The 60948-nt window shown below is 32.7% G+C and overlaps 4 protein-coding genes and 2 long non-coding RNA genes across 6 annotated transcripts; 2 read left to right on the forward strand and 4 right to left on the reverse strand.

Moving 5' to 3' along the window:
- The first annotated feature begins 22378 nt into the window (after positions 1-22378).
- On the forward strand, positions 22379-24328 carry LOC132611538 (uncharacterized). Its single transcript, XM_060325961.1, has 5 exons — positions 22379-22546; positions 22657-23015; positions 23159-23390; positions 23496-23614; positions 23710-24328. Exons 1-5 carry the CDS (start codon positions 22379-22381, stop codon positions 24326-24328), a joined length of 1497 nt encoding a protein of 498 aa, XP_060181944.1.
- Positions 24329-29456: 5128 nt separating this feature from the next.
- Positions 29457-30167, forward strand: LOC132611540 (uncharacterized mitochondrial protein AtMg00810-like). The gene has a single exon (XM_060325962.1). The coding sequence runs from the start codon at positions 29457-29459 to the stop codon at positions 30165-30167; it is 711 nt and encodes a 236-aa protein (XP_060181945.1).
- A 907-nt stretch (positions 30168-31074) lies between these two features.
- LOC132611204 (uncharacterized) lies at positions 31075-33551 on the reverse strand. Its single transcript, XM_060325610.1, has 2 exons — positions 33445-33551; positions 31075-31449 (listed from the first exon to the last, which is right to left on the reverse strand). Exons 1-2 carry the CDS (start codon positions 33539-33541, stop codon positions 31217-31219), a joined length of 330 nt encoding a protein of 109 aa, XP_060181593.1. The 5' UTR covers positions 33542-33551; the 3' UTR covers positions 31075-31216.
- An 879-nt stretch (positions 33552-34430) lies between these two features.
- On the reverse strand, positions 34431-36321 carry LOC132610313 (uncharacterized). The gene is made up of 3 exons (XR_009571110.1): positions 35989-36321; positions 35449-35495; positions 34431-34701 (listed from the first exon to the last, which is right to left on the reverse strand). It is a non-coding gene; the product is annotated as an uncharacterized LOC132610313 (long non-coding RNA).
- Positions 36322-43268: 6947 nt separating this feature from the next.
- LOC132610899 (uncharacterized) lies at positions 43269-44555 on the reverse strand. Its single transcript, XR_009571365.1, has 2 exons — positions 44465-44555; positions 43269-43618 (listed from the first exon to the last, which is right to left on the reverse strand). It is a non-coding gene; the product is annotated as an uncharacterized LOC132610899 (long non-coding RNA).
- Positions 44556-50335: 5780 nt separating this feature from the next.
- Positions 50336-53102, reverse strand: LOC132610971 (pentatricopeptide repeat-containing protein At2g20540). The gene has a single exon (XM_060325378.1). It carries the CDS (start codon positions 52922-52924, stop codon positions 51314-51316), a length of 1611 nt encoding a protein of 536 aa, XP_060181361.1. The 5' UTR covers positions 52925-53102; the 3' UTR covers positions 50336-51313.
- Positions 53103-60948: the final 7846 nt, after the last annotated feature.

Raw genomic sequence — 60948 nt, forward strand, 5'->3', positions numbered from 1 at the left:
ATGGAGAGATCTTTGCCATAAAAGAGAGAGCTCCTAAGCCTTATTCTGCAAGATACATAGACAGCGTACGAAAGAAATAAAAAGAGGGTCATTTACTAAATAACGATTCTGAAAGGGGATAAAACGGCGAAAATTTCACATCAAAAGAGGCAAACTGGGTTTTTCCGTGTTTTAGCTGAGGGTAATTTTGTCCAAGAATTCACCTCCGTATTAAAAATGATTACTTTTGCATTATTTGACCCTGCCAATTTTACATTTATTTTGCACGTTTTAGCTAAGGGTAATTTATCAAATATTTTGTCCTCACATTAAAAATAGTTAGCTTTCAATTATTTTGCAAACTTCTGACTATTTCTCAGTTATAGGCTCGAAAAATGGCTAGGTCACGCCATTTTTACATTTATTTGGCACCGTTTTTCTTCCCGTTCAACCATGAATAAAAAAGAATCCTTTTCCCTCACGACAAGTGTTGAAATCCTATTTTACTTCTCCCATCCCTTAACCCGACTTGCATATCCTTAGTTACAGGTGGAAATATAGAAGGAAACTGTTTTTTTTTTTTTTTTTAACGAAGAAAAAGATTTACCCTAATTATTGACCTTAGTTAATAGACTTATTTATAAGGTCTGATTATTAGGCTTTTAGCCGCCTTCTACACATAGAAGAAGATGAAACCCAAGGCTATTCCCATGACATAATTATTGAAATATTCTCATGGTTTCCCGTCAAGTCCTTAATGTGATTCAGGTGCGTTTCTAAAAAAAATATTCTTTTATGTTGGAATCAAATTTCGTGGATATTCATCAATGTCACTATATGACTCGTGATGGTGGAAATAAATTACTTTTGTGCAAATCTGAATGTTCTTACATTATAGAGCAAAAGGAAGATGGGAACGCCACTAGATGGAATTGTGATACTAGTATTTACGACAAAGTAATGTATGCTAATGGTTTATTCTGCACCTGGAGTATGATTGTGGAGTCTGTTAGAATTTACAATCCCAGTACAAGAGAAATAATACGTCTTCCCACCCAGTGGAAGAACCCGAGAAAACATTCAATTTCATTTGATAATCATGCGTATAACTATTCACTAGGTTATGAACCAGAAGGAAAGAAGTATAAAGTTTTGATGACACGCTCTAATAAAATAAGCTTGTCAGCAAGACATTGGGTTTTCACATTAAGCACAGACAGAGAATGGAGAGAGATTGGAAGCACGGTTGATTTTGTTCCGTCATTTACCAAGAAATTATTGGAAATCTTATGGAAAATATTCTATCACGAACATTGTATGACATTCTTGTACAATCTTATAGCTTGAGGCGTGTCAATTAAGACACTGTCCTTAAGGATATTTCACCCGATATAGGTGTATCTCACAGGATTCAACAAGCTCTTCTAGTACAAAACTAGGAGCCAGAATCTAATAAAGATTTAAGTAGTATTATATAACCCAGCAAAAGGAAATGAGAAGAAGAGAAATTTTGGCTCTCTGTATGTGTCAACCACTCAAAGTGAAAGCAAAGGAGGATTATTTATCTGAAGAAGTAGAAGGATGTTACAATCAGTGGCGGAGCCAGGATTTCCGTCGAGGAGGTTCAAAATATAAAAAAGTAAACATACGAAGAAGTCTAAGGGGGTTCAACATCTACTATATATACATAAAAATAATTTTAACCTTGTAAAAACAGTATTTTTTTCCGTCGAGGGGTTCGGATGAACACCCTCGGCTCTATGTGGCTCCGCCATTGGTTACAATGGATATTGTAACCATCAGACATGCACGTAAATGCCATTTAAGGCTAATAAAGGCTATTCAATGAGAGGAAATCAATGGTGTGAGGTAATTACATGATATGAATTCAAAGGCTAATGAATGGTCAAACGTCTGTTATCACACAATGAAGGCTATTAAGGTTATTCAATAGTCAGGCAATTTGAAGCTAACGTTATAGGAAATGAACATATTCTTTTTTGAGATATATAATTTTTCCAACAGAAATCAGTTTGCATCGGAGGAGTTATCTATATGTTGGATATCAAGATTAATATGGCCATAGTTGCATTTGATATTAAAGCCGAAAACTTTAGAATTATCAAATTGTAGAATGATTTTACTACCAGGGATATATGGAAGTTCAATCTCGTAGAAGTGAAGGGAAAATTAGCAGTCGCGGACAAGTATTTTAGAGGGGGGCCTTTATGGATTTTAAGAAATTCTCCAAAAGATGAATGGAAAAGAAATATCATTAGCTTTACTCAAGAACTCAAATATGATGATATTTATGAAAAAACTTGCGATTCTTGTGATGGGGAGATTGTGTTTGCCGTGTCCAAGTCTGGTTTTATATCCTTATATTTTTATGATATTAAGAAAAGTAATTGGAGATATTTGAAAATCCAACAACTTTCCGAAAAGAAACTTGATTTCAATTTCGATATTTTCAGTTTTGCAGAAAGTCTCTTCTCATTAGAGAAGAATTGCAATACTCATCCACAAGTTTAAGCTATTTAAAGCATTGGACTTGTGATCTTCCTATTTTATTTTATTCTTTGATTTCCTTGTTATATTGTTTAATTTCATAGTTATACATAGCTTGCTTGGATGGTATGTTACTTATTATATTGTACTCCCTCCGTTTCAATTTATGTGAAGTCATTTGACTGGGCACGACATTTAAAAAAAATGGAAGACTTTTGAAACTTGTGATTCAAAATAAGTCTTGAAAATTTGTGTGGCTGTAAACCACTTCATAAAGTGAATTTGTTTCCTAATTAGGAAATCTTTTATTCATTTTAGCACGGACTAAAAAGAAAATGGATTCATATAAATTGAAACAGAGGGAGTATCATTTTATTACTTTAAATGCAAGGTTTATTTTGACGGTTACTTAAATTTATTGTATTGTATTATTAAATTTGTTGTTAACTATCATTTAATGTAACGACTGATTAGGTGTATTTGTGATGTTACCTTATTTCATGCTGGACATTTTTCTTTTTGGAAAAAGTGACAAAAGAAAATATACAAAGTCTAATGATCTTTCGGTGATGGACATGAAGTGTCACTCTTGTAGAAGGTTTGCCTTGAATTTTCCACACACTGTTGTAATATAATTGTCAAGTGATACTGAACAAGGTAAAGAATCTACTGGTATGTTTCAATCACAAAAGAGATGTGTCAGGTTAAACTAAGAGTATCTCTGAGGGATCTAGAGGTCAAGTACGGTTGAATTCAATAGTTTTTTCCGAGAACCTTTATATATATATATATATATATATATATATATATATATATATCAGTGTTTTTAAATTCGTTTTCGGGGCGAGTTCCGAGATGAGCCCCGGGGCGGGGCGTACCAAAAACTCTTCGGGCGCAATAGCGTAAGCCCCGGGCTTAAAGATGTACACTCCAGGCTTTAAATTTAATTTTTATTGTTTTAAAAGTATTTTTGTTATAAATTATGATTGGTATAATGATATTTATACTTTATGTTTATGTTATCATTTTCATGTTGCAGTGATTTTTCCTAAAATATATAAATAAAGAAAACAATTCTCATAGAAAATAACACTGCCATAAATACTTTTTTTAAATGATTATGTCTGAAATTGATATGATAGATATTTCATATCACTCTGTTCTTGAAGCAACTTTATCATTTTTTTGCCCTTCTCCTTATTTGAATATATAAATAAAAGTCCGTGCAAATATTAGTTGAGGGTGAGAAGGACTAATAGATCTGGAGAATAATGATGAAGTGAATGAAGATTTCATTTTAAAGATTATTTAGGCTATTATCATGTTTTGTGTTATCTTTCTCAAATGATATTTATAATAATTCTTTTTAAATTATTGGTGATTTATTTGAATTTACGTCCAGAATTTTATTGAAAACTTTACTTTTGCTTACTTTTTAGTAATAAAATTATGAAATTAAAAATACATAAGACATAAGCCTCGTAGATCCATGGGCCGCGTGCCTCGGGGTTTACGCCTCTCCCCTTGCCACATAAATCGCCTCGCCTCGCGCCCCGTCTCTTAAGATATTGTTTTTTATATATATATATATATATAAATGCAATTGGATTTAGTGCGTGCTGCAGAGAGAAATCACTGAGGTATCAATTGAATTCGGACATATTCATAAGATCAGGACTTTATTAATCTTAAAGATTTCTTTATAAATATTTCTCCTTGTTGGGTTTAAGTTTATGATTGACTAAACTGTAAATATCACCTAAAAATTAAAAAAAAAAGAAACTGTAAATATTGGCTTTTAATTAGGAGTCAAATGGAAAGCTGTGGACTTCGATGTTTTAAAGAAAATACCAATATGCTGCCAAGAACGTTACTCGTTTTTAGAACCTCAAGAGTGCCCCAGTGGTCTATGAATTAGTCGGTTGAAAGCCACGAGGTTTGAGGTTCATATTTCACTGGAGGCAAGACTATTAGGCAAGGCGGTTTTATTTCATCTGTTCAAGCCTTGATGAATATAGTTATTCAGTATCTATGTTGATGGGAGGTGACAGGTATTCCATGAATCTAGTTGAGATAAGGGAAAACGGGCCACAACCCCATAATTATATATAAAGAGAAAAAGTGTTACTCCTGTTGTCTCAATTTACAGCACTCTTTAATTTTCAGTTGTTCAAGAAAGAATGGACATTTCTATATTTTAAAACAATTTAATTTATTTTAGCTTTAATGAGACGATCATTTATGAACAGGTAGACATTTATAACTTGTTTTAGATCCCAAGGTTCAACCATCTTTCTTTTGTTCTTAAATTTTATATCCAGATAAATAAGATCACATAAAATGAGGTAGAGAGACTATATAAGACATCGAATGGGGAATGAAATTAGTAAAAAGAAATTGGTATAGATGCATATTTACCGAGCAATATAAATTTAACACCACTATAGTACTATGAGTTTTTTTTTTTGGGAGAATTATTGTTATTAGATGTCTAGTAGATAGCCTAACGAAATTCTAGAAAATGGTAAACAAAAACGGGGATCAATTTGCACACTGTGAATAAGTCAATGAATTATACAAACACTTCTTAATCAAATAGAATATCGATTAAGATAACATGTTTCTTTTTTGCCAATAAAGGCAATAATTAGTACGTTGTTTTTTAGAAATATTTCCACCAACTTGTTTACTTTATTAAACGACAATATCTCTTAAATTTTGTGTATCAATCAACACCATAGAGACAAAAAAATGAGGTTGACACAAAGCCATAAATTGGACAAAACGCATTCTATTAACCATCACATCCACACTTTATAAGCAGCTGAAGCTTTGATTTGAAATAAAAAGAAGTCTTGAACAATTTTTCATAATAGTTGCATATATTAGGTGTCTGGAAGATACCATATCAAAATTGGAAAACTCGTAAATAAAAGATATTTAAAAAAAAAAAAAAAAACAACAACAACAACAACAAGAAGAAGCAAGAACAAAGTTCAATTAGCACCCCTGTGTAAAAGATGTCCTCCTCACACTCAACTGACTTGAGATTGAAGTGTATACGTCATCGCTGTTTATTGCTTAAGCTTCCAGACTTTTAGCACCACCAATATTTTCTCAGAGTCTCGACCTTCATGTTATTAGAAGCAGTGGCGGAGCACAACCAAATAAGGGGTTTCAATTTGAATCCACGTGACATAAGGGCCGGAATATAATTGAAATTTGTTTTTTTTTTTTTCAATTCCCTAATATATTAATTAGTATAATTTTTTGTTTCCACCACTGGTTAGAAGGATCTTTGTTTCCTCTTGCACTAGACATTGGGTGTCGAAAAATATAAACTATCCAAACATACGGAAGCTTTGGGAGGGGACACATCCTTGTCATGTACTGTAATAAACTGTTGTAGTTTAGGATTATAGATGAAAAGTTGATGAGACTTCTCTCCTAGAAAGACAACTTCGCCATTTTTGGTGCAACACAAAAGCTTGATACCTCGTGTAAATCCTTGACAAATAGTGGGAAAATTGATGACATTCATTAACAATTCCCATATTCCATCTTGTTCCATGATCCATATGTCCAATTCTTTGGTACTTTTGCCACCATATAAACAAAGGCCGCTTCTCAAAGTTCCCAACTGAAATATCTCGTCCTCACCTACAAAATCTGGCGTTGACTTAACATCAAAATATATGATTGTAGCATTTTGATCTACATGCCGGATGAATTTCTGATCATGCAAAGACCAAAACAAGCGACCTTCATTGCTAATCCCCGGATAGCGGAAAAAATATGATTCTACTCGAAAGGGGAACATTGATTTCTCTGTCCAATAATTGTTATTCAGAGAGTAGACAACATAAAATGAGTCAGACATTATTATTATAAACTTGTAGTCATCTACTCTAGAGTCATAGCACAACCCACAAGTAGTTGGACATACTACTAGTATTTCTTTCAAATTCAAATAAGGACATCTAAGAGTTCGATATTCTCTGGTAGATGGATTCCACAAAACAAATTTTTAGCTGGAAGCCTTCTAAGGATGCAAAATAGGATATCACACGGAAGAATAGATGTATCATCTTGAAAAGCAGGTGGCCTACTCTTTTCTAATTTCTTCTTTGGCATTGTGTCTCATGTGAGTTAAAATTAAGTTCATACGAGGGGATGTTATTATATATAGGAGTAGGAAAATAGAATTTAATATCATGTTGTTGTGAGGGAAAAGGATTCTTTAATTTCCTTTAATGGTTTGTACTAGGACTCTAGGAGTAGAGAAACGGTGCAAATAATAAAGTTACCATTAAAAGAGAAGAAAATTGATTTTGTTCCTATTTTTAAAGGGCATTCGTACAAATGTCCTATTTCGGAGTTGGTTGCCCCTTAAATTGTTGGTCTTTAATTTTTGCCCTTCGGCATTTTAAGTGGCCGAAAATACCCCTTCGATTTTGGGTTCGAACTCAAGCAGAGGCAAAAAAAATAAAAATCGCAAGACAAGATTTCATAGCAAACTATGCCTATTTGGGCAAAAAATTTTCCTTAGGCATAGTTTCTATGTAAAGTATGCTTTGTCTGGCATAGTTCTGTAGAAATTAAGTCATCCTACAGAATTATGCCACAAGGCGTAGCTTCTATGTAGTTACATAGAAACTATGTCTTGAGGCATAACTTTTGCCCGAATAGGCATAGTTTGTTATGAAATCTTGTCTTGTGAAATTTCTTTTTTTGCCTTTGCTAGTGTTCGCACCTGAATATCTGATTTCATAGACCAACAAATAAGGGTACTTTGACCCACAAATTTTCATTAAATGAGAAGTAAGGGAAAAAATTAAAGACCACCGATTTGAAGGGCAAAAATTAAAGACCAGCCCATATGAAGGGCAATCCACACAATTTCTTTAGTTTTAAAATTAAAGTTACAAATATAATGATCTTTGAAAAATTAGAAGAATTGCATAGTTTATCCTTTCAAATGGGTTGGTCTTTAATTTTTCTTCTTCAAAATTGAATTTGACCAATAATTCAGCTTGTTTACACAAATGTTCATTTTCAGGCCACCAGTTATATTTTATCCTGTTTTTAAAAATTGTGCAAATATAGTTTGCTATGTTAAACTCAGATATAATGTTTGCTCATATACAGCTCAACACCACAAATGAAATTAGATGAACATCTACCTTTTGTAATACGTAGCTTACAAAGTTTTAGACCGTGGTCTAAAAAGATTCATAAGTTACCAAAAAAAAAGGGTTATTTACTAAACAATTATCCCAAAAAAAAACAATAGACGAAAATTTCACTAATAATTCATATTCATAAGTGGGTTCTAAGGAGAACACACATATATTTTGTCTTTTAAGTAATGGAATGGAATCGGGAATTACCCAATATTTTTTTTTCTCTCTTTTTTATACCTAATGCATTTGGGACTAGTTTATCTCTAGTGTGATAACTCTGTTCACCATAACTTAGACAAATATAAAAGAATCCCATAACATTTTTTTTTATGAAATTTGAATCCTGATTTCTATACTTTATTGATCGTTGGATAACACTTTATTTTTCCTTTTACTTAGTATAAAAATCAAAAAACAAAAAGAATGGATATTCATAGTGGGTATGTGCTTCCTCTATCACAATAATCACAAGAAGGGAAAAATGAATGCTAAAAGCTTGACCCAGATGGAAAAAAAAAAAAAATCACAAGATGGAAAAAAAAACTATTAGCAATTGTAGCTATAGCTATCACAAATATAAGCAATGAGAAAAATGGATTAACGGAGAGAGACACCAAATTTTTCAATCTAAGAAAAATCTATGTATAATATAAAGCTAGGCAAAAGATGAGTGATGTGGTACCTCTCTTTAGCTAAGAAACCTAATCATCTTTTTTCTCTTTTTTTTTTTTGACATTTTTCTACATAATCTACAATCTAATTGGATTAAAAAAGGCCTCATACATTAAATATCCATTTGCAAGAGCTAACCCACGTCAACTTGGCAATAAATCTCAATTAAACCTTTCATTCAGCCCACGTCCTTCTTTGCTGATACATTAGGCCTACAACCGTTTTCATCGATTCTTAATTACCAACTAGGGCGGAGCTAGGTTGGGCTGAGGGATTCATCTGAATCCGCTTCGGTGAAAAGTTACACTATATATATATATATGATTAAAATTATTTTTTATGTATATATAGTAAATGTTGAACTTCCTTAACTTCTTTGTGTGTTTACTTCTTTATATTTTTTAATCCCTTTAGTAAAAATTCTAGCTCGGCCACTGATTACCAATAGTTACTGCGCCTAATTAAGTGGGTGTTTGGCCATGAAAACCAAATATTTTTCACTTTGTTTGGAATTTTGAAGTTGGAGTTGAAGATGGAGTTGTGTTTGGTAAAATTTTTGCAAAGAATATTTGGTTGTTTGAATGTATTGAAAGTAAAAAAATGAAAAAAAGTGAAAACAACATTTTTGGTGTTTTTCAAGTTCCAAATATAACTTCAAGTTGTATTTGGAATTCTCATGTTCAAATATTGATTTTCAAATAAAGTGAAATAATTTTCGGGAAAAAGTGAAAAATTCTCATGGCCAAACGGGTCCTAATTCTCTGCTTATTGATATCCTATTTTCCCCCTATATATATATATATATATATATATATCTTCTTATTCTTTCGTTTTGTTTATTGTCCGTGTGTTGTGCCTTTGTACATAATTTTAGTGTGCACTCAAAAATATTTAGTAGCAAAGATATCGTGAACGATCTTATTTTCTAAGCTTTTCATTCTTTAAATTAGTTTTTTCATATCCTATATCGATTCTAAGCAAGAACGTGACATGTGGGATTTTATTTTTTCTTTTTTTTACTATTCTTATTTGTAGTGTATTAATTTTTTGCTATATTGTTTTTTGCGGGAATAAAGAGAAAGATCAAATGGTGTACACATGAAAAGAAGATTAGAAAATGACTACGGAGAGATTTGAGAAGAAGGACAAAGGCATTATTATCATAACTAGCCACTTGACATAAATATCTTTTTTGGTAATACTTTTTCTTTGTTTCATCTAAATAGTATAATATTACTTAGTACATTTTTAATTGGACTTTGGGGGAAAAAAATCGATGTTTCAACACCTGCAAGATATCTAATCTTTGGATGGCATAATTTAATTAATACGGAATGTCATTTAATCTTTTTAAGTATTTTTTTTAGCTTGATCTCCTTTTAGTTCATTATTTTAGCTAGGTAACTAATTCTTTTCTTTATTTTTTTAGTAGGTGGCTAGAGATGTGATAAACTGTCAAAGAATAGAAACGTTGAAAAAAATATTTACAAAAATAGTTAATTTTTTATTTCATCACCATTAATTTTGCATGCCAGAAGGATTGATTGCAGTTTCAACGGATTATGTCACTAAAATTAAATTCTAATTCTCACTATATAACTAAAAACTGGATTGAATGTTTTTATTTGTATGGTTATTAATAGTTATATACAATATGAAGCATATGAAATTTTAGTTTTAGTTTTACCTTTTATTTTTAGTACTCCTTAAAACATTCTTATTAAAAGTTAAATAGTTACTTTTATTGGATAACGATACATTAATTGTATATTACATTAAAGTATAGGCTCCAAATATCACAAATGTATGAATTAGCTATATGTTGAACTAACTTCAAAGGGATGTTTGTCGATTTTGTTTTTTATAGAAGAACAGGATAGTATCAAAAGTAATATTAGGAACTATTTCATATCACTAATATGCTAACAACTTTAGTTATGCCTTAAGTTTGTTTGGGTTTTTTGTTTGTTCTTCTTTGTCTCTTTTTTTGCCATTCTTTTCCTCATCCTTTTTATTTTATTTTATTCAATTCAACCGTAATTCTAAAAGTGCAAAAGTCACAATTGAAAAACCAACCATTTGCTTTAATTAGTAAAGTCCAACAAATAGTTGTTTCCATTTTTCATTTTATTTGAAATTTCAGAAATCTCTACTAAAGAAAAATTTTCTTATATTAGAACCCAAATTTAAACGTAACGGAAATGCTTCACATGTTAACAAGTAGTCGGAGCTGATCAATATTTTCGACATTCTATATATTTATATTGGCATCCTTATAAGTTAAAAAAATGTGTGTGTGTACATACATGAACGAAACCACTTTTTTGTATCTCTTAAAATCATACTAGATCATTTATAAAAGATTAAATGAAACAAGCTAGCTCTTTAGATTGCCAGTTTTTTACATTATTTTTTTAAATTTCCATTCAAGTCAACATATATTGATTTAAATGTACAATTCATATTAATCTTGATATGTGTATCACAATTCTTTCGGTCAAACGATTATATAAATTATCTAAAGAATCATGAATTAAAAAAATGAAAAGCTGCTTGTTTAAAAAATATTATTTCTTTACAAAAAATATAACATTAGTATTTGTTCATATTTTATATTTTCTTCACGATCGCGCAAAGCGCGGACAAGTACACTAGCTAGTGAATAAAGCAGTCAATTCACCCATATTTTATAGTAGAGTTTAGGAGATTGCAGTAATATAGAGAATTTATGATAGGTATAGACGTATAGTATATCTTGATGAAAATCAATTTACATCATGTCATTATTTTGACTGATATAAACTAGGATTTACTTCCAAAATTAATTAGTATTGATATGAAGAATATGGAAAGCAATAAGTTAAACATATTTATACATGACTAATCCAACCCACCCAATTTGGAAGGACATAAAATGAACTTAGAAGTACTTTTATAGAGAAAAAAAAATGTTTTCCGTTTTTTTGAGATTTTTTTCTAAATTAAAAGGAAGCCTGATAATATATATATATATTTTTAATGTCATCAATAAGGGTGAGCTTGAAAAGGACTAGTAGCCTATATGGAAAAGATGGGATGATTATGTGAGCTTACTTACCTATTTATATTGTCGATTCCAAACCTGAATAAAGGAGGATTGCGGTAGACTGACAACCAACGTAAAATTTATCAATTTATGATGAATCTTCTACACTTTCTTGGGTATATTGTCGATATGATTTATTTGCACCAAAAAATTTACACAAATCAAGACACATATATTTGTGGGAAAGCGTAAACAACAAATCCTTATTCAACCTACTCCTAATCTATTCAATACAAATATTTTATTATAGAAAAGTCCTTTCGTGCTTCACATATATCATTTTTATTATTTAAAAAACTGAAACGTTATCCTAAATTGCGTCAACTGGCCCACGAGGTAGGGACAATTTTCGATGCAATTACATGTACTAGAAAAGAGTTTCAATTAGATCAAAAGATAACTTTAATTTCACATTCAATCTTGGGTGATATCATATAATTGTAATATTCTCTTGATTTTCTTGATCACTCTCGAAATTCGAACACCAATATATAAATTGGGAAGGAGTATTAAGCAGGAAGACTTATTGATGCAATTTCAAATACTGGAAAGAAAAAAAGAGTACTATCATCTGATTAAAGTAGTTCAAAGTATCAATTTCTCATTCATGCTGAGTAATATCATCTGTATACAGTGGCGGAGCCAGGATTTATGCCAAGGGGTTCAAAAATATAAAGAAGTCATAAATGAAGAAGCTAAGGGGGTTCAACGTTTACTATATATACATAAAAAATAATTTTCACCTTGTATATACAGTGTAATTTTTCACCGAAGAGAACCCCCTGGGCTCTTACTAAGTCCGCCACTGTCTGTATAGATAAAATATTTTCACGACATTGTTTTCTTTTTTGAGAAAGTGGCAAAAGAAAATATACAAATTCTATTGAATTATTGGTGATGGACATGTGTTATTCTTGTAGAAGCACATACATATAGGTTCTCCTACAATTTTCTCCACACATTCTGTAGTAATATAATGTTGTCCAAATTTTTCCTGGCATTGGGAGCTGCAAAATGGTAAAGTTTCCTCATTACAATGAAGACCTTGATCAATTTCCAATTCACATACGGTCAGAGCATCAACTGACAAAACCTGAGTCATCACAAGCGTGGCTGCAAAATAAATCAACATATATACAATGAGTATTATGAAAATCGATGTTGGTCGACCTCACTAAAAATACTACCACATCGGTATCGAATCTTTCAAAAATATACTAATTTTAGAAGATCTGACGTGCTTGAAAAGTCCGAGAACAATTCTTATAATTAGACATATGTAAATTAAGAGAGTGGTGCAAGAGTTCATTTCAATGACATCATCTTTTTGACGCATAATTCTGCTGATTTACAAAAATGCTCCTTTACAGGCAACTAATTATATTGTCTTACTTTTAAAAGTTGTGTAAATATAGGCCTTGAAAATTAACCTTTCGAACGATGTTAGACTCAAGTATAATATTTGTTCATACTGTTCAATCTTACAGACAAAGCATGAGACAATCATCTATCTAGCGTATGTAATAACTTACAAAATTTTAGATTGTGGTCTAAAAAAATTCATAGGTTATGAGAAATATAAAAAGAGGGTCATTTAGTAAACAATTATCACAAAAAGGGATAGTCGACGAAGATTTTATCAATAATTCATATTCATAAGTGGGGTCTAATGAGAAAACACGCAGGTTACATGCAGTTTGTCCATAATGAAATAACTCTGTACACCAACGCTTAAAAAAAATATACAAGAATCACATAACATTTTTTTTCTTTAATGGAATTTGAACCCCGATTTCTACACATTACTGAAGCTGGGGAACACTTCATTATTCCTTTTTAATAAGTATAAAAATAAAATCTAAAGACAAAAAGAATAGATATTCATCTTCATCTTGAATATGCATGCATAGTGGGTATCTGCTTCGTCTTTCACAATAATCACAAGAAGGAAAAAAATTAAATGATAAAAGCTTGACAAGGATGGAAAAAAAAAAAAAAATTCTAAGTTGAAAAGCAAATAGCAAATGTAGTTATACATACCACAAATGTAAGCAATGAGAAAAATGATGTAACGGGAAGATACACCAAAGTTTTCCATTGAAGAAATTATTTAGTGAATAAAGTTATTTCACCTATCTTTTATACTAGTGGAATTTGAGAGGTCAGTACTTGAGAGAATTTATAAAGGGTAAGGATATCTTGATGAAAGTCAAATAAACAATCGAGGAGGATTTTCTTTTGAAATATATTTCATGTATATTATGAAAATATAAAATATACATATTTCATGAAAAAATTTAGGCTATGTATATGAATTATACACACACTTTTTTTTTTTTTTTTTAAAGCTGGATAATTAGACACACACACATTATAAATCATATATATACGTGTGGTTTAAAGGAGGTCCCACAAAATCAAGACCATATTTATACTTTTTTTCTATTTCAATTTCTCTCCTATAACTATCTATTCCATGATTCCAGCGAGTAACTTTTTTCTCCCATTTTCTCACATGATTCTTCCATTATTTCGCGGGATTTTGTTAGATTTGACTCTTATGCACAACCTTGGTATATTGAAGAAATTCCTATATTTTTTATTTAACAGCAAGAAGGAAAGTAGAGGAGACTAGGGCAAGAAGACCTATCGAGTCTTGAAGATGATGACTTTTGATTAAGTTAAAACGGAAAAAATAAGATCTCTCGGCTTCTTAATAGAAGAAAATAATTTTTTTATATTTCTTACTGTAAAAAATGAAGATATCTTATAAAAGAGTCATAAAACTAAAAAAAAAAATTGTAAAGGGCCAAATAAATAACCACTTCTCTTATTATATTTTTCAAAAGTTACTAGAAATCATTAAAATATCCAAAAAGTAAATATTTCATAACCCACGTTCAAATTTCAAATTATGTGTTTCGTCTTTTTCTCTCCTTTGTCTTCTTCTTGCTTCTCTTGTTATGCATTTTCATCCTTTTCTTCCCTTGTTTTTATATTATTTGTGAAGATTTGCGAAAGAATATTTTTGTAACATTGGAGGGGATTTTGCGAAAGAAGGGAAAAAATATATAATAAAAGAAAGGGAAAAAACTATCTGCTTTTTAAGAGAAATATTTTAGAACTTTGAACTAAATTACTTAACATCTTCATATTATTAAATAAAGTTTTTACAACAACATCTAAGGTAATGTATTTAAAACACATGACTAACATCTTATTAACTTGAGTTAATCTTCACGATTATTAATATTAATAATGTTAATGTGCGAAGTAAATGCAACAATTATTAAAAAACCAAAAAGGCAAGACTAGATTTCTTTTTATGTATGTGTATATATATTTAAAGTCATTTTGTGCTTAAAATAGGCTCAAAAAAATAATTAGACCCGTTTGACTTAGCTTATCTAAAGTAGCTTATAAACTGAAAACAGCTTATATGCCAAAAAAATAAGTTGGGGTAGCCCAACTTATTTTTTTTTAGCTTATAAGCTGCTTAAAATAAGCCCATCCAAACAGGCTCTTAACCTTCAAAGTGTGTACTTTTCATATATGCCTATCCCCTAATCTGCTCTGTCAATTCCCTTTCGGAAAAGGGCCAAATATACCCCTGTACTATTGAAAAAGGTTTAAATATACCCTTCGTTATACTTTGGGTCTAAATATACCGCTACTGTTATACTTTGAGATCAAATATACCCCTCCTCCGTTAAAATTGTCCAAAGTGGACACCAAATCTGACGTGGCACCACGTGGCATGCCACCTCACCGCCCAACTCATTTACCCCTCTCTTCCCCTTCTTCACCCACCGTTATCATCTCTTCTCCCTTCACAACCACCGCCACCATTAGTACCACCATCTCCACCTTCACTCCCTCTAAGAAAACTTAATCCTAATTGATTAAATAAGTTTTGTATCTGTCTCTGTACAAAACTTCTCCAACCTTCACTTCTCTGTAACAGTAATTCCCATTTTTTCAAAAACAAATGCCGAATTACAGAGTTATTAAATTGAATTGAGATTTTCACAAAATACAATTAATAGAAGAAATGGAAAACAAACTTGTTACGACGGACTCTCATGCTCTTCCATCACACTCTCATGCTCAGTACCAGATCCTTCAACATTCCATTCAAGGTGGGGTTCTTGTTTTTGCCTTTTCAATACTATATTTGGGGTTTACTGGAATTGTTTTGTTGGCTTAAAGTTGGAATATCAGTGGCCTGAGTTCGTTGGGGTTTTCTTTAATCAATTAGGATTAAGTTTTGTGTTAATACATTTACTTATGCTCCTTTTTCTTAGAGGGAGTGAAGGTGGAGATGGTGGTACTAATGGTGGTGGTGGTGGTTGTGAAGGGAGAAGAGATGGTAATGGTGGGTGAAGAAGGGGAAAGAGAGGGGTAAATGAATTAGGTGGTGACGTGGCATGCCACGTGGTGCCATGTCATCGAGTTGTTAGTGACATGTCAGATTTGGTGTCCACCTTGAACAATTTTAACGGAGGAAGGGTATATTTGATCTTAAAGTATAACAACAGAGGTATATTTAGACTCAAAGTATAACGAAGGGTATATATACTTGACCCTTTTTCAATAGTACAGGAGTATATTTGGCCCTTTTCCGATTCCCTTTTGTTGTGTTTTTTGTTGTAAAGTGGAGAACAAGCAAAATATTGATGAAAGTGACGTGAGTAGAGTGTGAAAATGGCCAAATTGTATATCAATGTGCAGGTGGATTTTAAAAACAATGAAAAATGTGAGTCTTGTGATCACGCGCTGTTGTTAGAGAAAGACCAGGAAGAATATTCTAGGCGGCAATTTTCATTGGCTCTTTTTCATTCCTTTGTTTTCCTTCTTTTTTATTTTTTGAATTTATTATTGTCAAAAAATATGAAGCAACAATATATGTTTAACATAAAGTATGAATAATTATGTATTGGAGCAGTTAAATAATTATGATAAATTTATAAATAGTCAAAAATAAAGTAATTAAGATTTACAAAAATTGAGGAATTAAAAGTGATGTTAACATGAATAAATAATTATTTTACGGTTATAACAAAAATGAAAAATAAAAAAAACAACTACACTTGTTGAAGACTGTCTCCGCCAAACTGATTTCAACATGTCTTACTACTCTCAATGTCAGGAAATGGGGTCTTGAGGGTTCTCTTCTCCAATCTCCCTTTTTAGTGACAATTGGTAGGAACAAAAATATTCAGAGTTTTGGGTGTGTTTTAAAAAGGGTGTGGTCATCAATGAAGTTGGTTGAGAAGCATGAGGGCTTAGGTTTTAATTACTAGAGTAAAAGCACTAGGGGCCTGTTTGGAAAGCCATCCAGGTAATTGGAATTGGATGTAATTGGGTGTAATTACACAGTTTGGCCTGTTTGTTTGACCACGTAATTACATAGTTAGGTGGGAATTCGGTGTAATTGAGAGGGTGTAATTACACTCTCCAATTCTCAAGGAGGGCTGAGAATTGAGTGTAATTACACCCTGTAAGTACAGAGTTACTTTTTAGTTTATTGGCTGAGAATTGAGTGTTATTTTATTTTAATTCTTTTCTTTTTAATTTTAATTTAATTTATATTATTTAATTTATTTTTTATTTTAATTTAATTTCTTTACTTTTCTAATTTATTTTTTTATTTCTATTAATTAATTAATTTTTTATTTTTACTTTATAATTATTTTTATTTTTTAAAAATATATTTTATTTTTATATTATTTATATTTCATTTCCTTTCTTTTCATTCCCAACCTTTACTTCTTGTCGTTCCATGTAATTGCTCGTATTTTATTTTATTTTATTCATTTAGCATAACCGTATTATTATTCTAATTTTTGAAACTACATCTCTTAATATTAGAAAGAATGAGTCATTAACAAACTTGACATATAATGAGTGACGTTATTAAAGTAGAATTTTGTTGTGAATGTGGCTATACACTTATATTTTCCCTTTCTTTTGAATTATAGGAGTATTTACTTATGTTACGTTGGACTTACTTATGTAATGGTGGAATTTGACATAAGAGTATTATGTTAAATTTTTTTCTTTTGGATTTTGAATTTAGGTTATATTTTCGACTTTAATATATTTGCTTTAGTACTATTGAATTGTTATTTCACATTACTTGTTGTTTATTTTTCACTTACAATTGATAGAATTTTCGTTAAACATTCGAATAATGTTGTGGCATTATATGTATAAATTTTTTTTTTATCAAACATCCAATCCCATGATGTTCTCACAAAAAGAGTATGCTTTTAAGTTTTATAATCAATTAAAATTAAAATATTATTAATTTGAAATTATATATCAACTATTTTTTACAATATTAGTTACAAATATATGATTATTAATTAATATATTTTCAAGAAACAATGTGTTATTAAATAGCTAATTTAATATCATTTATAAAGGCACATATCTTTTAAATATTAATTTTGATTTTTTTATAATTAAGTTTTATTTTTAAATCAAACTAACTATGTAATTACACTTGTGCAACCAGACAGCACGCTTGTCATTACACTGTAATTACATTATGATAAACAAACAAGTCATTGTAATTACAATACTGTGTAATTACAATACTGTGTAATTACTAGCTAGTAATTACACCAATTCCAATTACCAGGTGGCTTTCCAAATAGACAGTAGGTGATTTCTTTTCATATGTTTAAGTATTGGTGGACAAAGTATCTGATACACGTGTTAATGGGAGGTAGCAGGTACCCCGCGGAATTAGACAAGATGTGAGCAAGCTGGCTATGACATGATGATTATCAGAATAAAATGATACTCCCTTGTCTCAATTTACGACACACTTTACTTTTGAGGTCGTTTCAGAAATAACAACACCTTTTTATATTTAGAAACAATTTAACTTAAAAAAAAAAAATTAACTGTGATGAGATGATTTATATATAATTACATCGATATCTATAGCTTGTTTTAGATTTCAAAAGTCTCAAAATGGGATGGTGGGAGAAATATAAGACATTGAATAGAAGAATGAAATTAGTAAAAAGAAAATTGATCTGATGCATATTTACCTTGCAAAATATATGTAACACCACCGCACTTTTTTTGTGTGAAGAATTATTGTTTTTTGGTGTCTAGTAGATACCGTAACGAAATTATGAAAAATCGTAAATAAAAAAAGATACTTGGAACAAATAAGAACAAGGATCAATAATTTTTCTCAGTAAAGGCAATTAATATGTCGTTTTCTTTTAAATATCTCCACCAGCGCTTTTGCTTCATTAAACGACAATTTTTATTTTGTGTATCAATCAACACCAACGAGCGTAAACATTCGAGGTTAACGCAAAATCATAAATTGGACAAAAACATTCTATTAATCATCACATCAACACTTTATAAGCCACTATCCACAAACTTTGGTTTATCAATGTGCGAAATAAAAAAACCCTCACACAATTTTCCGCAATAGTTGTATATCTATGTATGTCTAATGACTGGTAAGGCCGAACCTTTTTATTGAGAATTCTAGTCATTAGGTCTGTGGAAGATACTATATCAAAATTCGAAAACGCGTAAATAAAAGATACTCTAAAAAAAAAAAAAAAAAAGATGCAAGAACAAAAATCAAGTCGCACCCCCGTGTAAAGGAATTAATGTCGATAAATCCTCACACTCAACTGACTTGAGATAGAAATATAGACGCCATCGTTGTTTGTTGCCTATGCTTTCAGAGTTTTTGTACCACCAATATTTTCTCGAAAGTCTTGACCTTTCTATTGTTAGAAGCAGTGGCGGAGTCACAATCAAAGAAGGAGTGTCAGTATGAACCCCTTTGACATAAAGACGTGAATGTCGTGCAATTTTTTTTTTTTTGGAATTCCCTTATATACTAGAATAATTTCGGCTCCACTACTGGTTACAAGGATCTTTGCTTCCTCTTGCGCTTGACATTGGGTGTCGAAAAATATGAACTATCCAAACATACTGAAGCTGTGGGAGTAGGCACATTCTTATCACGTACTATAACAGATTGTTGTCGTTTAGGATTATAGATGTGAAGTTGATAGTCATTTCCTTGAAAGACAACTTCGCCATTTTTGGTGCAACATAAAAACTTCATGACTTGTACAAATCTTTGAGAAATATTGGGCAAGGTGCGTATGTTCATTAACCATTTCCATCTTCCATCTTGTTCCATGATCCATACTTCCGATTCATTACTCTGTCCTTTGCCACCACATAAGCTTCTCAAAGTTCCCAATATAAAGATCCTGTTCTCACCTACAAAATTTGGCGTTTGAAACTTTTTCACTTCATTTGACTTGAAATCAAAATATATGATTGTACTATTAGTTGGACCTACATATGAGACGAATGTCTGATCACGCAAAGACCAAAATACGCAACCTTCAGTCCTAATCCGCGGATAGCATAAATAATATGTTTCTGCTGGAAAGGTAAGATTGTTTTCTGTGTCCAGGAATTGTTATTCAAAGAGTAGACAACATAAAACAACAAATTGTAATAGTCAGTCATTATTATTATTATTATTATTATAATAACCGTGTAGTCATCGAGTCTAGAATCATAGCACAACCCACAAGCAGTTGGAAGTACTATTACAGATGTCGCATTCGAATGAGGACATCTAAGAATTCAGTGTTCTCTCGTAGATGGATTCCACAGAATGAATTTTTTGTAGGCGCGAGGGTTCTTTAAAAGAACCAAGCCATCACACGAGCAGAAGACTTGAGCACGTTGGAATCCCTTTAGAGGAATTCGTTGATTTTCCATCACAATTAATTCGGAATTTTTCAGGCCTCTAACCTCGAATTGATCAGTCCTTTGTAAAAAAAATTCCTATCCCAATGCTTTGGATTGTTCGCTCTGAGATTTCTTGAATTCTGTGTTGGATATTATAACTCTCCATGGCTTAGAAACGGATTGAAAACGTAATAAAGATTTAACTGGAAGCCTACTAAGGATGCAAAAAAGGATATCACCTGGAAGAATGGATGTATCATCTTCAAAGGCAGATGGCCTACGCTTTTCTAATTTCTTCTTTGGCATTGTGTCTCATATGTGTTAATTAATTAAGTTCATACGAAGGGATGTTATGATATTTTAACGGGCAATTCTTTTGGGGTGGTCTTTAAATTTTGCCCCTCATATTTGAAATCTTTAAATTTTGCCCTTCGCTAAATCTCATGGGTTTCAGGTTCGAACCCCCACACAGTCAAAATTTTTTTAAAAAAATTGCAAGGCAGAGTTTAAATTTCGCTATGCCCCCATCGGCATACACTTGTGAAGGAATTAGCAAAGTTATGCCGGACCCGGCATACTTATGCCTTATGGGCAGACTTGGCATAAGTATGCCGGTTCCGGCATAACTTTGATAATTCCTTCACAAGTTTATGCCGGATCCAGCATAAAAGTTTGCCCATTAAAAGTATGCCCCCATCGGCATAAACTTGTTAAAGAATTACCAAACTTATGCCGATGGGGGCATACTTATGCCTTATGGGCAAACTTTTCCTTGAAGCATATATATGTATTTTTTTTTTAACTTTTCAAGGTAAACCTTTAGTAATGCCTTAACTAAAAGTGTGCCCATAAAACATAACTAAAAGTATGCCCCATAAGGCGTAAGTTTTCCTTAAGGCATAACTAAAAGTTTGCCTTATAAGGCAAAGTTTAAATTTTGTATGCTCCTCCAGAAGACTTTTAGTTAAACATAACTAAAAGTCTGCCGGAGGGGGCAGACTTTGCCTTGAGGGGCAGACTTTTAGTTATGCCGGATCCGGCATACACTCCCCCAGTCCTGCCTTGCGAAATTATTTTTTTATTTTATGCCTGAGCGAGGGTTCGAACCCAGAACTTCATGTATTCGCCCATCTTTCCAAGCAAAGGGCAAAATTTAAAGACCACAAATATGAAGGGCAAAATTTAAAGACCACAAATTTGAGGGGCAAAATTTAAAGACCACCCCAAACGAAGGGCAATCCGCGCAAAAAAATGTAACCCATGCTTCGTCATCCGTTCATTAAAAAAAAAGTGTGGGCTCCATACTAAACACCAACCAATATTTGAAAAAAAAAAGTGGAATCCACCATCTCCAAGAAGCATGGGTTTAGACCCATGCTTCGTTGTCCGTCCATATAAAAAAAAAGTGTGGCCACATACTAACCACCAATCAATATTTAAAAAAAAAAAGTGGAACCCACCATCTCCAAACTCACGGAAAAATAAAAAAAGTGGATTCCATATTAACAAAATCAAATAATATATAAAAAAAAGTGAATCCCATATTAAAAAAATAAACAATGTAAAAAAAAAAAGTGCATCCCATATTAAAAAATCAAACAATATTCATGTAATTTTCAAAGTATCTCATTAAATCAATAATGATGGATTTATCGCCACATGCGTATCAACTCATTAGTGGGAGAAAATGAATTTTAACTATATAGAAGCATGAGTTTAGACCCATGCTTCGTTGTCCGTCCATTAAAAAAAAAGTGCGGGCCCCATACTAAACACCAACCAATTTTTTTTAAAAAAGTGGAACCTACCATTTCCAAACTCACGGAAAAATAAAAAAAGTGGACCCCATATTAACAAAATTAAACAATATAAAAAAAAATGAATCCCATATTAAAAAAATAAACAATGTAAAAAAAAAAAGTGCATCCCATATTAAAAAATCAAAAAATATTCATGTAATTTCCAAAGTATCTCATTAAATCAATAATGATAGATTTATTGCCACATGCATATCAACTTATTAGTGGGAGCAAATGAAATTATTGTATAGCAAAAAACATGGACCCCATATTATTGCTTTTCTTCAAAGGTTAAGTAGCCAAACCATACAATTTTTTTTTTATATTAGCCTGAGATGTAATCTAGATATTGAACTGTTGTATTTGTTATTCCGCCATGTTATTTATTTGTTATGTTTACTAAGGAAGAAGTAACCAGTGCACTCAAGGGCCTGCCATCAGCTAAGTCACCGGGAATAGATGGATTCCCAGCAGAATTTTTTCAACATTATTGGGAGGTGATTAGTGAGGACATAACAGCGGCTGTACTTAGTTCTTCACCACTGGGAAATTACTCAAAAGTATCAACACAACAACAGTCACACTGGTCCCTAAAGTTGCAAATCCCACTTATGTAAATGAGTTTCGACCAATAGCATGCTGTACCACAATATATAAGCTCATTGCAAAGGTGTTGACTACCAGACTCAAACTAGTAGTTGATAGCATAGTAGGACCTTCTCAGTCTGCATTTATTGAGGGTAGGAGTATACTTGATAATGTGGTAGTTGCTCATGAAATTGTCAAAAGTTACTCCTATAAGAATGTATCACCCAGGTGCTTAATCAAGATAGACATCCGGAAAGCCTATGATTCTGTGGAGTGGAGCTTTTTGCAAATGGTCCTTCATGAGTTTGGCTTTCCTATCAAGATTGTCTCACTCATAATGGAATGTGTCACAATAGTCCAGTACTCCCTAATACTAAATGGTGGTCTTACTCCTCAGTTTCAAGCTAAGAAAGGATTGAGACAAGGTGACCTTATGTCACCGTACTTGTTTGTCTTGGCCATGGAATATCTCAACAAATCTTTTAAACGGCTCAAACACAATCCCAACTTTAATTACCACCCAGATGTGAAAGAATGCAAGTAGTACACATTTAGTTTGCTGATGATCTAATCTTATGCTGCAGGGCTGACCATGGGTCCATACAGTTGATGCTACAGGCCTTCACACATTTCTCTCAAGTGTCAGGCTTGCATGCTAACTTGGAGAAAAGCTCCATCTACTTAGCAGGGGTGTCCCAAATGTTCAAAGATCAGATCATCAATGACATGGAGTTTGTTGTAGGGGAGATACCATTTAGATACTTGGGAGTTCCTCTGTCTTCCAAGAAACTCAGCATTCAGCAGTGTATGCCCCTGGTGGAAAAAATGATAGCTAGAATTAAGTGGACCACAAAAATGCTCTCTTATAGTGGTAGACTACAATTCATCAAGAGTGTCCTCTTTGAAATGCAAACCTACTAGGCCCAAGTTTTCCTATTGCTTAAAAAGATTACTGAACTAGTTACAAGTGTCTGTAGAACATTTCTGTGGACTGGAGCTGCTGAGCTATGGAGGAAAGCACTTGTCGCTTGGGAAAGATTGTACCTGCCAAGGGGTGCTGGAGGATTAAATATAATCGATGTGTATCAATAGAACAAAGCAGCGATCTGTAAACTATTGTGGCAATTGCTGCTAGGAAAAAGACTTTGCGGGTGCAGTGGATTCATTCATTTTACATCAAAGCTCAAAGTATTGATGCAATGCTGCGGCCTAAACAGGCAAGTTGGATTGTGAGGAAAATAATTGATGCAAGAGATTGGTTTGACACGGATGACATACTTACAGAGTTAACTAAATTCTGTCAGAACGGCAAGTTCAACATCAAATTGGCTTACCAATCATTCCTTCCCCAATGCCCAAAGGTACAATGGAAAAGCATCACTATGGGAAATGGAATAATTCCTAGACAACAATTCATCACTTGGCTAGCCATTCAACACAGGCTGGCCACTGTAGACAGACTAGCCAAATGGGGTATTCAAGTAGCCAAACATTGTGTACTATGCGACTTAGGCACAAAGGAAACACTAGCCCATTTTTTCTTCGACTGCAGATACTGCAGCAACATATGGAGTGCACTGCTTAGATGGTTGGGTATTACTAGGCATTCTACTAGCTGGTATATAGAGATAGCATGGTTGAGCCAAAGAGTTAAGAGTGCACGACCTAAAGCTGAAATTCTTAGATTCCTATTCAATGCGACTATCTATCATGTTTGGTTGGAAAGAAATGCCAGGAGATTCCAAACTACTTAAAGGCCCAGTAGAGATAGATTGAAGGAAATAGTTGTCCAGTTACATGTTAAAGGCAATCAGCAAGGAAAATGAAAGCAAGTATTGGATAAGTTAAATAGTTATCCAGTCTAGAGGTAGTTGATGTATGCAGCCCCTTAGACTAGAAATGCTTTTATCAGAGTCATAAGGTCTAGTTCTAGAGTTTATATGAACTAGCGGATGTACAAAGCTCCACTTGGTTGAATAAAATTTCCATTTTCGACCAAAAAAAAAAAACTTATATTTTAAAATAATAGAATTTAATTGCTTTTTCATTTTTTTCCTTACTTTGATAAATGTGAAAAGAGATTAATGTCATAAAATAAAAAATAATATTAAATGGAGATCAAATAATTAATAAGGTAAATTAGTGAAATTATAATTATAATTGATGTTTCCTTAAAAAACCTTGCAAAAGACAACATGACAAGTAAAATGAGCTAAACCAAAAATATTTACCAAAAAATTAAAAAATAGTAGTTCTTCATTTAAATAGAAAATCAAATTTCTACTTTGTTTCATTTTAAACATGTAAAATTAATATAATAATTTGAATTAGAATTATCCAAATCAAAATTTGATAAAAAAATAAGGGCAAAGGGGCAAATATACCCCTCAACTATAGGATATGGAGCAAATATACCCTCCGTTAAAAAAAAGGAGAATTTATGCCCTCGCCGTTAATGAAAAGGGGCATATATACCCCTCAACTATAGGATATGGAGCAAATATACCCCTCGTTACAAAATTAGTGCAAATATACCCCTGTTGTTTTAAAATGGTGCAAATATACCCCTGTCGTTTTAAAATGGTGCAAATATACCCTTTTCACCGACGATTTTTTTTTTTTAAAATTAGGTTATTTTTTAATTAAAAATATCACGTGACTTTAAAAAAAAGTCTACCCATTTTTTTGTGTAGACATACTTTTCTAAGGCCACATAGTAATTTTTTCTTTTGATAGGCGGGGTCTGTTCGTTTTAAAAAAATATCTCTGTGACTTTAAAAAACATAAGTCTACCCATTTTTTTAAAAAAATAAGTCTACCCTTTTCACTGACGGATTTTAAAAAAAAATATTTAGGTTATTTTTTAATTAAAAAATATCACGTGACTTTAAAAAAAAAGTCTACCCATTTGTTTGTGTAGACATACTTTTCTAAGGCCACATAGTAATTTTTTTTATAGGTGGGGTTTGTTCGTTTAAAAAAAATATCTCCGTGACTTTAAAAAAAATAAGTCTACCCTTTTCACTGACAGATTTTTTTAAAAAAAATATTTAGGTTATTTTTTAATTAAAAAATATCACGTGACTTTAAAAAAAATCTACCCGCTTTTTTGCGTAGACATACTTTTCTAAGGCCACATAGTAATTTTTTTTATAGGTGGGGTCTGTTCATTTAAAAAAAATAACTCCGTGACTTAAAAAAATAAATCTACCCTTTTCACCGACGGATTTTTTTTTTTAAAAAAATTAGGTTATTTTTTAATTAAAAAATATCACGTGACTTTAAAAAAAATCTACCCGCTTTTTTGCGTAGACATACTTTTCTAAGGCCACATAGTAATTTTTTTTTATAGGTGGGGTCTGTTCATTTAAAAAAAATATCTCCGTGACTTAAAAAAAATAAATCTACCCTTTTCACCGACGGATTTTTTTTTAAAAAAAATTAGGTTATTTTTTAATTAAAAAATATCACCTGACTTTAAAAAAAAAGTCTACCCATTTTTTTGCGTAAACATACTTTTCTAAGGCCATATAGTAATTTTGTTTTTGATGGGTAAGGTCTGGTTCTTTTAAAAAAATGAGTAGACTTATTTTTTTTAAACGAACAGACTCCACCTATCAAAAGAAAAAATTACTATGTGGCCTTAGAAAAATATGTCTACACAAAAAAATGGGTAGACTTTTTTTTAAAGTCACGTGATATTTTTTAATTAAAAAATAACCTAATTTTAAAAAAAAAAAATCCGTCGGTGAAAAGGGTATATTTGCACCATTTTAAACGACAGGGGTATATTTGCACCATTTTAAAACGACAGGGGTATATTTGCACCAATTTTGTAACGAGGGGTGTATTTGCTCCATATCCTATAGTTGAGGGGTATATATGCCCCTTTTCATTAACGACGAGGGCATAAATCCTCCTTTTTTTTAACGGAGGGTATATTTGCTCCATATCCTATAGTTGAGGGGTATATTTGCCCCTTTGCCCAAAAAATAATAGGTATTGTTTAGGCCCAATCTACATATATTAACAATAGAATATTTTACACCTTTAAATTAATCGAATTAGAATTCAAAGTATCAACTGATGCTTAAATATTGCTATTGTTTTATCTCAAAGAGAGGAAAATAGTTTCCTTTTAAATAAATCTTCTCTTTTAAAAAGTATTAATAAATTTTTGCCAACTTTGTATTCATAGCAAACACTAATATAATAAAGTTTTGGATACGGAGCACAAACTATAATGTTATATTAATCATGTTTTGAACATAATATATATATATATATTACTTTACCACTATATAGAAGATCCGATTTATAAGCAAGATCGTCGTCCGTCCTTTGGTCCACTTTTTTATTTAAGGGCAAAAAAAAAGACATTTTATACTTTATATTACCAACTCTTTTAAAAAGTAGATAGAAATACTTTATTATAATTCTATTTTTCTACTATATAAAAGCATCAATTTACCTCTCAGTTGTGAAAATGGTCACTGTTAGATGTGTAATTGCTTTGGCTACTCAACAATCTTAGCCTTTGTGACAAATGGATGTCTATAATGCTTTTTTGTTTTGGGGGGTTGGGGGGGGGGGGGGGGGGGGGGGCTTATAGAAGAGGTGTACATGACCTTGCCACAAGGCTTTGCTAGCCAGGGGGAGTCTAAGGTTTACAAGCTACACAAATCCTTGTATGGCTTAAAACTGGCAAGCAGGCAATGAAATCTTAAGCTTACCTCATGTCATGCCCCGAACCATGGCCTTGGCGAAACACGACACTCAGTGCCTTACTGCATGTGACCGAGCGAACCACATGCCTTCCTGAATCATCACGAGGCATAACATGAGCGAAATATAACGTGAATGCATGATGAGCCTTTATAAAACGTAATAACTCATAATACTTAATAAAAAATACTTGTTTAAACATGAGTGCGGAAATAACATGAATGAGCCAAAAATGGCTATACGACTCTGAAAGTCTGACATAACATAACTGACTTGTCTAGTCTATGAAACCTCTATCATGAGTCTGACTGGAAAACATACTTACTGGGACAATGCCCCCAGCGTACCTTAGATGCATAACTAATCATAAAATAAAAAGTTGACTAAACCTCGAATGAGATGTGGCTCACTAATAAGCTGATACAAATGCTGTCCTACTGAGTAGAGGTGTCGTCCTGTAAATCAATACCTGCTCGTGAAATGCAGGCCCCCAGGCAATAGAAAGGGGACGTCAGCACATTGAATGTACTGGTATGTAAAGCAACTGAATGAAATAACATGGGACATGGGATAACATGATAAGAACTGAAACTGGACATGAACATGAGCATGAGCATGGATATATATATATATATATATATATATATATATATATATATATATATATATATATATATATATATAACATGAGTAAAACATGGTAAGTTGGGCGAGCATTTCATAAACCGACAATATAATATCACCACATGGGTACGTGGAGTCTGGTACCTCGCCGGACTAGCAGAGCCCCTATACTTTGCTAGGGTATAAGGTGGTAACGTGCCTGATGGATCCATTCAGTGTAAATTAAGGAATCGTCCTAACTGGGCGGAGCGATCCTTGTCCTACGGTGTCTACGTAGTTTCAGGCTATCTGAGCCTTATCGGTAACTTGTGCAACTCCCAAAAACATGAACATGATATAGTTGGCTAAGAAGCCCATGATTTTCGTGAATTAACTTGTAAACATGGTTTCATGAAATAACTTGTATTTAGCATGTATGTATCTTGTATCATGGCATGAGAGTAATTATGTAATATAAGTGCATGAAAACTTGTAAAACATATAGTATATTTCTTGAAAATATCATATCATATCATAACTTGCATGTAAGAATCCATGGAATGAGATATGTGGGTTTTCATGGATTATGGACTGATTCTCAATAATCATATGGAGTTATTAAGAACACGGTGATAGAATAATAGCAATTCATACATAATATAATCATGGACATGGACCTAGTGTTGTTATGAGCATGGTATAGAAACCCTAGTTTTCACAAAGATTCATACTTTATGGATTAACAGGCGTGGGGAAGAACAATGATGTTCCCACATATAGATAGTAACTCTACATACCTGGTAATGCTCCAACTTGTATTAAAAATCCAAACTTAAAAGAAGAATAGTCTTGAATTCCCTTTAATTGAGTTTTCTTGAAAACCCTAAGTTAAGGACAATAATTTCTTGTTTTAGATTACAAGGACAATTGTTAGAATTGACTTGGAAGGCTTGGAATACACTTACCTTAATGCCTTGAATGGTTTGGAGGAGAAGAACTTCGTCCTTAGGGCTTGAGAGACTTCTTTAGCGTTCTTTTCTTTAGAAAAAAAAATGGTTTAAAACGAAGTGGGAATGAATATAATGAAGTTGGGCTTTTAACAGGTCGTGTTCGGTGTGCGGCCGCGCAGCTGGAGGCCCACTTCGCACAGGTGATCGCGCAGCGAAGGCAGTAACACTGCCTCTGGTGCGCGATCGCGCACCTGAAGGGCACTTCGCGCAACACTTCGCGCAGACTGCGCAGCGTCCAGTAAAACGGTCATAACTTATAGCACACATCTATGTTTGAGCTCCATAATATATGGTTGGAAAGGTATTTCAAAGGCCTACAACTTTCATGTTTTGAGTTTTCTCAAATTCCTAACGAAAGTACCCGAAAACCTGTCACAAGTATAGACAGTCTCAGACTTAGACGAATTTAGAAAGCCATAAGAACTCCACTTTTTGGTTTAACTTCAAAACGACTGTTTATCACCCGAGTTCATCCCGAATGGATTCGTATAGCTACAGTATCACCTTTATACTAGATTCATACATTCACACCTATCTCGGATTTATGGGATGTTACACCTCAGCTCTCATCAGCTCTGGATATGCTCAAAGCAAACTGGACTATTCTCTATTTAGCAAAACAAATGATAGTGGAATGGTCATCATCTTAGTTTATGTAGATGACCTGCTGATTACAGGTAGCAGTATATCTTTAATCCAAGAGGCAAAGGATACACTGAATCATAACTTCAAGATGAAGGATCTAGGTACTTTGAGATATTTTTTGGGCATTGAATTTGCTAAATCAACAAAGGGAATTCTAATGAGCCAAAGAAAGTATGCTTTGGAGTTAACATTTGAATGTGGTCTAGGGGGAGCAAGGCCAGCATCCACTCTATTAGAACAAAATCAGAAGCTCACCAGTGCCGAGTATGATAGACTTACTGAGACACATGGTGATAAAGTGCTGGGGGACAAGACTGGATATCAGAGATTAGTTGGCAAACTTTTGTATCTGGCAGTTACAAGACCAGACATTTCATTTGTATTACAGTGTTTGAGCCAATTCATGCATGAACCAAAAGAATCACATTGGGAAGCAGCCCTCCATGTGGTTAGATACATCAAGGGACAACCAGGTCTTGGACTCCTCGTGAGCAGTAGAAACTCAAAGAGTGTTGTAGCTCATTGTGATACAGACTGGGCATCATGCTCAATGACAAGAAGATCTATAACAGGTTATTGTGTGAAGCTAGGTGACTCATTAATTTCATAGAAATCAAAAAAACAGTCCACAGTGTCTAAAAGTACAGCAAAGGCAGTATACAAGAGCATGGTAGACACTGTTGCAGAGTTAGAGTGGCTACATGGAATGTTACAAGAACTAGGGGTACATATTGATCAGCCTATGGATCTCTTCTGTGACAACAAGGCAGCACTACAAATAGCATCCAAACCAATGTACCATGAGAGAACAAAGCACATTGAGATTGATTTCCACTTTATCAGAGAAAAAAAATCCAAAAAGGGCTTATCAGAACAAGTCATGTCAACACCAGAGAACAATCAGTAGACATACTAACAAAGAGTCTTGGAAGGCAACAACATGACTACTTGGTAATGAAACTAGGAACGTTGAATGTGTTCATGGACTCAACTTGAGGGGGAGTGTAGAAATGTATCATGCAGTACAAGTTGAGTGTGTAGTACAATTTGTGCTTTAGACAGCCGTACATAGTTTGTTACTAGTTTAAGTGAGTTGTACATTCATTAATAATGATTAGTTGTAACTACTTAGTGATTATGAGTTAAAAGTGGTATGATATATAAGGACCATTTTGTACAGCAGCACAGTTCAGTTTTGATAATGGAATGAAAATATCTTCTTTCACTCATGCTCTCAATTCTCATACACAATTATACTTCTTCCATTGATCTAGCCTTAGCCTTTTAATAAGTATATTGTATCCTTTTGTTACTTTATGCAATGTTTGCCTTAATTGTTAAATTTAATTGTATTATCATTTTGGTGTGAACATGTCGTTACTTTATTTCTTTTCTCATTTTACCCTTACTTATTATGTTTGTTTTGGCTCTCGAAATTCGAACACCGTCATATAAATTGGGACAGAAAAAATATTAAGTAGGGAGTACAATTTCAAATATTGGAAAAAAAAAAACGGTTTCGTCAACATCTCTTTAAATTAGCACAAAGTATCAGTTTCTCATTCATGCTGGATAATATCCTCTGATAGAGAATAAAATAATTTCACGAAATTTTTTCCTTTTTGAGAAAGTGACAAAAGGAAAAAAAAATTACAAATTCTATTGAATTTTTGGTGGTGGACATGTTTGATTCTTGTAGACGCATATACACATAGGTTCCCCTGGAGTTTTCTCCACACATTCTGTAGTAATATAACGCTTTCCAAATTTTTTCTGACATTGGAAGGAACAAAATGGTATGGTTTCCTCACTACAGGGAAGACCTGGATCAATTTCTGATTCACATACTGTCCAAGCATCTGCTGAGAGAACCTGAGTCATCACGAACATAACTGCAAAATAAATCATTATACATAGATATACATAATGAATGTTAAGAAAATAGTGCTATTCTTATAATTATTCATATGCAAATTAAGAGAGTGGTGCTAGAATTCATTTTAATGACATCATGTTTTGACGGATTGGCTAGTTTACATGTCCTATTTTTAAAGTGGTACAAATACACTTCTTGAAAATTACCCTTTCGAACGATATTAAACTCAACATATTAAACGATCATCTTAGCGTTGTAATAACTTACAAAGTTTTAGACCATGATTTAAAAAGATTCATAAGTTAAAAGAAAAACAAAAAGAGGGTCATATACTAAACAACTGTCGCAAAAACGGACAATAGACAAAAAGTTCACCAATAATTCATATTCATAAGTGCGTTCTAAGGAGAAAACATCCAGATTACGATTTGTATATTTTTGCTATTAAATAACAGAATGTATCGGGATTTACCTATTATTTCTTTTTTTCCCTCTTTTTTTATACCTAATGTGTTTGGGCATAACTCTGTCCATCGTAGCTTAAACAATTTTTTTTATTTTTTGCAAACTAGCTTAAACAAATAAAAAAAAAATCACATAACGTCTTTTTTTTTTTCCTTTGATGGAAATGGACCCTACTTTCTATACTTTGTTTGATCGCAAAGCAGAAGTGAAGTTTCAGAACACATAATCGTTTATTTATATACCCTACTACAAAGTAGTTCGAAAACAGAAGTTCAGAATACATAATAGTTTATTTATAAAATTAATTTCAGCTATTAAAAGTGATTTATGACAACTTACTTTTAATCAACTAACACAAACAAAATCCAAATATTTATTTAAATTAGAGAAAAAATAAAAAGATAGATTTCCCATCCGTGTAATATAATCTAATTATAGAAATCTTCGCAGCAAGTATGTAGGTTCTAATAAATATTTGGCGGTGCACATGCAGGTTTGTCAAATTTGTAGAAGCGCACACAAAATTTTCTCCAAACACAAAACGGCAAAGTGAGTCATTACGAAAATGGCTACGAAGTGAAGCACCAAAAGAGTTAATTTTTTTTCCATCAAATTAATCACAACAAGTAGGGTGTTCATGGTTCGGTTGAGTCAATTATTCACTAAATGATGACCAAATCAACGTAGTCGATTTTTTAAATGTTAGAATCAAATCAAATCAATTAATTCGATTTTTCATTGCTTCAATTTTTGTTGGTTGTGTCAGGTTTTTCGGTTTTTTCGATCTTTTGTCGGTTTTTATTAAATATATGACAATATACGTCCAAGCGCATATTAAATTGACTATTTTCTAGCATAACACTACCAAATCAATTACTCCTATTTGATAAAAGAAAGAAATATAAACCTAACCAAGTTATATATGTATTTTCTCCAAAAATTTGTATGCATCATCTAAGAATTTATCCATTTTCAAGGAACATAAAAAAAAGAGTTCTTACAATGAATTAGTTTTTGTGCAATAAACTAAAGATCTAGTTATGATATACTAAGATATCTTGATGAATAATTAATGGGCTCCAAAACAAGTTATTTTGAACAAGAAATAGATTCTTAGAATTATCAAAAATAAGATAACAAATCAAACAAGAAAGTAAATACAAAAATTGGATTACTATAAAGGCAAGAACATTTAGATTATGAATCAAGAGTGCAAAAGATTAATATCGTAAAATTTCAAACATTTTCTATATATATATATATATGGTTTGATTCGGTTATATCGGTTATTTTTTACTTAAAATCAAATCAGATTTTGTGGTTTATAAAATGAAAAAAAATCAAAATCAAAATCAAACCAAACCAAAAAGTGTCAATTTGTTCTTCGGTTTGATTCAATTTTCTGTTCGGTTTAATTTTTCGGTTTGACGTGAACACCCCTAACAACAAGAAGAAAAAAAATGAAAGAGAAAAGCATGACCCAAAAATAAAAATAAAAAGTACAGTCAACTAGAAAAAATAATAGCAATTGGAGATGCATACATACCAAAAATGTAAGCAATGAGGAAAATGGAACAACGATGAGATAAACCAAAGTTTTCCATTGAAAAAGAATTAGTGAATAAAGTAGTCAATTCACCCATATTTTAGAGTAGAGTTTAGGAGATTGCAGTAATATTGAGAATTTATGGTAGGAATATCTTGATGAAAATCAAACTTACATCATGTCATTATTTTTAGATATAAAACTAGGATTTACCTCCAAAATTAATTAGTAATTAATATGAAGAATATTTGAAAGCAATAAGTTAAAGAGATTTTAACACTTACATGTATACATGACATATACAACCTACCTAGTTTGGAAGGACATAAAAGGAACCTAAGAAGTTCTTTTAATTGATAAAAAAATATTTTTTCCCTTTTTGAGATTTTTTTCTAAATTAAAAGGGATTCTGATAGTAAGAAATGTTTTGAATGTTCTTAGAGCCCGTTTGGATTGGCTTATAAGTTAGCTTATAAGTTGTTTTCAGCTTTTTTGAGTGTTTGACTGGCCAGCTTAAAGTCATTTTATGCTTAAAATAAGCTCAAAAAAATAATTGGACCCATTTGACTTAGTTTATCTAAAGCAGCTTATAAGCTGAAAACAACTTATAAGCCAAAAAAAATAAGTTGGACTACCCCAACTTATTTTTTTCAGCTTATAAGCTGCAAACAGCTTTAAGCTGTAAGCCAATCCAAACGGGCTCTTAATAAGGGTGAGCTTGAAAATGAATGTTTTTAGATTTTTCATCATTCTTTTTCTTTTTTGCCCTCTCTCTCTCTTCTTCTTTTTTTAAAAAAAAAGACTGAATGAACCTAAATAGAACAACCAAGACTTAGTAGGCATTTTTTGTCACGACCCGATTAGGGCCGCGACGGGTACCCGGGGCTAACCACAGAGCACCGCTCGTTTCCTCACTTGTCATAACCATTTTACATTTCTTTATCATTCATAACCTCATAATCATAAGACAACCATTTTTCATTTGACAACACAAATGATTTTATATGCATGTGCCCATTAGGCCATCAAAACAACATATACAAATATAATATAGTAATCTTGTGAGACCATCTAACCCGCACTGCGTGTCTACGAGCCTCTACTGACATATTATACATATAGACGGAACAGGACTCCGTCGTGCGCGAAATACATAAAGGAACCAAAAGAATAAACATAAGCACCTCCGAACAATGGAGTGTTCTCAATCAGCTGACAGCTACTAAGAATCTGGATCAAGCTCACCTCCCTGTTTACCTGTGGGCATGAACACAGCGTCCGAAGAAAACGGACGTCAGTACGAATATTGTACTGAGTATGAGAGGCATAAACAATAACAATATATCAATGAAATATAAAGGCATCAATGAGATAAGGAGGCCTCAAGAAAGAGCAATCTGTACTGGCTATCAAGTATAACTGAAATAATGCATGCTGACTTACTTATAATCATTATCATGTCATGTATCTATACATATATAAGCTGCCCGTCCATATAGGTACGGTGTGGTAATGTATAAGCTGCCCGTCCATGTAGGAGCGGTGTGATAATCATAGCCTGCGTCCAGGCCTCCCGCGTCCGGGGTATAAGCTGCCCACTATAGTGGTGTGCACATCTACGTGCCTGCCCGGCCGACTATAGCGCGACGCGGTGTGAGAAAATACATACATATATATATATATAAAGCATGCACAAGATCCCAATCAAAAGTCATAACTATATCGGAGCGACGTAAGGTCGGTGGCTTCCGACGTCATTATGGAACATTCATTGACATCCTGCCTCACCTTGAAGGAATTAGCATATAAGGTGAGTGTAAGCAATAAATAACATCATAGGATCATCACAACATGAGTATTGGGATTTCTATACTTTACTCATTACCTTGTGTGGCTAATTATGGACATAGACTCATATTTTTCGGAATTTATGGAAACTCATGGATAAAAGAGAGTCAAGCTATAAGATTCATGCCATAGAAAGAAAGGACTAGCCTCACATACCTTGAACTCTATCTAATGTCCAACGTCTACTTCTCGAGCTCGCAGGTCTAAAATTAAGACAACATATGCCACAGTTAGATTATCCACATCACTTACTAACCAATCCAAGCACGAATGAAACTTAACAAAATTCGGGCAGCATTTCCCCTGTAAACTTAACAATCCTCGAAATTCCAACTTAGCCAAACATCCATAAAATACTAGCAACAACAATACCAACAATTTCATATCAAACTAGAATTAAATCCATCCTTAAATTAATTCAAAACAGCCCAATATACGCTTTCTATACAATGTCTTCATACACTTTATTCTCCCAAATTCAAGAACAGCAACTTATCAACAACATCTACAACAATATCAACAATTATTATACATCATAACTCAGCTAATTCCATCCATTTAATCCACCTAAAACAACCCCTTAATCCATAAATCTCAACAAAACAACAAACGAGTTTATAACGCTATTTTCTCAATTTAAATCTGTTAAAACTCTAAATAAACTTATTAACAATGAAAAAGGGACCCTAATCTTACCTTACTTGATGAACTTATAAATTACTTGAGCTTGCCAAAACAATTTTTGCTCCTCTTCACCTTCTATATTTTGTTTTTGAGCAAGAACTGAACACTTCTTAAAATTCCAAAAAGAAAACGTTGTTGAATTGAGGAAACAAGGTGAGAACCCTTTCTTTTGTTTGCTGGTACGTTTTTTTTCCTTCAATGTAATATATGTATACAGCAACAATGTTGAAGCAAGTCGTTCTGCTCATTTCCATTAATTGTCTCAATATTTAATTGATTAAAATCCACCTCTTAAGCCTAATTATCATGAAAATTAAAGATCCACGTGCTACTCCTTGGACCAAATATTGGTCTTTATCTAATAATATTTATTAAGTGAGCCAGATGACCTACATGTCCCTTCATCACTTTAAAGAAATTACACATACAGATGCCACCTCTTATATTAGAATGATTAGTCATTATTGGACTTTCTACAAGGCCCCACGTGGGAGGGGGCTGCTAAGAGTAAGTAGCAGTGCACTTCTTTGCTTTATTTAATTTCCAAAACAAGATTGCTAAGTTTGTAAACTTTTTCATGGAAAATCGTTACTGCCCCTATATTTTATTTGAATTGTTTCTCACTAAAATGATCTCTATATAAATCCTTTTATAATAGGTTTTGGGGTCCACTTAGCTCATAATGACAATGATCACACTATACCAAAATATGTCACCCATTATATAAATTTACATAGTCATATGCTGACTTCCACGTAGAATGGTTGGCACATAGCATTATCAATATTTTTGCAACTTTTATCACATTGTGTACGTAAATAATAAGATAAGGGAGGCTATGTACTTTCCCGTTAAGTGGACCGTGGGGTCCATGTGCCTTTAAACCATTTCAACTAGCCATTTACTACATAAACAAAGATGCCACCTCCTCATTCCTAGAACATAGTCACTACACTTTCATCTTCCATGTTTCACGTGGAAATGCCATATGTGAACACTCACCTCCTATTGACCAGCTATATTCCTTTTGTCTCACACGTAATTAAACTTATCTAATTAGTTAATTCCTGATCACCAATAAAATCCCCACTTAATAATCTGATCATAGTTAATCAATCCCTAATCTTCACTAATGTTTCTACACTAATTGTAATTAATATGCAAACCGTGCACTATTAAAATCGGAAATAAAAAAAAAATCTTGTCTCATATCTCAAAAATAATCTTGTCCTTGAACTTATGTCGATTAGTTTACGGATAACCCAACATACAAAAATACGGGATATAACATTTTTGAAGATGAAGTTGTGTTTGGTTATACTTTTTGCAAAAACAATTTGATTGTTTGAATGTACTTTTTCTAAAAAACATGAAATGTGATTTATACTTCGCCTCTCTTTTTAATTATTCTTTTTTTTTCTTTCTGAAATTGAGTCAGAAAATAAAAATATTCAAGTTACTTATAAATTATGAACTAATGGACTAGCCCTTTTATTAATTATTGGAACACTAACACTTATTAAAAAGATCTCATAATGAATAGTCACTAATGTCATAAATTGGATCTCATATATTTTTCTTAGTACAAAACGGTTGTTTCACTAATTCAAATGTCATGATTAATTGGATCTCTCCAAAATTATTTGCTTAATGTTTGCTTATGTATGATCGCAGCACTTCGTTTTTTTTCCAGTAATTATGTTACCTCTTATTCTCTTTAGTTTTTTCTGTTGCTAGCCAATTCATGGTTCCTAATTGTATTTACCAAATCTGTCAACTTGCTTTTATGTTTTCAAAGGGGGCTGGAGCCATTCTTTGCCAAGAAAGAACTGGTTAAACCCCCTTTTTTGCCTATTATTACTTGTGGGTCGTTAACACTGGTTGTTCCAGAATAATGCACAAAATTTTAAAATTATCAGATTGCGGTTAAAAAATGGTAAAAAAAAAAAAAAAAGACAGTTAATTATAAAGTGGTGTAGACAATAGAACCTTATCACAAAATGGAAACCAGCAACAGTAACATAAATTAATATTAAATGACAGTTCTACCGTGCTTGTTGATGTCAATGAAACACAACCTCACCTAACCATCAGAGGCGAATCCAGAATTTAGATTATGTGAGTTCAATATAAAGAATTTTAGTATTGAACTCATTATATTTTAAAAGTTATGTGTTCATATATGCAATTTTAATAATTTTTTACATATAAATTTATACTCCGTGTCGAATCGAACCCCCACTTAATAGGCTAGATCCGCCCCTGCTAACCACACTAACAGGCCCCGCGATGTAACTATCTCAAGATATTTCGATGTTTAAGAAAAACCAACCATTAAATAAAGCAAAGGATAACAATAATCTGAATCTAATATTAGGTAACAGTTCTCCAATCTCTATTGATGTAAATGAACAACAAATTCAAGCTTCAATGAAGCGCAAGGAAAGGCACTTCTGCGTAACTATCTCAAGATACGTTTTGGCATGTTGATTCTGATGAAGGGAAAAGCAATATGTAGTATACTAGACAACCAAATGGAGGGGATCAATTTCTCCATGGACTACTTAGCAACAAATAAACTGAAAGAAGAGAATGTTTTTAGTTCATTAGTCAATTTGCATAAGAGTCAAGTGCTCGTTCTAAAAATAAAAAAAAATAAAAATAAAAAAAAACTCAATCTCATGGCAACATATTCTCTCCACCTTCCTTTTGTGCCCACGGGACTTAGCCAGAAAGCAAAGAAAGTTATTCCGTTCCCTCTTTGCCCATTCCTTTTCTCCCTTCATATCCTTCTCCACTCATTGATCATCATGAGGGGTCAGCAAAAATGCAAAATATACTGAGATTATCAGTGGCAAACGGGCGGTTCGAAAAGGGGTTAAACAAAAACAGATAAAATATCCAACCGGCCCATATTTAACATGGATAAAAAAGGGGTTAGCTGATGGATAATATGGATCCATGGTTTCAGGAATGTTCAGGTGAGAACACGGTAAAAGTCATAAGCTAAAATAAGCTTAGACTTCCAAAAGTAGCAAATATCTAACATTAATCAAGCACATCCTAGCCTAAAATCAAACTCAAATCCATATAGAAAACGATTTTCGATAGAACAAAACACAGTACAGTGACTCAAATCTTCATATCACAACATATAAAACACTAAAATGAAACGAAAAACGCATCAACAGCTACAATCCTGTAAAGCTGATATGGAAAACCACAAATCACACAAATATCAACCGCGCAATGTAAAAGTAGCAACTATCTAACATTAATCAAGCACATCCTAGCCTAAAATCAAAATCAAATCCATACAAAAAACGATTTTCGATAGAACAAAACACAGTACAGTGACTCAAATCTTCATATCACAGCATAAAAAACCCTAAAATGAAACAAAAACGCATCAACAGCTACAAACCTATTAATCTGACAGGGAAAACCAAAAATCACACAAATATCAACCGCGCAACGTAAATATAACAAATATCTAACATTAATCAAGCACATCCTAGCTTAAAATCAAACTCAAATCCAAACAAAATATTTCATATCTGGCCAAGACAGCAAGAGTGAGCCGGGTTTTATAACAACTGGACTTTGGAAGTAAAAGGGAAATACAACTGGATAAGTTTCTTTATTGGGGTCAATATGCTCTTAAAACTGGTTGCAATGTTTAACCTCTTTGAATCTCTGAAGAAATATGTAAACATAGCTCTTAACACTGGTTGCATATTTCTTCAGAGATTCAAAGAAGTTAAATATAGCAATCAGTGTTAAGAGCATCATGACCAGGGGCGGAGCTATAATATTAAAGGGGGGTTCGGGCGAACCCATTAGCTTTTGCATAGATCGTATATTATTACTATAGAAAAACAGTAAAGGTAGATATTATTTACTTACGAACCCACATACACAAGTGGTAAGGCAGAGGCTAGAGATGCTTTCTTTCTAGATATGTGGGTTCGAAACCCCATGTATAAATTGAACTCGTACAATTCTTTTCCTTTGGGGTTAACAAAACCCTTTTTGCTATCATACAGAATTTCTTTTAACGCTTTATATTTTAAAAACAATATATAAAATTGACAAATCAATAAGCAAAAAGCAAACCAAATTCTCCCGATACTTGCTGCTACCATTCTTTTTCATCGTTTTCTTTCACAACGCCAAAGCCAAAATTAGATTTTTAAAATATATTAAATACGTATACTTGTTCGTTAGTTTGATAGTTGTTATCAGGGTGGCTCAAGGGTGAAGTTAGTAAAACCTTTGCTTTAGCCCCTCAAATTTTTGAGGCCCCAAAATTTTTACGGATGAATTTTATGATTTTATTTTTCCTTAGACAAGATTGAAGATTGTAAAAAGAAGTACAAAATTTATATAATAAAAGAAGGGAAAAAACTATCTACTTTTTAAGAGAAACATTTTAGGACTTTGAACTAAATTACTCAAAATCTTCATATTATTAAATAAAGTTTTTATAACAACATCTAAGGTAATGTATTTAAAACACATGACTAACATCTTATTAACTTGAATTAATCCTCACTATTATAAATATTAATAATAATGTTACTATGTGAAGTAAATTTAACAATTATTAAAAAATTAAAAAAGGCAAGACTAGATTTTTTTATGTATGTGTATGTATTTAAGGTCTTTGATTAAAATTTAGCTTTACCCATTAATTTTATTGAGACGCGCTTGGTTGTTATACATTAGCTTAAGATCATTGTCCTGTCTTAAAATTCCGAACCCCCAGACCTCAAATTCTGGCTCCGCTTCTGGAGGAATCATAGAGGTGTTAATGCAATATGAAACTCTAACACAAGTTTTAGAATACTAGACCAGCTCAGAATCAAGATAACAGTAAGGTTCCTTTGTCTTTCTGTGAAGTGAATATCCAAATCAGATCACAGTGACAACTACACAGCAAAGTATAAAACACCAATAGTAAGTAAATGGTCTATGCGCAGCACACTTTATATACTACTAGGAAGGAGGATAAACAAAAATAAAAGCAACAATTAGTCCATTTATTTTCTTTATATTTTTTATTTCTATTATTTTAATTTATTTTTTTATTTTTACTTTTAAAATATATTTTTATTTTTACATTATTTATCTTTCATTTCCTTTTTTTTTATTGCCCAACCTTTACTTCTTGTAAGTCCATGTAATTCTTCATATTTTTATTATTTCTTATTTGTTTTATTTTCTTTATTTAGTGTAATTGCGTTATTATTCGAATTTTTGAAACTAGACCTCCTAAAATTAGATATAATGAGTGATTAACAAACTTGACATCTAATTAGTGATGTCACTAACGTAGATTTTGTTGTTGAATGACGTTATATACTTATTATATTTTTCTCTTCTTTTGAGTTACATTTACTTAGTTATGTTGGAACTTATTTTATATTATATTTCAATTTGACATAAGAGTATTATGTTGACTTCTTCAAAAAAAAAAATATATATATTAGATTATAAATTTATGTTATGTTTAAAATTTCAATTTATTTGTTTTAGTAGTATTAACTTGTTATTTCACATTGCATGTCGTTCATTTTTCAGTTAGAATTGTTAGACGATTTTTTGTCAAACATCATATATAGTATATATTGTTTTAAAAAGTTACCTTAAGACTAAAAATACTAAAACTACATACCTATTTAGTCTCCCCCCCCCCCCCCCCCCCCCACCTTTTTTTTTTTTGTAGTTGTTATATCTCGTTTTTAAGACTTTTAACAAAATACCACATGTAAAATTGACGCAAACTCACTTTAGTTATCTCCTCAAAAAAAAAAAAAAAAGATAGGTAAAAACTACGGAATGAAAAAATATATCAAACATGCGGTTCATGATGTTCTTACAAAATGTGTGTTTTTAGTTTTTATAACTAATAAAATTAAAATATTATTTATTTGAAAAATATATATCAATTATTTTTACAATATTAGTTATAAATATATGATTATTAATTAATATATTTTCAAGAAACAATATGTATCTTAAATACCAAATTTAATATCAGTTATGAAGACACATATTTTTCATATATTAACTTTTATGTTTTGATAATTAACTTTATTTAAAATTTAATTTAATTTAATTGTGTAATTACACTTGTGCAACCAAACAGTACGCATGTAATTACACTGTAATTATGTTATGACAAACAAACAAGTCATCGTAATTAGTGAACAGTGGCGTACACAGAATTTTTCATAAGCGGTATCACCATTTAAAAGACTGAGCAAATGAATAATCACTATACGGGTTTTAAAGGCTATGAGTCAAAAGCTTTCTAACGAAATGAAATTGTAAAAGAACAAAATGAGGTTGAGCTGGCTTGAACACGCAACTTGTCACTCAAAGTTGGAGTGCCTAACCACCAAGCCAGTGCGCAGTTTTGTCTACAGGCAGTGTCATCTATTTTCGTTTTATATATGTATATCTAATAAAAAAATTCGACGAAGCAGTGTCACGTGACACCCCTCAAGACAAGATAAATCCACTGCTAGAAGTGAAGGGAGAATTAGCAGTAGTGAACAATTCAAAGTTTTTTTGGCAAAGAGGATTTCTGGATTTAAGAAAAAGAAGAATAGAAGAGACATATCATATTCTTTACTCTTGAAGTCAAGGATAATCACAATTTTAAAGAAATTGCAATTCTTGTGGCGGGGAGATTGTATTTGCTATGTCCAAGTCTGATTTTTCAGCCTTATATTTTTATGATGTTAGGGAAAAAAAAAGTTGGAGATATTTGAAAATCCAGCAACTTCCAGAAGAGGATAGCATTTACTATGTCTTTAGTTATGCAGAAAGGCTCTTCTTATTAGAGAAAATTAGAATACTCATCACCAAATTTAATTAAGCTTGTTAAGGAATATGGACTTAGTTATAATCTTCCTATTTTATATTAGTTATATTATATAGTTACAGCTCGTTTGGATGGCTATTCCTATTAGTAGTATATTGTATCCTTTGGTTACTTTGAATGCGTGTTTGTTTTGATTGTTACTTAAATTTTGTTGTATAGTGTGTTAAATCTATCTGATGAAAACTGTCATTTTATGTAACCACCGCTTTGATGTGAACGGGTTGTTACCTTATTTCTTTTCTCATCTTGTCCTTACTTATTATGTTTGTTTTGACTCTCAAAATTCGAACATCAATATATAAATTGGGAAGGAAAGAGTATTAAGTAGGGAGGACTTATAGACGCAATTTCAAATACTGGAAAAGAAAAGAAAAAGAAAAAAAGAGGTTTCCTCAACATCTTTTTAAATTAGTTCAAAGTATCAATTTCTCATTCATGCTGGTTAATATCATCTATAGAGATAAATTATTTTCATGGCCTTTTTTTTCCTGAGAATGTGACAAAAGAAAATATGTGAACTCTATAGAATTTTTTGTGGTGGACATGTGTGATACTTGTAGAAGCATGCACATATAGGTTTTCCTGGAGTTTTCTCCACACACTCTGTAGTAATATAACGTTGTCCAAAATATTTCTGGCATAGGGAGCTGCAAAATGATATAGTTTTCTCATTACAAGGAAAACCTTGAAGTTCAAATTCACATACTGTCCAAGCAACTGCTGAGAAAACCTGAGTCATTATGAACATAGCTGCAAAATAAATCAATATATATATATATATATATGATGAGAGTTATGAAAATAGTACTATTCTTGTAATTATTCGTATGTAAATTAAGAGAGCGGTGCAAGAGTTCATTTCAATGACATTCAGCTTATTTACAAAAAATGTTCCTTTTCAGGCCACCAGTTATATTTTATCCTATTTTTAAAAATGCAAATATAGTCTGCTATGTTAAACTCAAATATAATGCTTGTTCATATATTGCTCAACATTACAGATAAAAATATTAGATCAACATCTGCTATTTGTAAAAGATTACAAAATTCAAAACCGTGGTCTCAAAAAATTCATAAGTTACAAAAAAAAAAAAAAAAGGAGGGTTATATACTAAATAACTGTCCCAAAAAGGAACAATAGACGAAAATTTCACCAATAATTCATATTCATAAGTGGCTTGTAAGGAGAACACATGTATGTTTTAAGTAATGGAATGGAAACAGAATTTACCCAGTATTTCTTTCTTTTTTTCTCTTTTTTATACCTGACATGTTTGGGGCTAATTTATCCGATAACTCTGTTCACCATAACTTAGACAAATATAAAAGAATCCCATAACATTTTTTTTATGGAATTTGAGTCCTGATTTCTATACTTTATTGATCGTTGGGGAACACTTTCTTTTTCTTTTTAATTAGTATAAAAATCTAAAAACAAAAAGAACGGATATTCATCTTGAGAATGCATAGTGGGTATGTGCTTCCTCTATCACGATAATCACAAGAAGGGAAAAATGAATGCTAAAAGCTTGAGACAGATGGAAAAAACAAAATATTCTAAGTTGAAAAGAAAATAGCAATTGTAGCTATACATACCACAAATATAAGCAATGAGAAAAATGGATGAACGGAAAGAGACACCAAATTTTTCCATTGAAGAAGAATTAGTGAATAAAGTAGTCAATTCACCCATATTTTATAGTAGAGTTTAGGAGATTGCAGTAATATAGAGAATTTATGATAGGTATATCTAGATGAAAATCAATTTACATCATGTCATTATTTTGACCGATATAAACTAGGATTTACTTCCAAAATTAATTAGTATTGATATGAAGAATATGGAAAGCAATAAGCTAAATATATTTTAACACTTAAATGTATACATGACTAATCCAACCTACCCAGTTTGGAAGGACATAAATTGAACCTTAGAAGTACTTTTATAGAAGAAAAAATATGTTTTCCTTTTTTTGAGATTTTTTTTTCTAAATTAAGAGGAAGCCTGATAATTAAAAAAAATTTGAATGTTCTCAGTAAGGGTGAGCTTGAAAAGGAATTAGTGTATCACCTGTATGGAAAAGATGGGATGATTATGTGAGCTTCCTTACCTACTTATATTGTCGATCCCAAACCTGAATAAAAGAAGAGAATTGCGATAGCTGACAACTAACATAAAACTTGTCAATTTATGATGAATCTTCGACACAATCTTGGGTATATTGTCATTACTATTTATTTGCACCAAAAGATTTACACAAATCAAAACACATATATTTGTGGGAAAGCGTAAACAACAAATCCTTATTCAACCTACTCCTAATCTATTCAATACAAATATTTATTACAGAAAAGTCCTTTCGTGCTTCACATATATCTTTTTTATTATTTTAAAAATGAAATGACAACTGGCCTACGAAGTAGAGACAATTTTCGATGCGATTACAAGTACTAGAAAAGAGTTTCAATTGGATCAAAAGATCACTTTAATTCTCATTCAATCCTGGGCGATATCATATAATTGTAATATTCTCTTGATTTTCTTGATCACTCTCGAAATTCGAACACCAATATATAAATTGGGAAGGAAAGAGTATTAAGCAGGAAGACTTATTGATGCAATTTCAAATACTGGAAAGAAAAAAAGAGTAATATCATCTGATTAAAGTAGGTCAAAGTATCAATTTCTCATTCATGCTGAGTAATATCATCTGATAGAGATGAAATATTTTCATGATATTTTTTTTCTTTTTTGAGAAAGTGGCAAAAGAAAATATATAAATTCTATGGGATTTTTGGTGATGGACATGTGTTATTCTTGTAGAAGCACACACATATAGGTTCTCCTAGAACTTTCTCCACACACTCTGTAGTAATATAATGTTGTCCAAATTTTTTCTGGCATTGGGAACTGCAAAATGGTAAAGTTTCCTCATTACAATGAAGACCTTGATCAATTTCCAATTCACATACCGTCAGAGCATCAACTGATAACACCTGAGTCATCACGAACATGGCTGCAAAATAAATCAACATATATACAATGAGTGTTATGAAAATCTATGTTGGTCGGACTCACTAAAAATATTGTCGCACCCATGTTGGATCATCCAAAAATGTACTAATTTTAGAAGATCTGACACGCACTCGTCGACTTTTTGAAAGGTCCAATAACTATTCTTATAATTAGTCATATGTAAATTAAGAGAGTGGTGCAAGAGTTCATTTCAATGACATCATGTTTTGACGCATAATTCTGCTGATTTACACAAATGCTCCTTTACAGGCAACTAATTATATTGTCTTACTTTTAAAAGTTGTGTAACTATAGGCTTTGAAAATTACCCTTTCGAACAATGTTAGACTCGAGTATAATATTTGTTCATCCTGTTCAATCTTACAGACAAAGCATGAGACAATCATCTATCTAGCGTATGTAATAACTTACAAAATTTTAGATGGTGGTCTAAAAAGATTCATAAGTTATGAGAGAAATAAAAAAATGATCATTTAGTAAACAATTGTCCCAAAAAGGAAGATGAATATATTACCAATAATTCATATTCATAAGTGGGGTCTAAGGAGAAAACATGCAGATTACAGACAGATTGTCCGTAATGGAATAACTCTGTACACCAATGCTTAAAAAAATATACAAGAATCACATAACATTTTTTTTCTTTAATGGAATTTGAACCCCGATTTCTATACATTACTGAAGCTGGGGAACACTTTATTATTCCTTTTTAATTAGTATAAAATCTCAAAACAAAAAGAATAGATATTCATTTTGAGAATGCATGCAGACTGGCTATGTGCTTCGTCTTTCACAATAATCACACGAAGTAAAAAATTAATGATAAAAGCTTGACACAGATGGAAAAAAAAATAAAAGTCTAAGTTGAAAAGCAAATAGCAAATGCAGTTATACATACCGCAAATGTAAGCAATGAGAAAAATGATGTAACGGGAAGATATACCAAAGTTTTCCATTGAAGAATTTATTTAGTGAATAAAGTTATTTCACCTATCTTTTATACTAGTAGAATTTGAGAGGTCAGTACTTGAGAGAATTTATAAAGGGCAAGGATATCTCGGTGAAAGTCAAATAAAACAATCAAGGAGGATTTTCTTACCAAATAAATGTTGAAAAAATATTGATATCTTTTGAAATATATTTCATGTATATTATGAAAATATAAAATATACATATTTCATGAAAAATTTAGGGTATGTATATGAATTATACACACACACATTATAAATCATATATATGCCTGTGGTATAAAGGAGGTCCCACGAAATCAAGACCATATTTATACCTTTTTTCTATTTCAATGTCTCTCCTATAACTATCTATTCCATGATTCTAGCTAGTAATTTTTCCATGACTCTAGCGAGTAACTTTTTTCTCCCATTTTCTCACATGATTCTTCCATAATTTCGCCGGATTTTGTTAGATTTGACTCTTATACACAACCTTGGTATCTTGAAGAAATTCCTATATTTTTTTATTTAACAGTAAGAAGGAAAGTAGAGGAGAATAGGGTAAGAAAACCTATTGAGGTTGGAAGATCATGGATTTTGATTAAGTTAAAACTGAGCAAATAAGATCTCTTGACAAGAAAATAATTTTTTCAAATCCCTATGTATAAAAAATGAAAATCTCTTATAAAATGGTCATAAAACTTTAAAAAAAAAATGCAAAGGACCAAATAATCATTGTTCCCGTTAAAACTAACTAAGTGAATTGGGGATCTTATTATATTTTTCAAAAGTTGCTAGAAATCATTAAAATATCCAAAAAGAAAATAGTTTATAACCCACTTTCAAATTTCAAATTATGCGTTTCGTCTTTTTCTCTCCTTTGTCTTCTTCTTGCTTCTCTTCTTATGCATTTTCATCTTTTTCTTCTCTTGTTTTTGTATTTGTTGTGAAGATTGGCCAAAAAAATATTAACATTGGTGGGGATTTTGTAGTCCATCCAAAACAACCAATAATTATTTAAACAGCCTTAATCAATCTCAGGTTTGTTTAGTTCAAAAAATTAGGAAGTTATTTAGATATCCTGATAATCGTTTAAAAGAAATTGTTTAGTTCAAACAAGCATTTAAAAAAAAAGTCAAACAAACAGAAAACGTTTAAATATCTAGTAGTTGTTAGAGGGATAGGGGGAGAGTTGTAAGGGGTTTGTGTAAATAAGAAAACTTTGAGATGAAATGTTCCACCTATCACATTCTATAAGGATCTCACCCTCGTATTGTTTTGTTGTAAAAAATTTATAGACATTTAGCGTATTTCTTGATTTGTATACAGGTTCTGGGCAAAAGTTAATGTCTCGCATGAACCCGTATGCAGTGGCAGATCTATGTTGCGGTTACCGAGTGTCACGTCACCCGGTAACCTTGGACGAAACACTGTATATATGTGTATATACATAAAAAATAAAAAAGGGTATAACATTTTAACCCTGTCACCCGGTACACTTAAATCCTGAATCCGCCTCTGCCCGTATGTGATATAAACTGTGGGAATATAACAGGAAGAAAGAGTCACACTGACCTTCCGTGGAGATTTTCAGTGATTATTAAGTTACTCAAGAAACGTATTGCTCATTAGTACTTGAAAAGAAAAATTCATAAGACGGGGTAAACTACTAAAAATTGATACATGCGTGATCTTCTACACTCAGAAGTCGCTATGCAAGAATCTCTGCTGATGTTCCACTAGAAACCATAGTCAAAACACATATATTTGTGGGAAAGCATAAACAACAAATCCTTATTCAACCTGCTCATAAACTATTCACGAATATAAACATTTGTTACAGAAAACTCGTTTTGTGCTTCACACATATCCTTTTTATGCTTTGAAACATGAAACGCCATCTTGAATATTGAAAACTGAGGAAATAGAGAGAAACCGTAATCGAAAAGAGTCGGATCCATATTGCCTACTAAGTAGAAACGACTTCCGATGCGATAACAAATACTAGAAAAGAGTTTCAATTAGCTCAAAAGATCACTTTCTCATTCAATCTTGGGAGATAACATCTGAAAGTAATATTTTCTTGATTCTTTTGGAAGTGACTTAAAAAAAAAACTATGTAAGTTCTAATTAATCTTTAATTGTGGACAAGGGGCACCACTATTATAGTAGCACACACAAACTGTTTCTCCTGGATCTTGCACAACATTGCACGCTGATTTAACATAAAAAGGTCCATAATCTCTCTGGCAAATGCTTTGGCAAATTGGTAATTCTTCAGAACAAGGAAGAGAGGTTATACTATGTGATGTACATACAAACTGAGCATCTGTTGAGCGAACCCGAGTCATCACAAACATGGTTGCAAAATCAAGCAGTATATCTGAGTCTTATAAAAATAGTTCAATTGTTAATTCATATGTAAAAGGAGAAAATGTAAAAGTTCATTTCAATGACATATCAAGTTTTGTCCTATAATTCTTATGCATATAATAGACGGGTTATTTTTTTATTTTTTTTTAAGTCAGCTTGCGCATATTCTAATATCTCTCACAAGCATAAATATCAGGTAACTCATCCCCGTTAGAACTTAGATAGACTCGAATAATTCATATAATGGTTCTTTTTATCTCTGCTGGGAATTGAAACCCCCATCTTCTAGATTGTCATCACCTACCGGCTACCACTAGGCCATATTTTTTCTCCTTTTAAATTTTTACAAAAATATAAAGACGAAAAGAATGGATATTCATTGTGGGAATGCATAAGGGGAGTATGCCTCCTCGTATTTTTTATTTTTTTTTAATCACTACAAGGGGAAAAAAATGAAAGAGAAGCTTGTCAGAAAGAAATAAAATAAAAAACTCTTTTCAAGTTGAAAAGGAAAAGGCAATTGTAATTTGTAGCTGCATACGTACCAAAAATGTAAGCAATGAGGAAAATGGAACAACGAAAAGATAAACCGAAGTTTTCCATTGATTAAGAATTTAGTGAATAAAGTAGTCAATTCACCTATCTTTTATAGTATAATTTAGGAGATTGCAGTAATATGGAGAATATATAAAAGGAAATTTCTGATGGAAGTAAAAATTATTTCATGTCACCGTCACGACTTATGATTAATTTGGCCAATACAACTAGAGGAGGATCGTGAAGAATATGGAAACCGATTAATTGTAGTAGCAGCAATATTTTCACGTGAAAATTCTTCTTTTTTCCTTTTAACATTTTTGAACGGTGTTGTTGACGAGGTTTTTCATACAATAGGTGTGACTTCGATTCGACTGTCCCCTCTCGAGGCTAATTAGGTGTTGGTCATAATCCAACTAGCCCGAAAATCACTTTTCAATTTAGTTGTTTTAATCTTAATCTCGAGCTATATAGTTGAGTTCTAAAAAAATATTTCATCGACTTCATGTTAACTGAAGGTGTTTGACTGGGAATGTAACTTAAGAAAGTAAAAGTGACTTTTGAAACTTGTAATCTTAAATATATCACGACGTTGTCGTGGCTACAAAATCATGTCATTAAGAGTTGAAATGTATAAGCTTAGATTCATCCTACATATAAAAGAATTGTTATTTTTTTAACAGACTAAAAAGAAAATACTATAACATAAATTGAAACAAAGAGAATAATTTGTTTTACAATAAAACAAAATTTATGTTGGGTGCACCCAGGTCAGTCAGGAGTCACCTTCTGTGGTTTTGGCTTCAGCAGCATAATAGATATATCTGATAGTGAGCTTCTCTTTCTCGGGCACGAGCTTCGATTTCACTTCCCGGAATTCCCCTCATCGCCTTTTTCTCATACGAATGACGTTGATCAAAGGCTCGGAAATCATGCACAGCGATAGAACGACAAGTAAGGAGCAGAAGAACAACACATAGTCACTGGTTGTCAACGGATGAGACGAATGATGACGCATTCACGGGAGCAAGCAGACATGTCGATCATGACCTGCGCGTTGGTTCTTCTATATCATAGAAATATTACTTAGGGAATATTATCGAGTTCTTGTGAAGGCAACGAGCAAATCTTTTTTTCTAAATGATCAATAACGTCTTGAGTTGTTTACTTGTCGTTGTATGCAGATTGCTAGTGGTTCAATCCTCTCTTTGTCACCAATGCCCAGGAAAACAGTGATATCTCGGTCCTTAGCATTGCATTTCAGGCAACTTTTCTTATGTAAATGGAACACCACCATCTGAATAATTGAACTGTTGCATATCTGCCCTCGAATTCCTGGCTGACATATGTTCATTCAAGTTCATCGTGATTCCCATCTCTACCGATCCCACAAATCTGAATCGCTCCTCCTGGAATTTCCAGACGTTAAAGAATGTGGTATAAACTGTTCTAAAAGCTTGAACGGAGAAGAGCGCATGCATCAGAATGACAACTTCTCCTCTATCAATGTTAAGATAACATTTTGCTGAAGTGTTTTGCAGTATAAATTCATGAACGTAAGTAATCGAGCGCTGGATCAACTATATCATTTTCTTCGCTTTGATGCAAGGCCAATAGCTCTAGCACCTCATGGATATCTTTTGAAAACGGTTTTGAATTATCACCAGATAGAAATTCTTGGACCGAACTATTTATCTCAATCAGACTGCAGCCCGGTGTTTTCTTCATACTTTTACTCCTTATGAATTTCCTCATCCTCGATACACCGTCCCACTTCCCAAGATCTGCGTATATATTAGCGAGTAGAATATAGTTCCCTGTATCTTCCGGTTCAAGCTCTAACAGATGTTCCATTGCAATAACTGCAATTTCAAGATTGCGATAAGTTCTGCAAGAACTCAACAGAGAACCCCATATAGCAGAGTCGGGCTTAACCGGCATGCTCTTGATGATTGCAAGAGCTCGTTCAACACGTCCTGTACGCCCCAAAAGATCAACCAGACAACCATAATGCTCAATCCCCGGCTCTATGTTGTAATCAATTTTCATGGAATCAAAGTACCTCAAACCATCATCGCAAAGACCAGCATGCGCGCAAGCACATAGAAGACCAACAAAAGTGATCTCATTCGGTTCAACATCAGACCTCTTCATTTCGTGAAACAACTTAAGCGCTTCATGAGCTCTACCGTGATTGGCTAAGCCTCCAATCATCGTACTCCAAGAGATCACGTCTCTTTCAGACATCTGATTAAACAACTGCCAAGCCTCGTTTACGCTTCCACATTTCGCGTACATTTCCATCAATGCATTGCAAACAGAAGTCCTCTTCAAATACCCATACTTTTCCGCGTAAAAATGAATCCACTTTCCTAACTCGAGCGCTCCAAGTTGCGCACAAGCTGGCAAAACGGATACCAAACTAATCCAATCGGGTTTCAACCCGACCATTTGCATCCTCCTAAAAACATCCAATGCATCGCCATAGCACCCCGTTTTCGTGTACCCGGAAATCATAGCAGTCCAAGAAACAATAGTCTTATTCGGCATATCATCAAATAAAGCTCTCGCCTTCCTTACTTGACGCAACCTTACATGTCCACAAATAAGACTGTTCCAAGAAATCACATCTCTTTCAGACATTTCATCGAACACCTTATGTGCATAACTCATTCGGTCACATTTCACATACATATCTAACAAAGAATTGGCTATCACATTACTACAATTCAACCCAAATTTACACACATGTCCATGCAACTGTTCACCTAAATCAACACATAAAATACCACTACATGATCTAATCACAAATGGGTATGTATATTCATCAGGACAAAATGTTCCTTCCATCATTTGCTTATATACTTTGATACATGAAATATACCTTTGTTTATGTGTGTAAGCTCTAATTATAGAGTTGTACAAATAGTTGTTTGGATCATCAACTTGTTTGAACAGAAAATTAGCATAGTCTATTTCTCCAATTCTGTCACAAATCTCAACCATTTTGGTGACTAAATAGCTACTCTGTGAAAGAGAAAATTTGACAATTTGGGCATGGATTTTCTTCAAAAAACCTGTGCTCTTGCAGTTTTTCAACATGGGTATAAACATATCTTCCAGTCTTGTGACAGTTAAAACCCCAAATTTTAGTTCCATATTGCACACTGATCATGGGTGGCTCAAGGGCAAGGCTACTGAATGTCTTTGCTTGGAGCCTTTAAAATCTTAGTAATAACTAAAGTTTTATATTCTACTGAGACAGTTTATGACTTTGTTAAAATTTAACTTTAGACACTAATTATATTGAGACACTATTGACACTACCCAACTCAGCTTCTTTCCGGGAAAAAAAAAAAGGTTTAGGTTTTATGTTGGGAGCGTGTAGTTTGATATATAACCAAATGGAAATAAAAAATTTGATATTCAAAATTCAATTTTTGATATGGTATTCTATTTAAGTTTTAAAAAAATATATTGAAATGTCAACGTCCCGGAGTACGTCCTAATAGCATGTTTGGCCAAACTAATTTTTCTCCCAAAAGTATTTATTTTTTCAATAAATGCTTATTTTAAAAAAAATGAGGTATTGGGCTAAGCTTTTGGGAGAAAATAAGTATTTTTGGGAGCAGCAGAAACAGTTTTTCAGAAGCTACAAAAATTAGTTTTTGCCCAAAAGTATTTTTTTGAAAAGTACTTTTGAGAAAAATACACTTAGAAACACTTTTTAAAAGTTTGGTTAAACACTAATTACTGCTCAAAAGTACTTTTTAAATTAATTTGGCCACACACAAACTTCTTTTCGCGAAAAGTACTTTTTGAAAAGTACTTTTGGAAAAAAAAAAAAAAATAAGCTGATTTTAGAAGTTTGACCAAACCGACTATATAACTTATATAACACATATTTTAGATTATAAACATGTCATTTGACCTAATAACAAACGGATATGTATATTCATCGGGGCACATTGTTCCTTCCATCATTTGCTTATATACATTGATACATGAAATATACCTTTGTTTATGTGTGTAAGCTCTAATTATAGAGTTGTACAAATAGTTGTTTGGATCATCAACCTGTTTGAACAACAAATTTGCATAGTCTATTCCTCCAATTCTGTCACAAATCTCAACCATTTTGGTGACTAAATAGTTACTCTGTGAAAGAGAAACTTGACAATTTGGGCGAGTATTTTCCTCAAAAAATGTGTGCTTTTGCAGTTTCTTAACATGGGTATAAACGATCAACAAGGGTAGTTATTGGTACTACTCCATCCTTAATTAAGAGGTCTCGAGTTCGAACCCCCTTGGGTATGAATTCACCATTGTTAGGGAGTGATTTGCCCCCCAATGTGAGACTACTCGACACGAATCCGGATTTAGTCAACCCCCAATGTGAATACCGGATACCGGATGGAAAATTACAAAACATGGGTATAAACATATCTTCCACTCCTTTGACCGCTAAACCCCCAAGTTTTACGTTCATATTGCGCACTGCTCATGGGTGGCTCAAGGGCAGGGCTACACAAAGCTTTAGGCCTCCAAATCTTAATAACTGAAGTTTTAAAGAACAAAATCATGGCAAATATTTTATTAAATTGAATATATTCTACTAAAACAGTTTAAGACCTTATTAAAATTTGATTTTAGGCCACTAATTTTATTGTGCCGCTATTGGCACTACCCAACTCAAGTTCGTTGTGGAAAAAAAAGTTTAGGGATTACGTTAGGTTTGTGTAGCTTTATATATAACCGAATGACGAAAATTTGATTTTCGACATTCGATTTTTTATATAGTATTTGATTTAAGTTTTTTTTTTTAAAATGAAATGTCAATATCGTCTCGGAGTAAACAACATATCTAGTGAAATTTCACAAGTGGGGTCTGGGAAGGATAGAGTATACGCAGACCTTATCCCTATCTTGGGAGGTAGCGAGGCTGTTTCTGGAAGACTCTCGGCTCAAGAGAAAGTAGGACCAAAAATTAACTAATATACTGACGATATTAATTTATTGAGTGAAATATAGATACCAAAAGTAGAAAGTGTCATTCTTATGTCGTTGCCTGTTGAATCCAGACGAATCAGTACATATAGTTATATGTGAATCGCACTATCTTGGTTATATTGTCACTAAATTTATACATACCGGAGTATTCACCAAATCAATTAATGCATGACATATATTTACACATAAATTTCTGGTATTTAATAATTATTACCTAATATATATTTTAAATTCACTATGTCACGAACCAATTTCACTAAGTCGCAAGAGCACCTGTCATTTCCCACATCGGTAGGTGAACTCTTTCCTTAATCATCAATTCAAACCACTATAAAGTAATAGAGCAGAATAAGTAGAAGCCTGAACCATAAATAATCATAAGTACGGAATATAAATACAATCCCCAAAGAACTGGTTTGACTCGTACAAGAGTAACTAAGTAATGTCTAGAAAATACAAGTCTCAAATGCTAAACACATCTCTTTGAAAGGACGAAAATAAAGACAGGGATAGAGGAGTCTCCGAGCAGTGACGCGTCAGATGCTCACCCTAGATAGTCGCAAGCCAGGCCTCGGAAATCAGTCTCAGGAAGTGGAAATGGAACCCGTCTCAAACTCTACACCCCGAAAAGGAGTGTAGCAAGGTAGCATCAGTACAGACAACACGTACTGAGTAGGCATCATAGGCCGATAACAATTAGTTAACATATATAAAGAAAGAGATTGAAGAATAGACATGTTCACAATCAGGTATACACACCACACAGTCTAAGAATAACAACGCAAGCACATAAGGATCAATAATCGAATCATAGCCTATGGTGAAGCACCTAAACACAAGTCTTTGCCAAGTTTTCTACGATTCCTCAGAATAACCATAAACACTAGTACAACCAACAATGTTACTCCGTAACCTCAAGTCTTAACCAAGGAGAAAGTCTCTACTCCTCGAATCTATCAATTCCTAAATATATATTAGTCAGGCACACGGCGATCTAAATCAGTAACCAACCAGAAGGTCAATGTTCACGAGCACCGTACAATGCGATAAATGACCACTACCAGAATCAGATGTATGAGTGAATGAAATATGAATGCAATGCAATGATACACACATGCTCCGGACGGATGATATCTACGCCTCGACAGTCATGACCCATGAGGGGCCCGCGAAGTCCATGTACCTGCTACTGCGCACAGCCTGATCCAATATATAGTTAGTGTTGCGGTACGTGCAACCCGGTCCAAATGTCAGTGTTGTGCGCGTAACCCGATGGCGCGCGCGCGTGTGTGCATGAATGATATCAATGCCAACAAGAGTATATCAATGACAATCGTGCCATACCTGGACACATATCCCAATATCAAGATTAAGTCAAAATTAGTATATCCATGGCTTAATTAGTCTAGATCCAAAAAACCCACTCAAAAAGCCATCATCTTGATCTTCAAAACCATGATTTTCCACTATTCAACTTTTAGGTTTAAAACCCCAATTTTCCCTAATCAAACTCAGATAAAATCAGTAATCAATGTAAATAAACTTAAGGAAACAGCACAATAAAGGTTAGATACTTACCCCCCTCGTTGATACGAGAAAAACGCCGCGAAAATCACCTCAAACGGAGCTGTAGAACTCAAGATATGCTCAAAATACAAAATGAATGCAATCTGATTCTCTTTATACACAGCTATGTCCGCTAGGGCTGTTCACGGTTTTGGTTAAAACCAAAACCAAATAAAAAATTTAACCAAATCGATAAAAAAACTGACATTTGGTTTGGTTTGGTTTGATTTAGTTTTAAATTTTAAAAACCGATAATATTTGGTTTGGTTATGGTTCTATTAAAAAATAACCGAACCAAACCGATAAATTATATACATAAACTTTATAATTATTTATATGTATAATATTAGGTTTTCATAAATAATTATAAATATTTTATACCTTTCAATCATTAATTTGATTTTTGATCTACTTATTTCACATGATTGTTTAAGGCCCATGTTTTTAAGAATATGTCCAAGCCCATGTCTTTAAGTCTTTTAACTCTTTTAAGTGCTAAATGTAAACCTACTAGTAGAAGCTCACGTTAAAGTCTAATGTCTTTAACTTAAATTTTTAGCCTTTCTTTGTTAGCCATTTGATTTTAGGTTGTTTCTTCTTCTTTTTTTCCGAATTTATACCTTTCTTTTTTCTTGTCTGAATGGGTCCTAAACTTCTAATATTTTTTATATTAAAAGGACAGAGGTTGTAGATTTGGAGGTTCTTATAGAAGATACTTCAGTAACATAAGCATTTGCTACAACTCAAGCACATGGTAATGCCCTAATACTTCTTCCATGGGTAATCCTCCTAAAAAGCAAAAAAGAACAACCCCTTGTAGTCGAAACCCAAGCCTTGCGGATAATGATAAGAAAACATCTGAAATTTGGGATCATTACACAAAGTTTTTTTAATAAAATGGGAGAATTAAGGGCAAAACGCAAGTACAGCCCCAAAGTTTGGGATCATTACACGCAGTTTTTTTATTTCATATATTTTCATTTTAATTTTAGGTAGTCTTTATATTTAATTAATATGTATGTTTGTAACAACAACTAAAAGCTCTCATGCTCTACTTTATTTTCAGGTATGTGTATTAAGATGACAAAAATGGTGCAGCCACTACTAAGTTAGTTTTTAGCTATATATGTAATAGTTTAGCAACTTTGGGTAATTTGAGTACTACACTATCACTAATAGTGAAAATGTTTCTATGATGTATGTTCCACCTTAAACTACAAATAAAAGTTATCGTTTGAACAAAAAAAAAAAAGACATGTCTTTTTCAACTTTTTAATGTTTTACTGATAAGTCGCATGGCTGCTAGTCATAAACCGAAAAATCGAACCAAACGAACCAAACCGACAATAACCAAGCCGGTGGTTATTATTTTATTTAGTTTGGTTACGATTTTAGACATTCAAAAACCGACTAAATTGGTTTGGTTATGGTTTTAATCAATAACCGACCTAAAACGAACCATGAACACCCCTAATGTCTGTTACAGCAGACCGGAAGTCCGCTACAGTAGTCCAAGTTTCGCTACAGCTGACCAAAAATCCGCCACAGCGCACACACCAGGTACAACAATAGTTGTCCGAGCTAAAATGACCATAACCTCCTCATATGAAGGCAAAATGCGACGATTCTTTTTGTTATAGCTTCTTAATTACGATACGGATCTAATGGTTCAATTGAAACACAAAACAAAAGTTTGTTTGATCAATAAGGTACCCTTTATGGTTAAAGAGCTACAGCGAAAACATCGAATACGAGTGCGACACAACCCAAATCCATTCGAAAATCTTTGGAATCTCACCAAAACTTATGGACAAGTCTGTAATCATCATACGAACTTGTTGGAACTTTTAAAACATCGATACGAGGTCATCTTGACCCGATGTTGACCTTGGTCAACTCTAACTCTTTAACTTAACTAGTTTCCCCACCAATGACTCAAATCACACCCAAACCTTTTGGGAACCCAAACCTATGACTTCACTAAGTCATAAATCACGTTCCGGACCTAATGGAACTGTCGGAATTTGATTACGGACACGTTTACCCAAAAGTCAACTATTGGTCAAAGGCTTTTCACTTTAAGACTGTAGATTCCACAAATCCTACTAGAACTCGCCTGATGACCTCGGGAACTATGTTGCCCATCCCCGCAAGTCAAAATCATACTAACGGGACTCGAGGAAGGGTCAACAGGGGACAAAAGGTCAAAAACACTATAGCGACCAAACGGGTCGTTACACACATCACCTAACTATTGCAAATTGATATATTTGGCATAAACATAGCCTCCGGGTAAGTTTTTTTCGAAATTTGTAGTAAAAATAATCAAATGCGTATGAATTGATGAGATTACTCCTTATCTCCCTCACTTTTCAGTTCCCCTTTGTCTTTTTCCATGTACTACATTATTAAATAGCTTTAAGGGAATGTAAGTCATTTTATCAAATGCTTTTGAATCAGAAATTCAAAACACATAATCATTTATTTACAAAACAATTTCAGCAATTAAATGTTCTTTAGAACCGCCCACTTTTAATCAACTAACCCAAATGGGATCCAAATCTCTCTTTAAATTAGAGCACAAAACAAAAACAAAAAAAGCAAATTTCCATAAAAAAAGCTTCGAGCAAAAGTATGTAATTAAGTTCTAATAAATATTTGGTGGTGGACATGTAGGCTTGTCAAATTTGTAGAAGCACACACAAATAACTTGCTCTTTCTCCACACACTGTGAGGTAACAAAATTTTCTCCAAATGTAATATGGCAAAGTGATGTGCATCTTGGTAATTCTGCATCAGAACAAGCAAAATCATAAACTTCATATGGGCATACTGCTTGAGCGTTTGCTGAGAGAACCTGAGTCATTATGAAAATAGCTGCAAAATGAAACACTAAAAGTGTTATTAAAATTAATACACCATTCATAACTCAGTATTTTCGACACTAAATGTGTGTGTGTGAAATTCTACTAAAATTTTAACAAATACTATAGTATGAACTCTTAATTTCAAAAGTGTAATGGGTTCAAAGGGGTGGGCGTTCGAGCCGTTTGAAGTGGATATATATGACAACTTCGATTTGAATTCATTTTTTTGTGCGGAGTGCCCTTCAAATGCACTGGTCTTTAATTTTTGCCCCTCAAATTCGTGGTCTTTAATTTTTGCCCCTCAAATTCGTGGTCTTTAATTTTTGCCCCTCAAATTCGTGGTCTTTAATTTTTGCCCCTTTCGCCTAATACCATGAGGTTTGGGATTCGAACCCCGGCTCAGTAAAAAAAAAATTGCAAGACAGAGTTTTAAAGCAAACTCTGCCTGGAGGTAGCAAATCTCTGGCTTGCGAATTCAAACTCTACCTTGTGAATTTTTTTAAAATTTTTGACTGAGCCGGGGTTCGAACCCGAAACCAAAGGGTTCTGACAAAGGATAAAAATTAAAAACGAACCCAAAATAAGGGCATTCCTGCGAATTGAATTTATGGTTTCCGGATTCAGGAAATTAAAATCCAATTTAATTCAAATAAGTTCGGATTCGATCAATTTTCTTAATTACGATTTCATATTAGTCAGCTTTGTTATTTCGGATATTCAATTTTGAGCCTATTGGCTGAGATTTTCTTCTTAGAAAAATGAATGTCGTAATAAAATATTCATGTGAAATTGCAATAGTAATCTCTCTTCCCACCACATTTGTCCAAATAACATTCAAGCAGTTCTAAATAGATCATACTATTAATAGTTCATATTTAAGTCAAGCACGGCTCAATCCTTATAAACTCTATGCAACTTAACCATCAATTAGTATGCGTCCTTAAGGACTCACTGCCTCAACTCCTCAAATAACAATGAAAATACACTCACAGTGACTACATCTCAATTTGCATTATCCATTAGCCTAATAAGGTATATTTACTGATCTAATCGAAAGGGATAAACATAAGGTACTTATAAAAAAAATCGGATTTTCGATTTTGCCCAGACTATGCGCAGCCCTAGGTTCAAATGTAAAAATCGAAAGATCGAATTCATCAAATTAAATTTTGAATCAGCTTCTGAGCTTCTTGTCTCGTATTTGTTTGTAAAAACGGGTTGACAAATTTTTGGGATTTTCTTTCAACCAAATGCAATTTCGAGTTTTTTTTTTTTTTTTTTTGCAAAAATAAAAACTATTCCATAGGTTGGAACTTTTGCAAAAAAAAAAAAAAAAAACAATATTTTTTCTATTGGCGTTTGGTTAAAAAACTGATACATTGTCATTTCAGGAATACACATTATAAGGTGAAATCCCTCCTGTTGCTCAATTTGTTTATCGTATTAATCACAACAAGAAAAAGAAAATGAAAGAGAAAAGCATCACTAAAAAAAAAAAAGTACACTCAACTAGAAAAAGAAAATAGCAATTGTAGGTTTATACATACCAGAAATGTAAGCAATGAGGAAAATGGAACAGCGAAAAGATGAACAATTTTTTTCCATTGCAGAAATTTAGTGAATAAAAAGTAGTCCACTTATCTTTTTATACTAAAATTTAAGGGATTACAGTAATATAGATAATCTATAATAGGAATATTCTTGATGAAAATCAAATTTACATCATGTCATTATTTTGAT

This window comes from Lycium barbarum, chromosome 9, assembly GCF_019175385.1.
Source record: "Lycium barbarum isolate Lr01 chromosome 9, ASM1917538v2, whole genome shotgun sequence".
NCBI lineage: Eukaryota > Viridiplantae > Streptophyta > Magnoliopsida > Solanales > Solanaceae > Lycium > Lycium barbarum.

Excerpts from the sequence above, each read along its gene's own strand:
- LOC132611538 (XM_060325961.1), top strand. The coding sequence starts at position 22,379 with ATGTTTACTAAGGAAGAAGTAACCAGTGCACTCAAGGGCCTGCCATCA. Across the intron at positions 23,016-23,158 it reads CAAGGTGACCTTATGTCACC|GGCTGACCATGGGTCCATAC; the intron begins GTACTTGTTTGT and ends CTTATGCTGCAG. Across the intron at positions 23,391-23,495 it reads TTCAGCAGTGTATGCCCCTG|GCCCAAGTTTTCCTATTGCT; the intron begins GTGGAAAAAATG and ends CAAACCTACTAG.
- LOC132611540 (XM_060325962.1), top strand. The coding sequence starts at position 29,457 with ATGGGATGTTACACCTCAGCTCTCATCAGCTCTGGATATGCTCAAAGC.
- LOC132611204 (XM_060325610.1), bottom strand. The coding sequence starts at position 33,541 with ATGGGTGAATTGACTACTTTATTCACTAATTCTTTTTCAATGGAAAAC. Across the intron at positions 31,450-33,444 it reads CCTCATTGCTTACATTTTTG|TTATGTTCGTGATGACTCAG; the intron begins GTATGTATGCAT and ends TTTATTTTGCAG.
- LOC132610971 (XM_060325378.1), bottom strand. The coding sequence starts at position 52,924 with ATGGAACTAAAATTTGGGGTTTTAACTGTCACAAGACTGGAAGATATG.